Raw genomic sequence first — 69,974 nt, 5'->3', positions numbered from 1 at the left:
TGATATGGTCAATCAGATTGCACAATACCAAGTGTTCTCGACAGTGGACCTGAAATCTGCCTACCACCAGCTCCCCATCCGTAAGGCAGACCACCCATACACTGCTTTCGAAGCAGTCGGCCGCCTTTACCATTTCCTTAGGGTTCCCTTCGGCGTCACCAACGGGGTCTCGATCTTCCAACGGGAGATGGACCGAATGGTTGACCGGTACGGATTGCGGGCCACTTTCCCGTACCTGGACAACGTCACCATCTGAAGCCACGACCAGCAGGACCACGACGCTAACCTTTCAAAATTTCTCCACACCGCCACTCTCCTCAACCTCACTTACAACAAGGAGAAGTGTGTGTTCAGCACGAACCGATTAGCCATCCTTGGCTATGTGGTTCAGAACAGAGTTCTAGGGCCCGACCCTGATTGCATGCGCCCCCTCATGGAACTGCCCCTCCCCCAAGGCCCACAAACGATGCCTGGGGTTCTTTTCGTAATACGTCCAGTGGGTTCCAAACAATGCAGACAAGGCCAGCCCATTCATTCAATCCACTGTTTTCTCACTGACGGCTGAGGCTCATCAGGCCTTCAACCATATCAAGGCCGACATCGCCAAGGCCGCGATGCATGCGGTTGACAAGACGCTCCGCTTCCAAGTTGAGAGCAATGCATCAGATGTCGCTCTGGCCGCCATCCTCAACCAGGCAGGCAGGCCCGTGGCATTCTTTTCCCGCACCCTCCATGCCTCTGAGATTTGGCACTCCTCTGTCGAAAAGGAGGCCCAAGCGATCATTGAAGCTGTGCGACATTGGAGGCATTACCTGGCCGTCAGGAAATTCACTCTCCTCACTGACCAACGGTCGGTTGCCTTCAACAACACACAGCGGGGCAAGATCAAAAACAATAAATTCTTGAGGTGGAGGATCGAACTCTCCACCTACAAATACGAGATTTTGTATCGCCCCGGTAAGCTCAACAAGCCCCCCGATGCCCTATCCCAAGGTACATGTGCCAGCGCACAAGTGGACCGACTCCGAACCCTGCACGACAATCTGTCACCCAGGAGTCACCCGTTTTTACCAATTCATTAAGGCCCACAACCTGCCCTACTCCATCGAGGAAGTCAGGGCTATCACCAGAGACTGCCAGGTCTGAACTGATTGTAAACCGCACTTCTACCGGCCAGACCGTGAGCGCCTGGTGAAGGCCTCCCGCCCCTTTGAACGCCTCAGCGTGGACTTCAATGGGCCCCTCCCCTCCATTGACCGAAACACGTACTTCCTCAGTGTGGTCGATGAATATTCCCGATTCCCCTTTGCCATCCCATGCCCTTATATGATGTCTGCCACCATCATCAAAGCCCTCAACATCATCTTCGCTCTGTTCGGTTTCCCTCTCCTACGTCCACAGCGACTGGGGATCCTCATTTATGAGTGATGAGCTGCACCAGTTCCTGCTCAACAGGGGCATTGCCTCGAGCAGGACGACCAGCTACAATCCCAGGGGCAATGGGCAGGTGGAGCGGGAGAATGGGACAGTCTGGAGGGCCATCCATCTGGCCCTCCGGTCCAGAAATCTCCCGGCCTCCCACTGGCAGGAGGTCCTCCCCGACACACTTCACTCCATTCGGTCGCTCTTGCACCACGACCAATAAACCCCCCCATGAACGCCTCTTTGCCTTCCCAAGGAAGTCCACTTCCGAGGTTTCGCTCCCAACGTGGCTGGCAGCTCCAGGACCCGTTCTCCTCCGCAAACACGTGCGACTCCACAAGGCGGACCCGTTGGTTGAGAGGGTACAGCTACTTCACGCCAACCCGCAGTCCGCTTACGTAGCGTACCCCGACGGCCGCCAAGACACACTCTCCCTCAGGGACCTGGAACCAGCTGGTTCCCCACACACACCCCCCTCTGCACCGGCACCACCCTACTTTCCCCCGGCGCACCCCACCACACCCCCTGCTCCAGGACAATCCATCCTCCCCTTGCTTCCACCCGGGGATGAAGAGGATTTCAACACGCTCCCAGAGTCACCGAAGACCAAGCCGACGCCGGAGTTGCCACCAGCACTGCGGCGCTCTCGGTGATAGATCAAGGCACTGGACCGCCTAAATTTGTAACATTCTCTGTGATTTCTAAAAGTCATTTGTATGTATATTCTCCACCACCCCCACTGGACTTATTTTTAACAGGGGGTGAATGTGGTAGTCACCACTGATGTATTATACTGTATATCTGGGCTTTTACGGTAAGTCCCCTGTACTATAGGTACGGGGGTAGATCCCTGCCTGCTGGCTCTGCCCAGTAGGCGGAGTATAACTATGTGTGCTCGCCATACAGCAGCCATTTCTTCAGCTGCTGTAGGAGGCCACACATCTCTGTGTAATAAAGCCTCGATTACATTCTACTCTCGTCTCCTCGTAATTGATTGTGCATCAATCCAGTTCAATTTCTAAACAGTGGTGTAGTAGAAGGATCAGGTATATAAGGGTTAATGTAGGACCGAGTACAGTTACCGCTCACACAGTGATGTAAAAGATACATGACCAAGAACCAGGGTCAGTCTGGAGATGGGTACAGCTGGATTAGGACCGAGAATGGAGTCAGCCCCATCCCTGTACACTCAATTGTAACTATGTACTTAATTCTAAGTTGTTAATTAATACTAGTTGTTAACATATTCCAGAATATGAAGCCTACTTCATCACGTCTGAATCAAGACTGTTCAGCTGATAAGCCCCAGGATGTTGATAATGGTAGATTTCAGCAATCGTAATTCCATTGAATGTCAAACCTTTCTCTGGTTGGAAATGGTCATTGCATGGTGCTTGTGTGGCGGAGATGTTGCTTGCTACTTAGTAACCCAAGCCTGTATGTTATCCAGATATTGCTACATATGAGTCATAAATGGTGCTGAATATTGTGCAATCATCATATAAAATCCCCACTTCTGACCTTCTGTTGTAAAGAAGCTCATTGATGAAGCAGCTGACGATACTTAAGCCTAGGACACGACCTTGATGAACTCCTGCAGTGATATCCCAGGACTGAGATTGCAGTCCAAGCAGGGAACAATTGTCCCCCAAACCCCATTGACTTCATAGAAACATAGGAAATAGGAGCAGGAGGAGGCTTTTTGGCCCTTTGAATCTGCTCCGCATTTCATTATGCTCATGACTGATCATTCAACTCAATTATCTGATATTGCCTTCCCCCGCCCCACTCCCCATATCCTTTGATCCCCCCCCCCCCCCCCTCCCGAGTGGTATATCTAACTCCTTCTTGAAAACATACAATGTTTTGACCTCAACTGCTTTCTGTGGTAGCAAATTCCACTGGCCGATCATTCCCTGGGTGAAGAAATGCCTTCTTATGTCTGTCCTAAATGGTTTACCTTGTATCGTCACACTGCGACCCCTGGTTCTAGACACACCCAACATCGGGAACATCCTTTTTGCAACTACCCTGTCTAGTCCTGTTAGAATTTTATAGGTTTCCTGCTCCTGTGTGAACATAGAATTTCCTATTCAATTGTGCTCTGCAGGTCCTTCGTATATGTTTCATCCTGAACCAGTTCCACTTGACAGTTTCTCTTTGCGGGGCGATTTGCCCCTGCCTTCTACTCTTGGGGACATGTTACTGTTGAATTTGTGCTGCTATAAAATTCAGTTGGAAATGAAGCATAACTGTCCACAATTAGGGAAGGATTAGGAATCATTGCAAGTGTGTACAAACATATACACTCTTTTAATGTACAGGCTAGCTTCAGACTCATTCTTTCTAAATGTACAATTATCAGAATTAGTAGGGCAGGGTGAAGAGCTAGGTCCAAAATCCATCTCGGTTGAAAAGGGGATTGAACCCATGCTGGTGGCATTTCCTCAACCATGTTCTTAATGTCTCATCAAATTAACTAATCAGCCCTACATAGAACATAGAACATTACAGGCCCTTCGGCCCTCGATGCTGCGCTGTTGCTCATTCTGGGTGAGTGTGCTTTACACTCAATTTGGCTCTGTTTCGTCCCTTAGCTCTAGAGTCGCCAGGTATCGTTAAGATACCGCCACAAAGCCGGGGGGAGGGGGGGGGGCTACGGGCTCGGTATGGGGGTTTGATGGCAAGCCAAGGCCCAAAACCAAACTATAAATAAATGCCTATAAACATGTGCCTCGGCCATATTGGGGAATGTAAAATATGTATGCTGGCTAAAGGGGGCGGCCACAATTATTGTTATGAAGATGCTTACCTGTAAATATTCATGTAAAATTTTTGTGTTTTCCTTTTTTTTTCTCTCTCTCTAATAACTTGTAATTTGTCATATATAAAATATGAAAACTCAATAAAAAAACATTTATAAAAAAAAAAGATACCGCCACAAGTTTCAAGTTCAAATTCAGACCAATAACTCAATACACCAGTTAGTAAGTTCAAACAAGACACGTTTATTATAATACAGTTATCTACTAATTGTGCATATAAAACTACAAGACTAGGCTAATCCTACCACTAACAGGCCAATACTTATCTGGAATAAGGGAACTGCCGGATCAGGGAACAACGGTCTCTTCCTTTGTCCTGGATCCGCAGGCTTCCAGTCGGTGTGGACTAAAGGGGTCAGGAGTGTCTACTCTCATAGCATGCGTTGTATGACACTTACTTGGTGGCGACTGCTGACCAGACCTCTCCTTCTAAAGGTTCTTCTACTGCAACGGTGTTCTGCTGGGAGGGCTGGCTGGTCAAGGAGAGGCTGGTCAAGGAGAGGCTGGCTAAGAGGAGCTGGTCAAGAGAGCGAATCACAGGGCAGCACGGTGGCGCAGTGGGTTAGCCCTGTTGCCTCATGGCGCCGAGGTCCCAGGTTCGATCCCAGCTCTGGGTCACTGTCCGTGTGGAGTTTGCACATTCTCCCCATGTTTGCGTGGGTTTCGCCCCCACAACCCAAAGATGTGCAAAGGTAGGTGGATTGAACACACTAAATTGCCCCTTAATTGAAAAAGAAATGAATTGGGTACACTAAATTTATTAAAAAAAAGAGAGCGAATCAGTTCTGGGACCTGTCTTTTATAGGTCCCAGGGGCTTTGTCTCCTTCAGGGCGGACCCTCTATAAACCTGCAATCGATTGGGTCTCTTCCCAATCAATTGATTTGAATTTCCCCAATAACGAGGCTGTCCCTCGATCACCGGCCGATTCCTTACACCTTATTGGTGCCCTTTGTCCCAGACTCTACTGGCGCCGGAATGTCTGGCCTTCCATAGAATGTTTAACTGTTTTGTCCATTGTGATTGGGAATCACCGTAAATCGCTTCATTAATATGCGCAGCTTGTTAGTTACAATTCTGTCGGGTTTCTGTGGCAGCTAGAATACAGGGGATTCTGCAGACTGCTGGTTTCTTTGCCAATGTCCATTTTACCCTGCAATCTTTGCGTTCTTCCATTTTGTGTGAGAAAGTGGCCAACCCAGGTGGCTACAGCGCCGACCTGTGAAACCACTCTAAAGCCCAACTACACTATTCCCTCATCATCCATATGTTTATCTAATGACCATTTAAATGTCCTTAATGTTGGTGAGTCCACTACTGTTGCAGGCAGGGCATTCCACACCCTTACTACTCTTTGAGTAAAGAACCTACCTCTGACATCTCCCCTCAATTTAAAACTATGCCCTCTCGTACCAGCCATCACCATCTGAGGAAAAAAGCTCTCAGTGTCCACCCTATCTATTCCTCTGATCATCTTGTATGCCTCAATTAAGTCATCTCTTAACCTTCTTCTCTCTAAGATCTTCCCTTCATACCAGGCAACATTCTGATCAATCTCCTCTGCATCCTTTCCAATGCTTCCACATCCTTCCGATAATGCAGCAACCAGAACTGCACACAATACTCCAAATGCGGCCGCACCAGAGTTTTGTACAGCTGCAACATGACCTCGTGGCTCGAAACTCAATCCCTCTACCAATAAAAGCTAACACCCCGTCCGCCTTCTTAACAAACCTATCAACCTGGGTGGCAACTTTCAGGGATCTATGCACATGGACCAAGATCTCCCTGCTCATCCACACTACCAAGAATCTTACCATTAGACCAGTACTCTGTCTTCCTGTTACTCCTTCCAAAATGTTTCACCTCACACTTTTCTGCATTAAACTCCATTTGCCACCTCTCAGCCCAGCTCTGCAGCTTATCTATGTCCCTCTGAAACCTGCAACATCCTTCCGCACTGTCCACAACTCCACCGACTTTAGTGTCATCTGCAAATTTACTCACCCATCCTTCTACACCCTCCTCCAGGTCATTTATAAAAATGACAAACAGCAGTGGCCCCAAAACAGATCCTTGTGGTACACCACTAGTAACTGGACTCCAGGCTGAACATTTCCCATCAACCACCACCCTCTGTCTTCTTACAGCGAGCCAATTTCTGATCCAAACTGCTGAATCATCCTGAATCCCATGCCTTTGTATTTTCTGCAATAGCCTACCGTGGGGAACCTTATCAAACGCTTTACTGAAATCCATATACACCATATCAAATGCTTTACCCTCATCCACCTGTTTGGTCACCTTCTCAAAGAACTCAATAAGGTTTGTGAGGCACAACCTACCCTTCATAAAACTGTGTTGACTATCCCTAATCAAATTATTCCTTTCTAGATGATTATAAATCCTATCTCTTATAAACCTTTCCAAGACTTTGCCCACAACAGAAGTAAGGCTCACTGGTCTATAGTTGCCGGGGTTGTCTCTACTCCCCTTCTTGAACAAGGGGACAACATTTGCTATCCTCCAGTCTTCTGGCACTATTCCTGTAGACAAAGATGACATAAAGATCAAAGCGAAAGGCTCAGCAATCTCCTCCCTAGCTTCCCAGAGAATACTAGGATAAATCCCATCCGGCCCAGGGGACTTATCTATTTTCACACTTTCCAGAATTGCTAACACCTCCTCCTTATGAACCTCAAGCCCTTCTAGTCTAGTAGCCTGTCTCAGTATTCTCCTCGACAACATTGTCTTTTTCCTGTGTGAATACTGACGAAAAATATTCATTTAGCACCTCTCCTATCTCCTCGGATTCCACGCACAACTTCCCACTACTGTCCTTGACTGGCCCTACTCTTACCCTAGTCATTCTTTTATTCCTGACATACCTGTACAATGTTTTAGGGTTATCCTTGATCCTACCTGCCAAAGACTTCTCATGTCCCCTCCTGGCTCTTCTTAGCTCTCTCTTTAGGTCCTTCCTAGCTAACCTGTAACTCTCGAGCGTCCTAACTGAACTTTCACATCTCATCTTTACATAAGCCTCCTTCTTCCTCTTGACAAGTGATTCACTACTTTAGTAAACCACGGTTCATTCGCTCGGCCACTTCCTCCCTGCCTGACAGGTACATACTTATCAAGGACACGCAATAACTGTTCCTTGAACAAGCTCCACATTTCAATTTTGCCCATCCCCTGCAGTGTCCTTCTCCAGCCGATGCATCCTAAGTCTTGCCTCATCGCATCATAATTGCCTGTCTCCCAGATATAACTCTTGCCCTGCGGTATATACCTATCCCTTTCCATCGCTAAAGTAAACATAACTGAATTGTGGTCACCATCACCAAAGTGCTCACCTACTTCCAAATCTAGCACCTGTCCTGGTTTATTACCCAGTACCAAATCCAATACAGCCTCGCCTCTCATTGGCCTATCTACATACTGCATCAGGAAACCCTCCTGCACACATTGGCACTGGTATGATGGTGGTCTTCTTGAAGCAGGTGGGAGCCTCGGAACAGAGTAGGGAGAGGCTGAAGATGTCACCGAACACACCGGCCAGTTGGTCCACGCAGGATCTGATTGCACGACCAGGACTCCATCAGGAATCTTTGCTTTCCGAGGGTTCACTTTCAAGAAGGCTGATCTGACTTTGGAGGCTGTGATGGAAGGTATGGGTGTGTCCGAGGCTATTGAGGCAGTTGACAACCAGTTGTTGGTTTCCTGCTCGAAACGAGCATAGAATGCATTGAGTTCATCAGGGAGGGGTGCGCTGTTGCCATGCCACAACCGATGAGAGTCCGTGTCATTAGCCTGTGACTCTGGCTTAGTCTGGTGTTGTCTCTTGGCAACTTACTGAATGGCTTTGCGGAGGTCGTACCTAGATTTCTTGTATAGGTCAAGGTCGCCTGTCTTGAACACCTCAATAGGGAGTGAATCCTCCGACTCTCTGAGGGCACCTTCTGTGGCCGCAGAGGGAGCAAATTCCCCGTAGCAGGACAGGTCAAAGTAAGCCAGAGTCCTTCAGGCCATTTCCCCTCTTCACATCCAGTGTCAAATCAAAAGTAAAATAGTGCAGATATTTGAAATCTGAAGAAAAAGCATAGAATGCTGTAAGTATTCAGCAAGTCAGGCAGCATCTACAGAGAAAGAAAACATAATGACACCAGACATTCTTGTCATGGTAAAGTAGCATGAACAATTGCATTGTGCACATTAAACTGAAAGAGCGTGAAAAAGAGGTTTGGTTTCAATATTTTAAAAACCGCAAAAAAGCAAAAAACCGCACCGACATCCTCAGAAGACAAACACATGACACAACTGACAGAGTACCCTTCGTCGTCTTCTTACTGGGCTCAACCCAGTCCAACGCCGGCATCTCCATATCATCAATATTTAATGTGTAATGATCATAAAAATAAACAATCACTGGAGAAACGCCCAACTGCCACAAGAAGCTTTTATAAATGCCGGCCGTCCCATGCATGCGTGCCCCATCAAGCGGATCTGGCAGTGAGTAGACCTGGAGTCCAGCGGGACAGACTGCCTCCTCCTGACGTTGGTGCTCTGTCCCAGTACCGCCCCCTCCTGATGTCATTGCCAGGACCAAATGTATTTTAAAAAATGATGGAGCCTTCCCGGCAGAAGTGGGCAGAGAGCAGGTAACGCGCCCAGCACCTTCACTAACGTCACGTGTCCTAATGTCCGTACTTCATGTGCAAAATCATGGCAGAGAGATACCTCCATCTTGTAGCTGTGAGCAAGAAAGCAATAGGACTGTGAAGAACATCTATAATAAGGAAGAGAGTGCCAGAGACACTAACAGGCCATGACCTCACAACGTAATCTGCTGCAGAGAGCTGCTCAGGAGAGCCCACAAAAGGACAAAGTAGTGCTGGTGTGAGCTCCAGGGCCTCTAGTGCACGACCCATTAAGAAGAAGCTGAAATAGGGCAGCACAGTGGAACAGTGGTTAGCACTGTCTGCCTCAAGACACCGAGGTCCCAGGTTCGATCTTGGCTCTGGGTCACTGTCCGTGTGGAGTCTGCACATTCTCCCCGTGTTTTTGTGGGTTTCGCCCCCACAACACAAAGATGTGCAGGGTAGGTGGATTGGCCACGCTAAATTGCCCCTTAATTGGAAAAAATGAATTGGGTACTCTACATTTATTTTTAAAAAGATGCTGAAATCAGGAACAAAGCAATATAAAGGTTATTACTCGAGGGATGGTTTTATTAATTGTCCCCATGCAAATCAGGATGTAAAGCCCATGTGTGTCATATGCAGGGAAGTACAGGCAAATTAAAATTTAAAACCCTCAAGGGCATATAAAGACTAAGGTGGCGGGTCCAAGGACAAACCTCTTGATTTTTTTCAGAGGAAGCAGTGGGAACTTAAATCATCAGCTGAATTCCTTAGCAGAAATATAACATTGAATGGCAAAGCAAGTAAGATCGTGAGGACCAAGCAAGATCACCTGTCACATTGAACACAAGCAAAAATGGTGTGTCGTGAAGGTGAGTCGCATAGCTTGGCCAGCGTGGGTGGTGAAGTTCAGTTGGCATGGGTCCTGGAGATCAGCCGGTTGGTAAAATTGGGTCCCGGGATAAAAAGTTTGGAAAGCTCTGCTCTTAATGAATCTTCAGCACTGATGCCCGACCTAGTCCAATCAAATGTTGCCCAGGTTCTTCAGAAATCTCCGCAATACAGATTCCAATCAAAGCTTTGTCCATTCTGTCATACTTGACATCATTGCTTACTGCCAATTAGATGACAACTGCTTCCCATCGTGTTAACTCGTAAGTGAATTCTATCTAAAGAAGCTTTGTAAAAGAAGCAAAAGTGACACGAGGAAAACCTTTGCATGCAACGAGTGGTTTAGGGCTGGAATGAAATGCCTTAGGGTGTTTTGGAGGCAGGTTCCATTGAAGCATTCAAAAGGGAATGAGACTGATATCTGAAAAAAAGGAAGAATATGCAGGGCTATGGGGAGAATGGCTGAGTGAAATATTCATTTGGAGAGGCGGTGAAAACGTGAGGGGCTGAATTACCTCCTTCTGCACTGTAATAGTTTTGTGATTCTGTGATTTGTTTTCAATGAAATCGAGGTCATTTTGGGCTACAAACCCTCCGTAATCGTCCTGGAATGTCCAGGAATTAAAGATAATTGAATATTGTGAAAAATATTAAAATATGTGCTTTTTGCATTTTCTCTGAATACTTCCATTTATTAAGCATCAAAATATTGGAGATGTATAAAACAGACAATTTAGCTGAAAAGGGTGGTTGGAGGTGTGAGATTACATGATAAAACCTCCAGGAATACGTTAGATTAGTGTTAGCAACTCTTGCATGTGCATAAGGTTAAAATTGTACTGTGGGATTTGTTAATATTTGGAGGTCTTACCCATGTGTATGTTTATGAAAACATTCTGAAACTGCACGTTCGTCACATCCAAGTGTATTATTCAATACTTTTAACACTGAACACACCCAGACTATTAAAATGGCCACTTCAAATCACGTGACCTTTGGCAGTTTGAGCTTCAGACTGTCTAAAGCCTCAAGCGAATATCTGATTAAATATGGACATTCATCCAGAGGGGACAAGGGATGAGGAAACACATGCGTGCGACCACAACTACAACCCCAAAGTACTCCCGGTTGGCACCAAACACATCCCTGGTACATTTTCGCACCAGGAGGCAACATGCATATAACTAACATAGTACAGTAGTGGCAACTGATCACCGGAGCTCCAAATGTAGGGGGCCACATATCTGTAGATATGTTACTTTTGCATGCATACCTGTTTATTTTTTCTTTTATATACCCATTTTGTAGATTTCCCTTTAATGTTATGTGATATCCCTTGTAATGTTAGAAATAAATGTGGAACCAATAAAAATATATTTTTTTAAATGATCCACAGCCATTCAGGGAAATCATACATCGCTTTGTTTAAGGATGGATCAGCAAAAGGAAGAAAAGTATTCCAGCCGACCTAACTGCTTCATACTGGACAAAGGGGACACCAAAACTCAGTAAGATAGATATGAATGCATGCTATCAACATTCCTTTGTATTATGGTAGTTTACCTCATCCGAAATAGCTTGGGTGAATCTCCAGCTATGAAATGACATCACATGATGGTTAGAATCAACATACGCACCACCTTTTTGTTTTGAAACAGGACTTTCAACTTGTGGAAGTCACATGATGAGGGAACTGTTTTTGTCTCTGCTTTTAAAACAGCAAGAAGCTGCTTGTAGGCAAAGAGTTTCTCCAAAACTAGTTGCAAGCCATCCAAACAGCCCTCCGACTGTCCACCCCCTCTGGAGTTCCAAACCCATCTGATTTACTGGAGCAATTGTCTGGTGAGCACCAGATAGTGTCCCAGGAGCCTCTTCACTAAAGTGATCGGCCGAAGTGAGTGTCTCTGGGGTGGTGGAGGGTGTTGGAGACAACTGTGATGGGAAATCTGTGTCATCATCAGACTCAAGCTCTGGGAGTTTCCTGGGTTTCAGACATATTGCTCCCCTTCGTGTCGGTGTCATCATCGCTGCTCAGCGCACAGTGGGGAGGCGGGGGCTATGGCTATGGCTTTTGCTGGGGGTTAGGACACCAGAAGGATCTGCCCCATCCCCTGCAGTTCCTGTAAGACACACGACAAGGTGCGTTGACATTCTTTTTTATTTTACATTTTTTAAGAGAGGGAACACTTAATTAGCTGCCATCACAACTTGCTGCTTCTTTCAATCTGCACGGCTCCGGCTTTGCCCTCCAGCTTTGAGAGATTGAGAGCCGTTAATTGGCTGACCTGTAGAAAATCACAATGAGATCACAAAATGGGCTTCTGATCCACATTGCATCCTGGTGGCAGGGTTCAGAAGGCCGCACGGAAAATCCTGCCCTACAAATTAACCTTTTACTATAAATATATAAAAATCAAACTAGATCAATGTCTGGCCTATATGTGACTACAGTTCCGCACTAATGTGGCTGAGTCTTAACTGCTGCACTGGGAGAGCGATCCAAGACAAAGACCCATGGCAATTTGTGTTGGGCAATAAACACTTGGTTTGCTAAAACCCAAGTATGGATGAAAATAATATAAGTGAAACAGAGAATATTTATGACATGATAATGGTTATTTTTCTATTTGACTTCTCCCATTTTGAGATTAATTGTAGTGATGGGTGTCTCCAGAGGTGCCTGTCACACCAGCCATAATGGTGGGATCCTGCACCAGATTCTGGAACCTCATTAAATATGCACAAGTGCGTTCCCCCAGACACGTCTGGCCAGCAGTTAATTGGGCTGCCCACCCTCAGCTGATGGGTTCAAAGATGCTGCCGCCATATTTAAATACAAGTCCAGCACACTCGTATCACTCCATAGTATTCATAAAATTCTTACAGTGCAGATTGAGGCCATTTGCCCATTGAGCCTGCGCTGACCCTCTGAAAAAGCACCTACCGAGGCCCACTCCTCTGCCCCATCCCCGTGACTCCACCCAACTTGCACATCTCTGGACACTAAGGGGCAATTGATCATGTCCAATCCAATCCTAACCTGCACATCTTTGGGCTGTGGGAGGAAACCGGAGCACCCAAAGGAAATCCACACTGACACGGGGAGAAAGTGCAAACTCCATACAGTCACCCAAGGCCGGAATTGAACCCGGGTCCCTGGTGCTGTGAGGCAGCACTGCTAACCACTGTGCCACCGTGCCCCCCTCTCCAACCCACCTGTCTTCAACAGACCACACAGGAAGTCAATAACCCGGTGGAAAAAGGCCAGCAACCTCAAGAGGAAGTCTATTCCTAAATTCAACCACCTTCCTCCCAAGCTCATCACCTGAGAGGTGCCCATGTCCCACTTTAACCTCGATGCACCCCATCCGGAGTCTTCATCCATCCCGTTCCAGTAAATAATTTGGTATCACGTTTTGCTTGTGAGCTTGTCGGGGTCCAGCTTCCCTCCCTTCAGTCTTCCTGTGGTAGTCTGTGTAGAGGTATTACGGTACCCAGTAATGCTGGAACACCATTGGTAGATAATGTATGCTTTCCATTGGTCGAGCCTGTATGGTAGCTCCGCCCTGCAAGGCGGAGTATAAGAGCCCGTGAAGCCCCAGCAGTTTTCTTTCTGTACCTGAGCTGCTGGGGGGGAAACATCTAGCTTATTAAAGCCTTCAGTTGTACTACAACCTCGATTAGTAGTCATTGATTGCGCATCAATTTAATAAGCTAGATTTAAAGAATGGAGCTCCGGATCAAGCCGGAGTGTCTGCAACTCAACCCCCAGGCAGTAAACTCGGCGGCGACTTTCAAGCACTGGCTGGCATGCTTCAACGACTACCTCGGAACGGCAGAAAACACACCCACAAGAGAACAGAAACTGCAGATCCTGCACTCGAGGGTGAGCCCAGAAGTCTACACCCTCATCGAGGACGCGGACGACTTTGATGCCGCGATGGAGTTGCTGAAATTACATTACATTCGCCCTGTAAATCAGGTCTCCGCCCGGCACCTATTAGCGTCGAGGCGACAAAGCCCTGGTGAGTCACTAGAAGAATTCTACTGTGCGCTCCTAGTGTTGGAAAGAAACTGCAGCTGCTTGCAAGTTTCAGCAAACGACCACACTGAACTGTTGATTCAGGATGCTTTTGTTGCGGGTATGCTGTCCTCTCAAATCCGCCAGCGTTTGCTGGAGAAAGAAACTCTCGGCCTCAAGGAGGCTCGGGCCCTTGCCGGCTCCCTGGATGTGGCTTCCCGAAATGCCCGCGCCTACGCCCCCGACCGTGCAGCAGCCCCCTGGGCAGCGTGAAATCCCTCTGCAGCCGACTCCGAGGCGATGCCCCACACCCCCGTACAAGCTTGCGCTGCAAGACGGCCCGGCAAACCCGAGGGGCCCTGCTGCTATTTTTGCGAGCAAGCCAAATACCCCCGACAGCGCTGCCCAGCCCATTCGTCCACATGTAAAGGGCCACTTTGTGGCGGTATGGCAGGCCCGGGCGGTCACTGCGGTCTCCGGAAGCGAATGAGGACTGACACTACAATCTTCTCCACGGGCTCCGTGCGGCCAGCGAGGGCTGCCATCTTCCTCCTCCAGGGCCACATGTGGCCTCCGGGCGCCGCCATCTTGTCCCCCTGACACCGCGTGTGATGGATGGGCGCCGATATTTTGTGCACCCACAGCCATGTGCGACCAGTGTGCGCCGCCATCTTGGATGGACTCCCAGGACCTCGGTGCAGATGACCACACACAGCCCAACGAGAACACCCAGCTGCTGCCACGATTAGCCTCGGTGACCCTGGACCAGTCTCGGCCTCGAACACTCTCAACTGCTGCAACAACGGTGCTAATCAACGGACATGAGACGTCCTGCTTAATCGACTCTGGGAACACGGAGAGCTTCATACACCCCGACACGGTAAGGCGCTGTTCTCTCCCTGTCCATTCTGTTAATCAAAAAATCTCCCTGGCCTCCAGTTCCCACTCAGTAGAGATAAAGGAGTTCTGTGTAGCAAACCTCAGGGTCCAGGGAAGAGAGTTCAAAAATTACCGGCTCTACATCCTTCCCCATCTCTGCGCGGCCACACTCCGAGGGTTAGACATCCAGTGCAACCTCTAAAGTCTAACTTTCAAATTCGGCGGCCCTATACTCCCCTCACTGTCTGCAGCTTCGCGACCCTCAAGGTCGATCCGCCTTCCCTGTTTGCGAACCTCATCCCGGATTGCAAACCCGTCGCCACCAGGAGCAGACAGTACAGTGTCAAGGACCGGTTCTTTATTAGGTCAGAGGTCCAACGGCTACTGAGGGAAGGAGTCATTGAAGCTAGCAACAGTCCCTGGAGAGCTCAAGTAGTGGTGGTAAAGACCGGAGAGAAGCAGAGGATGGTCATCGACTACAGTCAGACCATCAACAGGTTTACGCAGCTGGACGCGTACCCTCTCCCCCGCATATCCACCCTGGTAAACAGGATCGCGCAATACAAGGTCTTCTCCACGGTGGACCTTAAGTCCGCTAACCACCAGCTCCCCACCCGCACGAGTGACCGCAAGTACACTGCCTTCGAGGCAGATGGGCGGCTCTACCACTTTTTAAGGATTCCCTTCGGTGTCACTAACGGGGTCTCGGTCTTCCAACGAGAGATGGACCGAATGGTTGACTGTTACGGTTTACGGGCAACATTCCCGTCTCTCAATAATGTCACCAGCAGGACCACGACACCAACCTCCGAAAATTCCTCCAGACCGCAAAAATCCTTAACCTTACGTATAACAAGGATAAACGCGTGTTTAGCACCGACCGCCTAGCCATCCTCGGCTACATAGTGCAAAATGAAGTTATAGGCCCCGACCCTGAATGCATGCGCCCCCTCATGGAGTTCCCCCTCCCTCACTGCTCCAAGGCCCTGAAGTGCTGCCTCGGTTTTTTTTCTTACTACGCCCAGTGGGTCCCCAACGATGCAGACAAGGCCCGTCCTCTGATCCAATCCACAGTTTTTCCACTGTCGATAGATGCCCGCCAGGCCTTCAGCCGCATCAAAGCAGACATTGCAAAGGCCATGATGCATGCCATTGATGAGTCCCTCCCCTTCCAGGTCAAGAGCGATGCGTCTGACGTAGCTCTGGCGGCCACCCTCAACCAAGCGGGCAGACCCGTGGCCTTTTTCTCACGTACCCTCCATGTTTCCGAAATCCGCCACTCCTCAGTCGAAAAGGAGGCCCGGGTTATAGTAGAAGCTGTGCGACATTGGAGGCATTACCTGGCCGGCAAGAGATTCACTCTCCTCACTGACCAACAGTCGGTCGCCTTCATGTTCGATAATGCACAGCGGGGCAAGATAAAAAACGATAAGATCTTGCGGTGGAGGATTGAACTCTCCACCTATAACTATGAGGTCTTGTATTGTCCCGGGAAGCTAAGCGAGCCTCCTGATGCCCTGTCCCACGGCACACGTGCCAATGCACAAGTGGACTGCCTCCGAGCCCTCCACGAGGACCTCTGTCACCCGGGGGTCACTCGCTTCTTCCATTTTGTCAAGACCCGCAACCTGCCCTACTCCATCGAGGAGGTCAGGACAGCAACCAGGAATTGCCAAATCTGCGCCGAGTGCAAGCCGCACTTCTACCGGCCAGAGAAAGCGCACCTGATAAAGGCTCCCTGTCCCTTTGAACGCCTCAGCATGGACTTCAAAGGTCCCCTCCCCTCCACTGACCGCAACACGTACTTCCTGAACGTGATCGACGAGTACTCCCGATTCCCATTCGCCATCCCCTGCCCCGACATGACCACAACCATTGTCATCAAAGCCCTCCACAGCATCTTTACACTGTTCGGGTTCCCCGCTTACATACATAGTGATAGGGGGTCCTCCTTTATGAGCAACAAACTGCGTCAGTTCCTGCTCAGCAAGGGCATTGCCTCGAGCAGGACGACCAGTTACAACCCCCAGGGTAACGGGCAGGTAGAGAGGGAGAACGGAACGGTCTGGAAGACCGTCCTACTGGCCCTACGGTCCCGAAATCTCCCAGTCTCCCGTTGGCAGGAAGTTCTCCTGGATGCCCTCCACTCCATCCAGTCACTGCTGTGCACCACAACCAACCAAACACGTCACGAACGTCTCCTTGTCTTCCCCAGGAAGTCCTCCTCTGGGACCTCGCTCCCGACCTGGCTGGCAGCCCCCGGACCCATCCTGCTCCGAAAACACGTGCGGACGCACAAGTCGGACCCGTTGGTCGAGAGGGTCCATCTTCTCCACACTAACCCCCAGTACGCCTACGTGGCGTACCCCGACGGCCAACAAGACATGGTCTCCCTACGAGACCTGGCGCCCGCCGGATCCCCGCGCACACCCCCGCCACCAGTCCCACCCTCCATCACACTGGTGCACCTTACAGCTGCCCCCTTCCCAGGAGGATCGGTTCTTCCGCCGGCCCCGTCCAGGCCCCCCCGCCCACCGATGCACCCCGTAGACGCTCCCTTCCCAGGTCAATCAGCTCCCCCACCAGCGCCGTCTAGGGGTGTTGAGGCTGCCACAGAGATCGAAACCACGCTCCCGGAGTCACAGACGCCTGAACCTCCACCGGCGTCACCACCAAAGCTTCGACGATCACAGAGGACGACCAGGGCCCCCGATCGACTGATTGCTTCATTTTAACGTGTATATAGTTAATTGTAAAATTGTAAATAGTTACGATAATAAGGTAAAACGCTGTACGGAGGTATTACGGTATCTCCATAAACATAATTTCTACCATGTTGTAATAGCCACCACCCCCGCCGGACTCTTTTTTAACAGGGGGTGAATGTGGTAGTCTGTGTAGAGGTATTACGGTACCTAGTAATGCTGGAACACCATTGGTAGATAATGTATGCTTTCCATTGGTTGAGCCTGTATGGTAGCTCCGCCCTGCAAGGCAGGGTATAAGAGCCCGTGCCACCCCAGCAGCTTTCTTTCTGTACCTGAGCTGCTGGAGGGGAAACATCTAGCTTATTAAAGCCTTCAGTTGGACTACAACCTCGCTTTAGTAGTCATTGATCGTGTATCACTTCCCTCTGCCTTCCATTGTTTGCCTCCTCCAGGGGCTGGTTTAGCTCACTCAGCTAAATCGCTGGCTTTTAAAGCAGACCAAGCAGGCCAGCAGCACGGTTCGATTCCCGTACCAGCATCCCCGGACAGGTGCCGGAATGTGGCAATTAGGGGCTTTTCACAGTAACTTCATTGAAGCCTACTCAATAAAGCGATTTTCATTTCATTTCATCCACCTCTTTGCCCCTCTTCCTGCCATCATGCGCCCTCGCCCTAACCCCCTTCCTTGCACAGTGACCCTCTACACGGCCCACCTTGTCTTGCCCATCCTCACCTTACACTCCACTCCCAATCGAACTTCGGACCTTTGCGGTGGCTGCATGAGTCCGGCAGCACAATGCTGTCCAGGTGGACACTGGTGTGCAGCACCAAGATGGGGGGAAAAGACCCCTGTACTCCCCAATACCAGGCGCAGCCCTGAACTGAGACGGTGACACAGCAGTGTCCATGCGTGCAGAAGCACTTTGCTGTCCATGAAGATCAGCTTGGCATGGAGAAGAAGGGCAAGAACTGGTCTATCCTAGCGGAGTGTTGGAGAGTGGATCAGGAACAATGCAGCACTATGTCAGAGAGCGTTGTTGCATTCACCACAAAGTCTCTGGCATACTGAGGACCATTTTGTGCACTCCACTCTTGCTCTCTATCAATTGGGATTGACGCTGACGTGATTTCCTGCTGGTGTGACGCCAGGTTGGAAGACTTGACACCAGCGGGCAGCTGTTTTAATGAGCATTCATGAGAAGCAAATTAATGCAAATAGCATTCGCGCCACCTGTCAGCAGGATGACTGACCGCCATTAACCTGCCATTGGGAGAATTGCAATGTGATTTTACGTCGACGGGTTTTGGCTCCCAACCAATTCTCTGCATCTGCCCATCATCAAACCCACTGTGGGCGGTTTGGGAGAATTTCACCCAGGATTCTTCAGTTGGTGAATGCTGGCTTGGGAACTTTGCAACTTGCAGCTACATTTCTCAAATTCAAGTTTGCTGTTATGGTGTCCTGGTTAAAACGGGGCAGTAGAAAGATAAGTTGCCTATTGCAGAGCTGGAGGCTTTGCTGGCAGCCAGTAGTGTGACTTCCAGAGTTTAATGGATAAAGTACTGACTGCACAGTGTGATGCTGAGGCACACAAAAGGACTTATGTTTGCTTTGCATTCTGCACTGCATTAGCTGTGTGCAGCTGGTGTCAGCAGGGAATTTATTATTTACCACAATGACCCATGCCTGTAATTTATCCTGCTACTGAAACACAGGTGCCACAGCACTTGTGGGAAGCAAGCATCTCCAAATAGCATTGCTGGAAAGTTGGGAGTAGAATCCTGAATGTTAGAATTTTTCAAGCTCTGCTTATTTTCATAAAAGTTAATCACAGGGTGGCAAAGGAAAAATGAGACGTGCACAGGTCAAATCCGGCAAACCTACTTTTATTGACAGGCTTAGGTTAAAGCAACAGACAAATGTTTCTGCTTGACGTCACTCCATGGATAATGCTTAGGAATCGTCTTACATGCCACCATTTTGTTCCATGGTCTGAAAGAAAGGAACAAATATAAAATTACTTATTGCGACAACCCGATTGTATTCTTGGCCTGTACTGAGTTAGCTGCTGTCCGTCGGGTTTGAAATCAGAATGCTACAATTACCAAGGCTGATAGGGAAGAGAAAAGCAAAATTCATTCAGGGCTCCGACGGTCTCTGTCTAGAAAGTGCCTCTATTGATGTTTAACAAGGAAATATTTGACTCAACAGTGATAGCAAAACTAGCAACACCATTTATTTGCATTTACTTGTACTAAAAGGTTCCCAGGTGATTCACAGGATTGCGATCAGGCAAAAATTATCACCGAACCAATCAAGGAGATATTAAGATAGATGATCAAAAGCTGGGCCAAAGACGTAGATTTTAAGGAACTTAAGTGAGGAGAGATCGATGAAGAGACGCTGAGGTTTAGGTCAGGAATTCCATAGCTTGGGGTCCAGACCTTTGAAGACATAGCTGCTAATGACCAGAGTTGGATGAAAGCAGAGTTCTCGAAGAACCTGCTGATACGAGCCCACATCATAGGGACCCTATGCACCACCTTAAACTGTATCAGGCTCATCCTGGCACAGGATGATGTTGAATTCATCCAGTGCATAATTTGACTCCAGCCCCCCACCCCCAAATTATATCCCCAACTCCTCCTCCCACTTCCATCTTGATGTGTTATCTGTGTTGGTCTAACATCAACTGCAACTGGATGCAGTAAAATGAGAAACAGGCTTCCGACACAGGAGATGGTCCAACAATGTTTTATTGAACCTGTTGATTGCTGTACATAATCTGCTGTGGGTTGACACTCTATTAGCCTAACTGATAACTCCAACTGGCTTGACCAGACTAGCTCTCTATCACATGGTGATGATGTTGATTGGCCTGTGCACTGCGACTATCTCCCTAGCCATGTCCTGTGAGAGAGGGAGAGCCTTAATGCCCTGTGGGTTTTATAGTGGTGGTGTCCTGTCTGGTGATTGGTTGTTCTGTGTCGTGTGTGTTCATTGGTTATCCTGTGTGTCAATCACTGCCTGTCTGCATCTCATTATATACATGAGTGGATATTATGATACATCTTATCTCCTCCACTGGCACCTTCTCCATTTCCAACAACCATCCATAAATATCCACCATCCTCCCTTCCCCCAGCTTGTCCCGTGTTAACAATCTATCCAATAGAGTATGCCTTGGTAGCTGGGAAAACGAGGGTAGCTCCTCTCACGCAAAGTCCTGCAACTGCATGTGCCTGAATTCACTCCCCCTCAGCAGCTAATACTTCCCCTGCAAATCTTCCAGCCTCGCAAACCTCCCCTCCATGAACAGATCCCTTACCTGTTCTACCCCTGCCCTCTGACAACTCCTGTACATCACATATAGCCCTGCTGGTACAATTTGTGATTCTCACATAATGGGGCGAGCACAGACATACTTCCGACCCCAAAGTGCCGCCTCAGCTAGTTCCAGACATTGAGGGATGACACCACTACCAGACTAATAATGTACCTAACCAGGGTGAACGGGAGAGGCGCCATCGCCAGGGCCCTTAAGCACACCCCCACACAGGAGGCCACCTATACCCATTTCCACCTGCCCCCACCACCATCACACATTTTCCACATTGGCCGCCCAATAATAATGCAGCAGGTTTGGAAGTGTCAGACCCCCACTGTCCCCTCTGCAGAAGAGCTCTCTAAATCCTGGGCAACCTGCCTGCCCATACGAAGTTTGAGATTAACTTATCTACCTTCTGAAAGGACGCCCTTAGAAGGAATATCGGGAGATACTGAAAGGCAAATAAAAACCTCAGAAGGATATTTATTTTTATGGTCTGCACCCTCCCCACCAAGGACTGCAGAAGGGCATTCCACCTCTTTAGATCCCCTTTTACCTCCTCTACCAAACTGGCCAAATTCCACTTATGCAACTGAATTCCCAAATACCGAAACCTGATTTTGGCCAGTTTGAGTGACAGGCTTCCCAAATTAGTACTCCTCCCCAAGACATTCACTCTTTGCCATATTTAGTTTTTAACCCAGAGAAGGCGCCAAACTTCCCTATCTTCCCCATGCACTCCAGCAGATTCGAAATGTATAGTAACAGATCATCTGCATACAATGACACCCTGCTTCCTGCCACACCTTTCAATGCCCTTAAGTTTCTTGACGTCTGGAGTGCACTAGCCAAAGGCTCAATAGCCAGCGCAAACAGCAACGGGGTCAACGGGCATCCCTGTCTCGTACCCCTATGTAGTTGAAAATATCCTGAGCTCATATTCGTCCTCACACTTGCCATGGAGGTGGCATACGGCAATCATACCCAAGAAATGATCGGCGGACCAAACCCAAACCGCCCCAGGATCTCAAACAAGTACCTCCAGTCTACCCGGTTAAAAGCCTTTTCCACGCCCATTGAAATAATAACTTCTGGTGCCTTTCCATTACGGACCATGATGTGTTGGGTACTCTGGATCTGTGGAGACTGTGTTTATCTCAGCAGTAACACATACAGGCTACCAACACTTGAAAATAGTACAACTCTATTTTATTAAGCTAGAAACTGTTGAACATACTTTCACTGTGGGTCGACACTATGTTAGATTAAACTAAAGACCTATGCCTATCCTAACCAGTCTATGCACTCAGCACATGGTGAAGATCTGTGCTGTAAGCTGTGAGCTCTGTCCTTCTGAGAGGCTGCATCCCGAATGAGCGGGAAAACTGATGCCCTCTGTCTTTATAGTGAGTGTGCTCTAACTGGTGATTGGCTGCGGTGTTGTGTGTGTTGATTGGTCCTGCTGTGTGTCAATCAGTGTGTGTCTGCACCATGATATACTGGTGTGTATATTATGACAATCACCACATTCAATAGTCACCTTATGGTGCTCAATAACTGTTGTCCCTTAACAAAACCCGTCTGATCCTCAGAGACCTGCTCCAGCAGGCACCTCTGCAATCACCTGGCCAGCACCTTAGCCAGCAACTTCACATCGGTGTTTTAAAGGGATATGGGCTCAGAAGACCCTCATTCCACTGGGTCCTTATCCTTTTTCAGGATCAAAGAGATCGATGCCTGAGCCAGCATGGCTGGCAGCTCCCCACAAGCCAACAAGTCATGATACATCCCCAGGCGCCAACACTGCCAAAAATTGTTTATAAAATTCCACCATTATAATTTAATATTGAGAATCTTTGTGTTTAATAGTACTGTTCTGTAAAAATAATTTATTTTTCCAGATGTCTGCAAGATCAATATTGTACTATCAGAAAACTCCGACTACCTGGATTATCTTATGAATTTGATACAATACAGTACTCACATTTATTTAAGTAAAATTAACTTGTAATAGTTTCTTACAGAATAGATTCTTCAGTTAATCATTAAAACATGTTCTTTCCAAAGTGCATCCAAGGCTTCCTTCCCTACCTTTCTGAGTGATCTTCAGCCCTTGCTACCCACTTCTAAATCACTTTGTTAACATTCCCTCCATTTCATTCCGGAGACAGACCTTTCTGTGATCGTGCCATCATCCTTTAGAATTCCGTCCTACAATCATTTTGTTTTACCATCTCCTTTTCTCCGAAAGTCAACTGATGACCCATCTTTTTGACCTCACTCCTGAGCTCTCCTTATATTTTCCTTCCTTTCCTTCCTCTTCACTGCTATTCTGCTCTGCTTTGTCAAGAACTCTATGATGTTTTCCTTTATACGAGAAGCCCAACGGAAGGCCAGCAGAAGCTTTAATAACATTTTGTTCTTGAATGAGAGGAACAGGTGACATAATAAAGAAGCAACATGGATGCTGAAAATCTGAGATAAAAGCAGAAAGTGCTGGAAATACCCAGCGGGTCGGTCAGCGTCCATACGGAGAGGAGCAGAGTTAATGTTTTAGTTCATTGACCTTTCATCAGACAATACAACACCGAACGCCTACCTGATAAACCCAGTCGGTATAGGCTGACACCCGAGTAAAAACTGTGGGCTTCTTGTCCACAATACAAGAGATTGGTCCGAAGCTTACAATGCCATAGATAACCCACAGTCCAGCTTCATTCTGACAGTTCAGGGGACCGCCAGAATCTCCCTGTGAACAAGAAAGTGCATAGGCTGAGATGAGGCCAGTTAATTCATTCCTTCTATGAACCACAGCACATGAATTACATTGTGGACTCTGTAACCTCCTGAGGAAAATTTTTGAAATGTAGTATGAACCATAAAGGCATTCAAGAAAATGTCCAGAATGCGCATATGTTCCCAGAGCTCCAAAGTTCAGTCTTGTTGCTGTGCTGTGGATAACATTCTGGTGACCATTATGCTGTACGGAATGTTTGGGCTTCTCCATCCATATAAGCCCCGATAGCCTCTCAATCAGATATTTATCTATCTACTCTCTGAAGCAATAAGTTGATTCAATAGGCGAATTCTGCTGAAACTCAGTAAATAGGGGGACAGCCACTATTAGCTATTATCTAGCCCGTCAGGAATTACGTTTGGCAAAGCTTGTTAACTTATGTGGAACAATACGTAAAGTATTTTATCACTGATTTTCTATAGGTTGAATGTATGGACTGGGGTGGGGGAACTAGTCTTCTACTTGCGTTCCTCAGAAGATTAAGGAAATTTCATGATGGAGCAAATTATGTTTTTTTTTGAAGGGGGTTATAGTGCACCAATCCATCTTTTATATCTGACATTAACAGTGTGATGTTAAGGACTCTAATGATTTGCATCTATTTTACACATGTATATTTCTTGACATTTTAGTCACCCTGCCTTTTTGATGAACTCTTCTGTTGTTCTTTCCCGTTATCTCCCTTTGCCAGCTGAGAGGATAGCCTGAAGACTGAGTTCCTCTGCCAGCATTGCTGTGTGATCAGCCTCCTGGAGAACGGCTGGTTTTGATTTGACTTTCTATGGGGTACTTTGCCTTTCTTTGTTTCTTGAGTCGATGTAAACTTGTCTAGTATCATTCTACGTCAAAGCTCCATTGGCATTGTGCATCCTTCCCATTTAAGTTTAAATCAGGCTTTTTCTCAATGAAGCAAGCAGACTGATGGCCCACTCAGACCCCATTCAAATTGACCATTAATAAGCCGAACTAATAGTGCACGAAGAAGACAAACTTTCACGACCTCTGCAAAGTGCCTTACAGCCAAATAATTACTTTTGTCGTGTGTTCACCATCGTACGGTCGAAAATGCAGCAGTCAATGTGAGCACGGGGCGAATGAATGAACAATCATCAGATAATCTGTTTCAGTGATGTTGTTTGAGGCTAGAACACTCTTCCGTTAATCATCTTCTCACTCTGGAAAAACGCATTTGGGTAGATTTGCACTTCTGGCAGTGGTGGCATAAGGGTGGTAGTGGTTCATCCACCAGTTAAACAACCCTCCCAATTCTCCTGCTCATTTAATGCACTGGCATCTTTTTTCCAGCACTGCTGAATGGAAACCTCCCCCTTTAGAGTTTAGTTGCCTTTTCCCTCCCCTGGAAAATTTCTCTTGGGTGAAATTGACCAATTGTTGAATGGGGAAATATGGACATGTCTGTACATTCCGCCATTGTGTAAAAACAGACCTTCCTACAACAACCTGCTGAGTCATTGGACAACACAGTCCAAATGCAATTGGCTAATCAAACTAATGGATCATTGTGGACACAGAAATGTGTCCACTCAATCTACAGTGCAAACCCGTGCCATACCGACCCAAGGGCACATCAGGGTGCCCCTACTCATCTGGAGTAAATACAGAGACTGCATCATGATGACAATATAGATGAACAGAGACCATTACCTGACATCCACCCATCACACCATCACCCCCTGCACAGACCATGTTTTCGGTGACCATGTATGACCACCAGTATGGAGATGTGCACGTAGCATGGTCCACCACAGGGAGCAGAGCTTGCTGCAGAGTGGGAGAGGGGAGACCAAAAGCTGAAAGAGCAACAGAATAGAATGGTTTAATTTAACAAATTCTTTGGTCAATCTTCAAATTCTATGGCCCTAATGTTCCCAACAATTGTTCCCAACAATTTCAGTTTGGTGATCCAGTGGCAAAGTTGTGTATTTAATGGATTACTTGTGCCATGATTTCCTTTTTATTTTGTGCCATTCATTGTGTTGTAGAATGACAGAGGCCAGCACGGTAGCACAGTGGTTGGAACTGTTGCTTCACAGCACCAGGGATCCGGGTTCGATTCCTGGCTTGGGTCACTGTCTGTGCGGAGTCTGCACATTCTCCCCGTGTCTGCGTGGGTTTCCTCTGGGTGCTCCGGTTCCCTCCCAGTCCCAAAAAAACGTACTTGTTCAATGAATTGGACATTTTGAATTCTCCCTCCGTGTATCTGAACATGCGCCATGGTGTGGCGACCAGGGCATTTTCACAGTAACTTCATTGCAGTGTCAATGTAAGCCTACTTGTGTCACTACTAAAGATTATTATTATAGAAGGTAACATTAGCTAATGTCTGCCCTGAAATGGCTGAGTATTTTATGAAGGTAGAATAAAGAATATAGTCATGATGTGGAGATGCTGGCGTTGGACTGGGGTGAGCACAGTAAGAAGTCTTACTGTTAAAGTCCAACAGGTTTGTTTCAAACACAAGCTTTCGGAGCACAGCTCCTTCCTCAGCTGCGCCTCTGAAAGCTTGTGTTTGAAACAAACCTGTTGGACTTTAACCTGGTGTTGTAAGACTTCTTACAAAGAATATAGTGACATCTAGTGGTAAAATGTCCATGCTGCAAAATCACCTTAGTTTTACTAATATAAGGAGTGAGGTTTTCTCTGGCTACTTTAGGTGTTAAAGAATCTCTGAGGTGACCAAGGTGGAGTCCTAAACTGAAGTGGCATTTAGCTCACATTTAGTGGAAGCTGCCATCTTCATAAAAGACTTGAAGCTGCAGCTGCCATAGGATAGTGACAGGGAAACGCAGTGGACTCTTCAGCCCCCTGTGAACAAAGGACATCTGTCTCTGGACCTCCTCCATTAGAACCAAAGGTAGTGATCTCAGGATTACTACCAGTGCCACGTGCTAGTCAAAGTAGAACTGACAGGATGTACAGGATAAATACATGGCTGAAGAGATGGTGTCAGGGGGAGGGTTTCAGATTCCTGGGGCATTGGGACCGGTTCTGGGGAGGTGGGACCTGTACAAACTGGACGGATTACACCTGGGCAGGACTGGATCTGATATCCTGGGGGGCTATTTGCCAGAGCGGCTGGGGAGGGTTTAAATTGAAATGCTAGGGGGATGGGAACCTATGCAAGGAGCCAGAGAAAGAGGGAGCAAGGACAAAAACAAAAGGTAGAAAAGTGAATCAGAAAAGTGATAAGTGGAGAAACCAAGGGCAAAATTCAAACAGGGCAGTAGAGAAAAATATTGGGAGCAAGACAAATAATGTGACAAAGACAAACTTAAAGGCTCTGTGCCTTAACGCACGGAGTATTTGCAATAAAGTGGATGAACTAATCGCGCAGATAGATATAAATGGGTATGATATAATTGGGATTACGTTGACATGGCTGCAGGGTGAACAGGGATGGGAACTGAATGTTCCAGGGTTTCCGGTACTCAGGAAGGACAGGCATCAAAGAAAAGGTGGTGGCTGGCACTAATGGTTAAAGAGGAAATGAACACAATAGTGAGAAAGGATATTGGCTCTGACAATGTGGAATCTGTATGGGTAGAGTTGAGAAATACCAAGGGACAAAAAACATTAGTGGGTGTCATATATGGACCCCCAAACTGCACTGGTGAGGTTGGGAATGGCATTAAACAAGAAATTAGATATGCATGTAACAAGGAAATATCGGTGATCATGGATGATTTTAATCCACATAGATTGGGCAAATCAAATTAGCCACAATGCCATAGAGGAGGAATTCCTGGAGTGTATATGGGATGGTTTTCTTGACCAATATGTGGAGGAACCAACTAGTGAGCAGGCCATCTTAGATTGAGTACTGTGTAATGAGAAGGGAATCATTGCGACCTGGCTCTATGAGACACCTTGGGGATGAGCTACCATAACAAGCGAGAATTTTTTATCAAGATGGAGAGTGAAGTAGTTGATTCGGCGACTAGGGTGCTGAATCTTAATAAAGGGAACTATGAGGATAAAAGGTGTGAATTGGCCTTGATAGATTGGGGAGAGTTACTTAAAGGGATGACAGTGGATAGACAATGGCAAACATTCAAGGATCATTTGGGGGAACTGCAGCAACTGTTCATTCCTGTCTGGCACAAAAGCAAAGGGGGTAAGAGGGCCAATCCATGGCTTACAAAGGAAATTAGAAATAGTGTTCGATACAAGGAAGAAGCATACAGATTGGTCAAGAAAAGGTCTCAGGATTGGGAGCAGTTTAGAATTCAGCAAAGAAGGATGAAAAGAGTGATTAAGAAGGGAAGTACGAAAGGAAGCTTGCAGGGAACATAAAGACTGACACTAAGAGTTTCTATAGATATATGAATAGAAAGAGATTGGTAAAGAAGAACTGAGGGAGATCAACATTAGTAGAGAAATGGTGCTGGGAAAATTGATGGGACCGAAGGCGGATAAATCCCCAGGACCTGATAATCTGCATCCCAGAGTGCTTAAGGAGGTGGCTCTGGAAATAGTGGATGCATTGGTGGTCATCTTCCAGAATTCTATAGACTCTAGAAGATTCCCTGCAGATTGGAGGGTAGCTCACGTCACTCCGATATTCAAAAAGGGAGGGAGAGAGAAAGCTGGTGCACTCTCAATGGGCCGAATGGCCTTCTTCTGCACTGTATAGAACTAGGCTACTTGTCTCATCCGGTCTAAACTGGGCTTATCCTCTACATAGGGGATCAGGGGTTATGGGGAGAAGGCAGGAGAATGGGGATGAGAAAATATCAGCCATGGTTGAATGGCGGAGCAGACTTGATGGGCCGAGTGGCCTAATTCTGTTCCTATGTCTGATGGTCTTATGATCTTCATCCCAGTCTAATTACCTCTGCCTGCCCTGCATCTCTTATTCATCTATTCCCCTTCGCCTCAAGTCTCTCCTTAAATGCTGCAGTGCCCTCTGTGCAAACAGTTCCTGTGGCATGGACTTTCACATTCTCACCGTTACCTATCTAAAGAAATTCCTCCTACATGCATTATTTGATTTTCTAGCGGTTGCTCTATATTTATGGGCCCTTGTTGTGGACTTACGTTGCGTTAAACCCCATCCAGTGATGTAACATAGATAGCCATTGGGTAGGACCTTATTTAAGCTTGGTAAGTTTGCGATCTGTATATCAGGCGTGGAATATGCAGGCTGTGCCATTCGGAGTAGGGCGATGTCATTCCTAAAAGTCACAGGGTAGAAGGGAAATGCATGGATCAGATTGCTAAAAAATCCAGTCGTTTCTGAGTTAGCTGACCTCAGGGGCAGCTGCAATTAACCTTAGCACCCCTGGGCGAAGAGGGAGGAAACAAAATCAGCCAAGGTTTCTCTCGGTTAAGCACTAACTATAGTCGTATTGAAAAGCGTGACATTGATTATTTGGATTAAAATGGAGCTTACATTCATATAGCACCCTTCACAACCTCAAAATGTCCCAAAATCCTTTGAGCGCGATTCTCCGTCCTTGTTACGCTCTCGCTCAAACGAAACGAGGCCGGAGAATAGCGGGAGAGGCCAAAAACCAGAACCACACCATGTGCCAAACAGTTTGCGCTGCGTACGGCCCGCTCCCGTAGGCAAAATCAGGATCTCGCCGTAGCATGACGAGAAACCAATTATCACTTAAGCCCTATTTCCATTCAATGAACAGGAGCTCCCTCTTATCCTATGGCCTCCCAGCATTCATCGGCCTTCCCAGCAAGTGGTCACGCTGGCGCCGATTAGTACTCCTTTCGAAAAAAATGAACCTGGCGGAAGGGCTTCTGCGGGGAGCCGAGAAGGTGAGTAGCCATCTTTGCTCACAGGGAAAGAGCCCAAGGCTGTACTTGCCACCCCAATGTTCGGCGCAGAGTGGGCTGCTCGTCTGGGAGTGGGGGACCCTCCGAAGGGCTGGGTCACCATGGGAAAGGGGGTGAGTTGTTGGGGAGGGGGGTTGGGGGGGGCACCACCATGCCAATCCCTGACATGTTTACCCGTTCCGGGAGCAGCTCGTCTCGCCCACAACCCCACCCATAACCCCCACTGACTGCCGAGGCCTCTGGCTATAGAACGTAGAACATACAGTAGGAGGCCATTTGGCCCATCAGGTCTGTGCCGACCCACGTAAGCCCTCACTTCCACGCTAACCCCATAACCCCTCCGAACCTTTTTGGACACCAAGGCCAATTTATCATGGCCAATCCGCCTAACCTTCATGTCTTTGGACTGTGGGAGGAAACCGGAGCACCCGGAGGAAACCCACCCAGACAAGGGGAGAACTTGCAGACTCCGCACAGACAGTGACCCAGCGGGGAATCAAGCCTGAGTCCCTGGCGCTGTGAAGCTACAGTGCTATCCACTTGTGCAACCATGCTGCCATGTAGCTGACACTCTTGCTAATAGGGAATAGGCAATCGTAATTAACTGAACACTTCATACAACCCCGGTGGCTTCCTGTGGGTGAGTGGGCTATGTAGCATGTGGGAGTCATTGCCTTTCATCTCATTCAAACCGGGATGCCTGGACACTTTGCCTGAACACTGTGGGAGGCAACACCACACACACAGCAGCCAACACCCGAACACCCAGGGGATGGGACACAGCTCCGGGGACATGTCCTCAGCTGGAGAGTGCGTGAGTGCAACAGGGACAGAACCAGCACCCGACCAGGTGACGTTGCGAGAGGGAATCCTGGTTACAGGGTCTGGGGTCCGGTGAGGGGAGCCCACTGCGGCTGGGAGTGCCCGGGCAGGGCATTCTGGGTGGGGGGGAGTGGGTGATCAATGGGGGAATGAGGGTCCTGGGATGGGAGCCATCGCTGCTTGTCAGTATAATACCCTCTCCTAATTCCTTACAGATACTGAACGCTATGGCAGGGATATTAGACACAGAACTTAAAGTGGTGCTGCTGCTTGGCTGGGTGGCCAGACGCTGGAGACTGCAGCAGCAGCAGCGGCAGCAGATGCTCAAGGTGGCGGATCCCAGCCCACACCCTGAGGACCTGGCCACCAAAGGGGGAGTCCCGCGATGGCCCAGGGTATATAGACGTTGCTGGTCGTTCGAACAGATGATGGACAGCGCGTGCTGCAGGAGGCTCTGCCTCAGCAAGGAGATGGTGTGACACCTGTGCCATGTCCTCGTGGACTTGGCACCACGTGGAGGAGGAGGACACCCGCTCTCTGTGGCCCGTAAGGTCACTGCAGCCCTGAACTTTTCCATCTCTGGGTCATTCCAGGGCTCGAGCGGGGATCTGTGTGCTGGCTCGCAGGCCACAGCCCACAGGTGCATCCGACAAGTCACGGATGGCCTGTATGCCCAGGCAGAAAACTAACTTAACTTTGACATGGACCAAGCCCAGCAAGATGCCCAGGCAGCAGGTTTCTCCACCTTCGCCGGGATTCCCCAGGTCCAGGGGGTAATAGATGCCACGCATGTTGCCCTGCGCTCACCGAACCCCAAGGGGTTCCACTCCCTCAACATCCAGCTCATGTGCGACCACCAGATGAAGATAATGCATGTGTGTGCACACTTCCCCGGAAGTGTCCATGACAGCTACAACCTGGGGCAGTCAGTCACCCAGGCCTCTTCGAGGAGAAGCCCAGGATGGGCTCCTGGCTCTTGGGGGATAAGGGGTACCCGCTGATGACCTGGCTAATGACGCCAGTTCTGAGGTGGGTGACCAAAGCGGAAGACACGGTACAACGAGGCCCATACAGCCACGCATCTGTGATTGAGCAGTGCATCAGACTCCTCAAGATGCAGTTCCAATGCCTCAACTGCTCCGCTGGTGCACCCCAGTACACCACCCGGGGGGTCACCTGCTTTGTGGTGGTCTGCTGTGCCCTCCACAACCTCGCACAGCAACAGGACGACATTTTGGAGATTGGTGTTGAGGAACATGTGGCCACCTCCGAGGAGGAGAAGGAGGATGAGGATGATGAGGTAGCACCGGACTAGCAGGGGCTTGAGAACGAGGCCGGGGAGGAACCTGAGGCCCAACCGGATGCTGCAGGACAGGTGGCGAGGGTCTGGGAAGCCTGGAGGACGAGGGTGTCATGTTCGGTACACTGGTCTAACACGGGCTGCAACTGGATGCAGCTTAGATCAGAAAGATACTCCAGACATTGAAGTTAGTTCAATCAGGTTTATTGAACTAATAGCACAGTTAGCACAGTTCTCTGTGAGTTCGACTCTTTGCTAACTTAAGTGTGGTTACTCTGTCTGACTGAACCAGACTAGCTCTTAGCCACGTGTTGGAGGTGTGAGATTGTAACAACGCCCTTGACCGACTCTCTAGATGCTCATCCATGGAAAGAGGCGGAGTGTCTTTTATAGTCAGATCCCACCCCTGAGTGTCCTGCCTGCTTATTGGTCATGTCCTGTTCTCTGTGTCCATTAGCCGCTTGTCTGTGCCTGCCTGTATATCATTATGTGTGTGTCTGCATATCATGACAGTCGGGAATCAGGAAATAGTTCTGAGGATGAAGGGAAAGTAGTGGAAGGTTGTATAGTTACCCAGGAGTTAGACCAGGATTTTTCTTTTGAATACTTCCTGGGTAACTATTCAAGTAAATAAGTTGGCACTGTTTGAATTCTCTGACTCAAACTCAGAGTTGGAGACATTTTCATTTTTTTTAGAAATTATTTTGTTGAAGCATTTGTAATTTTCAGTTTAACACATTAACATTTCTTAAACAACCTCGCGGGCCGACACGCAAAACACCTAAACAAACAAAAAACAGAAAACCACATCCCCTACTACCCCCACCCTATTCCTTAATTACCTGTACACTACGTTCCCTGTCCTGAGAAATTGAGAAACCCTGCCATATCGCTGACCCACAGTCCTGCCTTTGGGGGCTCTGAGTCCCTCCCACCAGGGAGGAGAAGGCCACGACATCAGCCTCCCTCTTCCCCCTTGGTCCTTGGATCTTCCGATACCCCAAATATTGCCAGTTCTGGACTCGGAGTTACCCTCCCTTCCAGGACTTCTGACATAACGTCTTCAAATCCCTGCCAGAATTCCCTCAGTTTCGGACACGCCCAAAACATATGAACATGGTTGGCCGGGCTACCCCCATACTGCCCACATCTTTCCTCCACCTCCTCAAAGAACCTGCTCATCCGGGCTGCCACCATGTGGGCCCTGTGGACCACCTTGAACTGGATCAAGCTAAGTCTGGCACACGACGAGGATGAATTGACTCTCTTCAAGGCTTTTTCCCACAGTTCAATTTCCAGCTCTCCTCTCAGCTCCTCTTCCCACTTCCTCTTCATCTCTCTGATACGGGCCCCTTCATCAACTCCTTGTATATCTCCGAAAACCTCCCCTCTCCAACTCCTGTTTTTGACATCACCTGGTCCTGTAGACCCCTCAGAGGGAGGCGAGGAAAGCTTGGAACCTGCCTCCGTACAATGTCCCGCACCTGAAGGTACTGGAATCCGTTCCCACTCGGCAACTCAAACTCCTCCTCTAATGCCTCCAACGTCGGAAAGCCCTCCTGGATGAATAGGTCCCCAAATCTCTCAATCCCTGCCTGCTGCCATCTCTTAAAGCCCTCGTGCAGCCCCCCAGGGCAAACCAGTGGTTGTCACAAATCGGTGACCACACTGACGCCCCCTCCAATCTAATGTGCTGCCTCCATTGCCCCCACACCCTCAGGGCTGCCACCACCACAGGGCTTTTGAATGTGCTGCACCCCTCTGCTTGCATCCCTCACCGTGTCAAACACCCCACCTCACTGATCACTTACCTTTGTCATGGATTGCTCCATGGTCCTAGGACTTCAGGGGTGTTCTTCTGGTAGCAGCCACAGTCTCTTCCATGGTGCTTCTAAGCACAAGAGTTGCCAACTCTGATTAGCCAGCAGCTCTTATCCAACTGGAAGGTCAGAACCCAATGCCTCAACAAAATTCTGGCCAAAGTTAAAGTTTAATATCTCATATACAAAAGTCCGCATTGCCTTCTACTACACTGAAGCACCAGCCTGAAGTGGATATTTAAGTGGGGATGGTACCACAATCTTCTGGATCAGGAACCAGAGCCCTCTTCACTGAGTCAAGACATTAAGCAACAGATTATGTGGATTTAAGCATTGGATGCGAAGCCTGTAGAATTTAGGAGGAAGGAAAGAGAAAGGGATAACGGTCCACATATTTACGATCCCGGGAAAAAGCAATTCAATCATAAATTAGTCTTTTAAAAAATATATTTAGAGTGCCCAATTAATTTTTTCCAATTAAGGGGCAATTTAGCGTGGCCATTCCACCTACCCTGCACATTTTTGGGTAGTGGGGGCGAAACCCACGTAAACACAAACTCCACACGGACAGTGACCCAGAGCCGGAATCGAACCTGGGACTTCGGCGTTGTGAGGCAGCAGTGCTAACCACTGCACCACCGTGCTGCCCATAAACATAGATGAGTCTTGATTTCAACCCGAGAATGCAGGAATGGTGGAGCAACAATACAATGGTGCATTTGAAGAATTTTAGGGATAAAGGGGGGGGGGGGAAATCATCAGCAATCACCATCATTACAAAATGTTATTTTGGAGCAAGTTGATCATGCGAAAGAAGCTGGCATATTTTAAAATATAGGTCTAAATTACCCTTTTTCAAGTGCAATTGGATTCCATCTAGGATGAGTGATAATCAACTGAATATGTCTCAAATATTCATTGCCCTTCCTCTCCAGATTGTGCTCTCCAAGGACAACAGCAAATCTTCCTGGGACGCTGAAAGGAAAAGAAAGAAAAATTCACATCCTCGGACATCCCAAAGCACTTTACAGCCGATTAAGGACTTTTGGAGTGTAGTTCCTGTTGTAACATTAGAAAAGCAGCAGTCAGTGTATAAGCACAGCAGGCATGAACAAATATGATAGTGACCAGATCATCTGTTTTAGTGATATTGGTTCGAAGCACAGCAGGGAGAATTCCCTGGCTTTTCTTTTAAATAGTGCCTTAGGATTTTTTATGTCACCTTAGGGTAGACCTGGTCTTGGTTTAACTTCTCATCAGAGGGAAATGAAAATCCACACTGAATTGCAAAAGGACGCGGGGGAGTGAGGTGGAATAGGGAGACAAACTTCTACTCATTTCTCAAACACTATCCTAACCCCAGTACAATTTCCTGAGGCGCCTGTTGGTTTTGCCACTGTGAAGAGGAATTCCCACCTATGCTGGAGGAGAATGATGCTTGGGAGTGGGTCTACTGTTAAATGCAGAAAGAAGTGGAAAGGGATCTCAAAGGGCAGAGAAGCCGTACAAACAAAACAAATTGCCGGGATTTGTAGACTTTGATCAAAACCGTGGTCTAAATATGGAACCGCGAGTGTAATAAGCATCTGTACAACATATGTCAAATTATTCTTAATTTTACAATGATTACATTAGATAATGTTATCCATGGTAGGTTATGAACAGTAGTTCAGCCCAAAGGAAACTAAGTTCAGAACTACTAATGCTTTAATGAGTAAGTTAGGTCAATCTATTGATGTAACCTGCTGGGGAGATGGTAGAAACAGGTACTATTGGTTCAAATACAAATTCATAGAATTTACAGTGCAGAAGGAGGCCATTCGGCCCATCGCGTCTGCACCGGCTCCTGGAAAGAGCACCCTACCCACGGTCAACACCTCCACCCTATCCCCATAACCCAGTAACCCCACCCAACACTAAGGGCAATTCTGGACACTAAGGGCAATTTATCATGGCCAATCCACCTAACCTGCACATCTTTGGACTGTGGGAGGAAACCGGAGCACCTGGAGGAAACCCACGCACACACGGGGAGGATGTGCAGACTCCGCACAGACAGTGACCCAGCCGGGAATTGAACCTGGGACCTTGGAGCTGTGAAGCGATTGTGCTACCCACAATGCTACCGTGTAGTCCTCTAATTAGATTAGATTAATTTATTTCAGAAAATAATATTTTGTGAAAACATTTATGAGTAATATGAGACGTAACATGATGGATGAAGCGATCTTGAGAGGGAAGTGACTTTGGATCCATGATATGGTGGAACAGTGGTTAGCACTGCTGCCTCATAGTGCCAGCCACCTGGGTTCAATTCCGGCCTTGGGTGACTGTCTTTGTGGAGTTAACAAGTTCTCCCCGTGTCTGCGTGGGTTTCCTCCATGTGCTCTGGTTTCCTCCCACAGTCCAAAGATATACAAGCTAGGTGGATTGGCCATGCCAAATTGCGCCTTAGTGTCCAGGGATGTGCAGGTTAGGTTACAAGGATAGTGTGGGGTGGATGGGGGAAGTGGGCCTGGGTAGAGTGCTCTTTTGGAGGGTCGGTGCATGATGGGCTGAATGGCCTCCCTCTGCACTGTAGAGATTCTATGGTTCCCATAGCTTTTCCCCACTGGGTTTTTGTTGCATCATGTTGGGTCTGTTGTTTAACTAATTGATAGAGAGTGATGGCTATAATTATTCAACTGTTTCATTATCATTGTATCATGCGACTACCAGAGCAACAGGAAGGCAATTTTGATGAAGCATGGTTGATATTTGTCCAGCAATTCATATGTTCCTATGTATGTCTAATCTGTCATATAGGTTAAAATTCTATTTTATGTAACTGTAAGAAAGTGCCTTCAGTATAAAAGTGATTGTCCAAAACACTTGTTCCTAAACAATACACTTACTCAACAATACAATGAGCAGCAGTCAGTATCCAATTTGCAGAAATTAGGGATCCACCACACATATGTTGAAAGAAATCAGGATCATGCTCATAAGCAAACTGCAGAGAGGCCTAAAAGCAACAAAAAAAAATTCTATTATTATTTTTACAGGTGCAAAACAGAAGCTTGAAAACCTGAAGGCACCTTTCCCATTGATCAGTGCAAAAATTGCATTTAGCATCAATATGGAAGGCAGGGATGGGTGCGCTTTCAAAAAGCACCTGAAATGTACCCTGTATGTTGAGACTGAGGAGTTAGAAGGATGGCTGCTGTGAAGTACAGAAATTGCATTCAGATGCAATAGTGTTGGCCATCATAACAAAACAAAGAAAAGCAAAACAAATATAGATTTGGGAAACTGAGAACAGGAAATTCTAAAATAGAAACAGTGAACTCAGCCCAACGCATCACACAAGCTTGCCACCCCCACATTGATTCTGTATACACCTCCAGCTGCCTCAGGAAGGCAGACAGCATTATGAGAGACCCGACCCACCCAGGCATTTCCCTCTTCCAGACCCTTCCATCAGGCAGAAGGTACAGAAGTCTGAAGACTCGCACATCCAGACATAGGAACAGCTTCTTCCCCACAGCTACTAGACTCCTCAACGACTCCCCGTTGGACAGATCTGTTCCCTGTAAGAACACTATTCATGACGCCCTATGCTGCTCTTGCTCATGGATTTGCTTTGTTTGGCCCCTTGTTGTGCACTGTAACCAATCACTGTTTGTCGATGTACCTTTTGTCAATGTTCTCTGTTGATTATTCTTTTTATGTACTGTGTACGTTCCCTTGGCCGCAGAAAAATACTTTTCACTGTACTTCAGTACATGTGACAATAAATCAAATCAAAATGTTGGAAATATTCAACAGGTCTGATGGTTTCTATTGAGAGAGAAAGAGAGATAACAAGCCCAATTAAAAGGCCTCATCGCATCTATCTCGGGTCGAGGCAGTCTAAAACTAACGTGATATCGTGAGATGTGCGATCTGGATCTCACCCTCACTGAGCAGGATCCAAATTTGCATATTTAAGTGAGTAGTTAGCTTAATTTAAATATGTCTACAGCAAAGTCTCCCAAGGCCCGGGATTGAATGCCCACACCTGGGAGACTTCACCATGGGGACAAATGTGGACCATGCTTAATAGCACCATGGGGGGTCACCCAGGCATTTGGAGGCCCCCAGGTGGTCGGACTCTGGGCAGGGTGGTACCCTTGGCACTGCCAGCCTAGCACCTTGGCATTGCCTCAGCAATAAATGCCAACCTTCCATTATGCCTTCCCAATCACTTGCTGTACCTAAGATACTAACATTTTGTGATTCACATACCAGGACACTCAGATCCCTTTTTACCACAAATTTCTGTAGTCTTTCTCAATTTAACTAATATTCTGCTTTTATATTCTTCCTGCCAAAGTGGAAAAGCTTACATTTTCCCACATTATACTCCACCTGCCAAATTTTTGCCCACTTGCCTAACCTATCTATATCCTTATCTTAATCTATCTATAATAAATTACAGTGAATAGCAAGCCCTCCATACTTTATAATCTCAAACTTCACAGCTGGAACAGGGAGCGCGATCTCTGAAATGGAGACAGAGTGTTCGTGCCATCGTGAACGCTGTCGCCTTTCATGACGGCGCGAAACGGGCGCGGGGACTCCCAATTGTGGCCCCCTGCACGGCGCTGGAGCGGTTCACGCCGCTCCAGCCTCCCTTCCCGGCGCCAAATGGGTGCCGCGCCAACCCGTGCATGTGCAGCTGGGCCGCACTAACCCGCGGATGCGCAGTTGGGCCACGCCAACCCGCATATGCACGGGGGACTTCCTCAGCGCGCCAGCCCCGACGCAACATGGCATAGGGGTTCAGGGGCCGGCCACGTAATAAAGTAGGGCTGGGGCTGGAGAGGCCCCGATCGCGGACCAGACCCCATCGCATCGGAGGCTGCCCCCCTCCCCCCCCCCCCCCCCCGGTGAAGGAGCGCTTTTCCCCGCCCCACAGGCTGCCCTCCGACCCTTTGCGCAGAGTTCCCACGGCCGCTCGGCCCATCCAGACCGGAGAATCAGTGGCCCCGCCGCGTACAGCGACCCGTGACCAGCGCCGCACCAAACGCGCCGACGCAAATGGTGCCGATTCTCCGCACTTCGGAGAATCGCGTGCCGGCGTTGTGGCGGCATGGCACGGTTTCGGCGATTCTCCGGCCCGGCGCGGGGCTCAGAGAATCGCGTCCAGGGTTGCTGTTTTCTGACTTTCTGGTGGTATGCAGCTAGTGAGGTCTCCTTACCTGCCAGGGCCAGCTGTGTGGTCTTGCTTCCTGCCCAGCAACGACACGTCCTGACAATGGGTTTGCAGCGACAGCCCCTAACACATAGAGAAAAAAACACAAGAAACAAACAAAAAAATTGTTAACATTCAATACATAAGATAAAGATTGTTTTAAGATTGGCCATTTATTTTAATTCATTTTAATCAATGCATTCTAAGATGGCGGGTGAGCAGAAGCAAAGAATTTGAACTCATGATCAATCCTTACTGAGGCAGAGAGTCAAGAGCAGGTACTTGAACATGTTGAAATCTTAAATGAACTCCGCTGTCGAGCAACTTCTCATAAATATATACATTTTGTCATACCTCACAAGATAAACTCTGTTCCCATAAACACGATAACAACTATTCAAAGGACAATTTTTATCAGGCAACAGTGCCAAAATGCCTATCACACTGACCAGGCCAATTGAAAAATCATCAACTGAATAAATGACTTGTCTATCTTGGCCCACAGTATTGCCAGCTGTTCGCCTGCACACTGCCAACATTCCCCCACTGCATGAGACCGACAGGCAGACACCAACTCAACCCTGCTCCAAAAGCTAGCTGCTGGAGATCCAAAGCGCATCAGCAACACTGAAAAAAAGGAACGACTGAAGTAGAAATCAATGCGAGTAATGTCCTTAATGTGATCATTTAAGGCTCACTCCCCAGCACTTGCTATCACTAATGTACATTTACCTGGATATAATTCTAAATTGTATATAGGGTAAGTGATTTAGCATGACAAAACGTTGGGTGACAGTACAAAAGGGTCGATAGTAAATCGGAAGCTTGTTTTACTCCCCGTATTCAACTGTTTTGTGCCACTCTCCAAGACCAAATTCATTCCCTTTTTCTCTACTTCTCCCCTTCTACGGGGGTGATCCCATTAATAAGTCTCGCCCTTGCATTTCACAGTGAAAATAAATCCATTCCTGACTTTCATCCATACTCTAGATGTCATTTGGTATTACTGTTATTGGTATTACTGAGACTTGGTTGAGGGAAGGGCAAGACTGGCAACTAAATATCCCAGGGTATAGATGCTTCAGGAGGGATAGAGACGGAGGTAGAAGGGGTGGAGGAGTTGCATTACTCGTCAGAGATGATATCACAGCTGTGATTAAGGAGGGCACGATGGAGGTTTCGAGCACTGAGGCAATATGGGTAGAGCTAAGAAATAGGAAGGGTGCAGTAACATTGTTGGGACTTTACTACAGGCCTCCCAAAAGCAAGCGTGAAGTAGAGGTACAAATATGTAGACAGATTATAGAAAAATGTAGGAGCAATAGGGTGATTGTGATGGGAGATTTTAACTTCCCCAACATTGAATGGGACTCATGTAGTGTTGGAGGCGTAGATGGAGCAGAGTTTGTAAGGAGCATCCAGGAGAGTTTTTTAGAGCAGTATGTAAATAGTCCAACTTGGGAAGGGGCCATACTGGACCTGGTATTGGGGAATGATCCCGGTCAGGTGGTTGAAGTTTCAGTCGGTGATTACTTTGGGAATAGCAATCACAATTCCGTAAGTTTTAGAATACTCATGGACAAAGACGAGAGTGGTCCTAAAGGAAGAGTGCTAAATTGGGGAAAGGCCAAGTATAACAAAATTCGGCAGGAGCTAGGGAATGTGGATTGGGAGCAGCTGTTTAAGGGTAAATCCACATTTGAAATGTGGGAGTCTTTTAAGGAAAGGTTGATTAGAGTGCAGGACAGACATGTCCCTGTGAAAATGAGGGATAGAAATGGCAAGATTAGGGAATTATGGATGACGGTTGGAATTGTGAGACTAGCTAAGATGAAAAAGGAAGCATACATAAGATCGAGGCGACTCAAAACTGATGAAGCTTTGGAGGAATATCGGGAAAGTAGGACGAATCTCAAACGCGCAATAAAGAGGGCTAAAAGGGGTCATGAAATATCTTTGGCTAACAGGGTTAAGGAAAATCCCAACGCCTTTTATTCGTATATAAGGAGCAAGAGGGTAACTAGAGAAAGGATTGGCCCACTCAAAGACAAAAGAGGGAATTTATGGGTGGAGTCAGAGGAAATGGGCGAGAGTCTTAATGAGTACTTTGCATCGGTATTCACCAAGGAGAGGGACATGACAGATGTTGAGGCTAGGGATGGATGTTTAAATACTCTAGGTCAAGTCATCATAAGGAAGGGGGAAGTTTTGGATATTCTAAAAGGCATTAAGGTGGACAAGTCCCCAGGACCGGATGGGATCTATCCCAGGTTACTGAGGGAAGCGAGGGACGAAATAGCTGGGCCTTAACAGATATCTTTGCAGCATCCTTGAGCACGGGTGAGGTCCCGGAGGACTGGAAGATTGCAAATGTCCCTTTGTTTAAGAATGGTAGCAGGGATAATCCAGGGAATTATAGACCTGTGAGCTTGACGTCAGCGGTAGGCAAACTGTTGGAGAAGATACTGAGGGATAGGATCTATTCACATTTGGAAGAAAATAGACTTATCAGTGATAGGCAGCATGGTTTTGTGCAGGGAAGGTCATGTCTTACAAACCTAATAGAATTCTTTGAGGAAGTTACAAAGTTAATTGATGAGGGAAAGGCTGTAGATGTCATATACATGGACTTCAGTAAGGCGTTTGATAAAGTTTCCCATGGCAGGTTGATGGAAAAAGTGAAGTCGTATGGGGTTCAGGGTGTACTAGCTAGATGGATAAAGAACTGGCTGGGCAACAGGAGACAGAGAGTAGTGGTGGTGGAAGGAATGTCTCAAAATGGAGAAAGATGACTAGTGGTGTTCCACAGGGATCTGTGCTCGGACCACTGTTGTTTGTGATATACATAAATGATCTGGAGGACGAAATAGGTGGTCTGATTAGCAAGTTTGCAGATAATACTAAGATTGGTGGAGTTGCAGATAGCGAGGAGGACTGTCAGCGAATAGAGCAAAATATAGATAGATTGGAGAGTTGGGCAGAGAAATGGCAGATGGAGTTCAATCCAGGCGAATGCGAGGTGATGCATTTTGGAAGATCTAATTCAAGAGCGGACTATATGGTCAATGGAAGAGTTCTGGGGAAAATTGATGTACAGAGAGATCTGGGAGTTCAGGTCCATTGTACCCTGAAGGTGGCAACGCAGGTCGATAGAGTGGTCAAGAAGGCATACAGCATGCTTGCCTTCATCGGACGGGGTATTGAGTACAAGAGTCGGCAGGTCAAGTTACAGTTGTGTAGGACTTTGGTTGGCCACATTTGGAATACTGCATGCAGTTCTGGTCGCCACATTACCAGAAGGATGTGGATGCTTTAGAGAGGGTGCAGAGGAGGTTCACCAGGATGTTGCCTTGTATGGAGGGTGCTAGCTATGAACAAAGGTTGAGTAGATTAGGATTGTTTTCGTTGGAAAGATGGAGGTTGAGGGGGGACCTGATTGAGGTCTACAGAATTATGAGAGGTATGAACAGGGTGGATAGCAATAAGCTTTTTCCAAGAGTGGGGGTGTCAATTACAAGGGGTCACGATTTCAAGGTGAGAGGGGGGGAAGTTTAAGGGAGATGTGCGTGGAAAGTTTTTTACGCAGAGGGTGGTGGATGCCTGGAACGCTTTGCCAGCAGAGGTGGTAGAGGCGGGCATGATAGCATTATTTAAGATGCACCTAGACAGATATATGAATGGGCGGGGAACAGAGAGAAGTAGATCCTTGGAAAATAGGTGACAGGTTTAGATAAAGGATCTGGATTGGCGCAGGCTGGGAGGGCCGAAGGGCCTGTTCCTGTGCTGTAATTTTCTTTGTTCTTTGTTCTTTGATCTTTGTCACTGACGCACGATGCCGTGTCCTTATATGGATGTGGGCAGCCATCTTGTATTTTTGATCAGTGTCCATTTGTATGAAAATTACCAGAGATTGTTTTTTATTATTATTCCGTGCGATATAGGTGTCATCATCAAGGCCAGCATTTGTGAACTGAGTGACTTACTAGACCATCTCAGAGAGCAGATGAGTGTCAACCACCTTTTTGTGGAGCTGGAGCCATATGTAGGTCAGACCAGGTAAGGATGACAAATTTCCTTCCCTAAAGGACATTAGATGAGTTTTTATGACAATATATGACAGTTTCATAGTCATGAAAGAGGTCATCTGGCACGCGCATCCACTGATGTCAACAGAGATTTAATCGCCACGGGGAAAACAACCACAGTGGGGCCGGAAAATCCCAGCCTAGTTTTCAATTCCACCAGTTACCATGGTGGGATACAAATGCATGTCCCCAGAGCATTAGCTGGGTCTCTAGATTATTAGTGAAATTACCACAAGGGAAATCATCAGAGTGAATTTGAGTATGTCCTCAATCACTGTCCATGATACATGTTTTCCAGCAGAGGATCATTGGGTTAGTAGATAATAATCAGGAACAGGAACCATGGCCTATTTCCTGCTGGAAGCTCAGGCTGAATGTAGTACTCCTACTCTTGTCTCAGCTGAGATCATTTAACTTAGCACTGGCCTACAATCGGACCTGATCCCTTTCTGGTTTATGTGGCGCAGTACCACACTGTGTGATGCATTTCCTCTCAGAGTTTAAAGCACATCAACTTTACAAGCAATAATACATAAAACCAGTAATAAAGCATAAGCTCATGCACTATGGTGCTGTGATGGTTTAAGCCTTAAAGGAGCACTGGTCCACAACTTTAGTTCTAATGGTAGAGTTTCCATGGATTTGGGTGAAGTACAAAACAACCAAGTATTTCACTGGTGTGGGAGAAAATGTAGAGGACAAATGTCTTCAATCAAGGTATTCATGAACTCAATGCCTGACACCAAAATTAGTCTTTTGTCACTGGCTAAGCTGCCCAAAGGTCTGAACGAGGGCACGTAAGGGTAATTTCGAATCCAGATTGTCATTCACCATGCGCAAAGTCATTATACAGCCACCCTTTAAATGACACGTTATTTTGGTTTCTATTTGCATTAGTGCAAGTGTAAATCAGAAGAGGTGCTTAATGCATGGCTGAGCCAATTACGCATATTCCACACTGTTACCTAAGGACAACGTTATCTCCACTGTGAATTTGAATTCCCTTTACAAAATATAGAAGTAAAAAACAGGTATCAGTAAAATGGGGGTGAGACTTCCTCGTCTGGGCTAACCCACCCCTTTTAAAGATCTCCGGAGTCGGCCTGACTGAAAACCCAGTCCAGGATTCCCCATTACCTCATTCAGATGTGCTATGAACCGATTCTCAGTCATCTGATATTCCTTATGTAACAAACATTGTTCCAATTCTTTTCTTTAAATTTTAGTACATTCCCATTTAGTATGTGGAACTATTCCAGTTTATTCGTGTCCTGCTCGCATATCTCCCTCATTTTGTGTAATAGGGAAAATGACACCTGGGATTAATGCAAGGCCACTCAACAGCACTTAAGGCTAAGCAGATTCTGATATATCGCTAATATGAGTTAATCAACAAATAGTTATTTTTGTTCTTTTCCCATTGCTCCCCCTGTGCTGCAGGTGCACGGTGAATTATAGCTGCAATTGGTGCCACCTATGCTTACCACAGAATCAGTTTGGATGAACCAAGCCATTCAGCCCATCTGTTCCTATTCTTCCTGACTACCATCAGTTTAGCTCAGTTGGCTGGACAGCTGGTTTGTGTTACAGAGCAAATCCAACAGAATGGGTTTGTCATAATATCCACTCATGTATATAATGAGATGCAGACAGGCAGTGATTGACACATAGGATGACCAGTAGGCATACAGCATAGTACAGCCAATCACCAGATAGGACACTACCACTACAAAGCCAGAGGGCACTAGGTTTCCCGCTCTCTTGGGACCCAGCTTCTGAGACAGTCAGAGTCCACGAGCTAGCAAGTGCAAACACCATGCGGTAGCTAGTAAGTCTGGTTAGGCTACTACTAGGTCTCCAGTCAGATCAGTATAGTGTTGACCCACAGCTGAATATGTATCGCACTTCTATAGTTGAATAAAACAGTGTTGGATCTTCTCCAGTGTTAGACGTCTGTTTCTAACTTCCCTGCATCGAGTGCAGTCCACATTGAACCAACCTGCCTAACTCATCAGGGTTCAATTCTTGTACTGGCTGATGTTATTAATGAAGGCCCCACCTTCTCAACCTTGACCCTCGCCTGAGGTGTGGTGAACCTCAGGTTAAATCACCACCAGTCAGCTCTCCGCCTTGGGAAAGCAGCCCATGGTCATCTGGGACTATGGCAACTTTACTATTTGAAACACAGGTAAGTTTCCTCTACTCTGGGCAGCACGGTGGCCTAGTGGTTAGCACAACCGCCTCACGGCGCTGAGGTCCCAGGTTCGATCCCGGCTCTGGGTCACTGTCCGTGTGGAGTTTGCACATTCTCCCCGTGTCTGCGTGGGTTTCACCCCCACAGCCCAAAAATGTGCAGAGTAGGTGGATTGGCCACGCTAAATTGCCCCTTAATTAGAAAAAATAATTGGCTAATCTAAATTTATTTTTAAAAAAATTAAAAAAAAAAAAAAAAAAAGTTTCCTCTACTCTTCTGGCCAATGTCCATTCTTAAACCTGCAGCATTAAAAGATTACCCCGTCAGATGCATTTTATAATTATGAGCTTTCTTTGTGTGCTAATTGGCTGTTGCATTTCCTACTCAAGAGTATGTGACCACACTTCATTGGCTGCAAAACACTTTGGGACATCCTGTGGTTGTGAAAGGATCTATATAAATGCAAATTCTTTCTTTCATATTCAATTGGGTTCAGCTCCCATTCCAATACTTGAGCACAGATATTTAGGTTGACACTGGAGTGAAGTACTGAGAGTTTGCTACTCTGTCAGAGGAGCTGCCTTTTGGATGAGGTGTTAAGCCAAGACTCTGTCTGCTGCCAAGCAGACATAAATAATCTTATAGCGCATTGTTTTGAAGAAGAGCAGGAGAGTTATTGCCGTGTCCTGGTCAGACCTTCAATAAATATAATAAGAACAAATCATCTGGTCATTATGACATTGTGGGGCAGCACGGTGGCACAGTGGTTAGCATTGTTGCCTACGGCGCTGAGGACCCGGGTTCGAATCCCGGCCCTGGGTCACTGTCCGTGTGGAGTTTGCACATTCTCCCCATGTCTGCATGGGTTTCGCCCCCACAACCCAAAAGATGTGCAGGATAGGTGGATTGGCCACACTAAATTGCCCCTTAATTGGAAAAAATAATTGGGTACGCTAAATTTTTAAAAAATAAAAAAAAATAAAAAAATTATGACATTGTGGTGTACAAATTGGTTGCCACCTTAGCCAAATTACATTAATTACGATACTTTTTTTCTTTCAAAAGAAGGTACTGATTAACAACCCCTTTTTCAAATTTGTTCTTCGGGTGAAGGCCAACATTTATGTCCCATCCCTTTTATTTAGAATATATTTTATCAAGGCATTTATGGTTTTAACACTATTAAATGGAAAGATCCAACAAAGACAAAAAACCCATATGACATAGCCCCCCCCCCCCCCAAACACAGACCCCAAACCGACATGGTCCATATAAACACTGCGACTCACGGTTATGTCCCATTTCTAATTGCCCTTGAGATGGTGGAGATGAGTTGCCTCCTTTAAATGCTGCAGTTCTGGGTGGCACGGTGGCACAGTGGTTAGCACTTCTGCCTCACGGCACTGAGGACCAGGTTCGATCCCAGCCCCGGGTCATTGTCCGTGTGGAGTTTGCACCTTCTCCCCGTGTCTGCGTGGGTCTCACCCCCACAACCCAAAGATATGCAGGGTAGGTGGATTGACCATGCTAAATTGCCCCTTAATTGGGTAAAAAAAGAATTGAGTACTCTAAATTTATATTAAATAAATGCCGCAGCCATGTAGGTTTACCCACAATGCTGTTAGGGAGTGAGTTCCAGGATTTTGACTCATTGACGATAGAGGAACAGCAATGTGGTTCAAGTTGGATAGTGTGTGATTTGTAGGGAAACTTGAAGGTGTGGTATTCCTATGCATCTGCTACTCTTGTCCTTCTAGGCAGTAAGCTTTGTGAGTTTTGAAAGTTGCTTGAAGGAGCATTGGTGAGTCTCTGCAGTACTTATGTGATGGTTCCAGTGCACCGATGAAGGGATTGAATGTTTACGGTGGTGGATGGGGTACCAAGCCTTATTCTGGATGGTGTTGAGCTTCTTGAGTGCGTTGGTGCTGCACCCATCAAGGCAAATGAAGAGTGTTCCATCACACTCCTGGTTTGTGCAATTAGATGGTGGACAGGTTTTGGGGAGTTAGGATGTGAGTTGCAAACTGGAAATTTTCTAGTCTCTGATCTGTTCTTATAGCCATGGTATTATATGGTTGATCCAGTTAAATTTCTGGTCAATGGTATCCTTCAGGATTTTGATAGTGGGGGATTCAGTGATGGTAATGTGGTTGAACTTCATAGAGAGATAGTTAAATTCTCTCTTGTTGGAGATGATCATTGCCCAGTAGTTGTGTGACATGAATGTTACTTGCTATTGTAGCCATCAAGACTATAGGGAAACATGGACAGTGCTAAGAAAGCAGGCAGGCACAGAGCCTGGATGCATATCCTGGGACTGGTTTAGCTCATTGAGCTAAATCGCTGGCTTTGAAAGCAGACCAAGCAGGCCAGCAGCACGGTTCGATTCCCGTACCAGCCTCCCCGGACAGGCGCTGGAATGTGGCGACTAGGGGCTTTTCACAGTAACTTCATTGAAGCCTACTCGTGACAATAAGCGATTTTCATTTCATTTCATATTGAGAAGGCAACTCCCAGACGGGACTGAAACTGTCGGTCAATTAGCATATTGATGGCCCATTTCCGGGAACAAAGGAATAACACTCAAGTAACCAATACTAAGGCAGATACCCCGGCGCCAGAAAGACACAAACAAAGCAAGGCCAACGGCCACCTAAGACACGCCCAGCCATCAGGGCACCCACCCCTTTATTGGTCGAGATCAATACCAATGATCAAGATGCGGTCCAATTAATTGGGGCCAAGTTCAAGGCCCGCCCAAAAGCGTGCAAAGCCCCCTTCAGGTATAAGAAGTATGCCCCCGAGAGAGAATCGCTCTCTTGGACTCGGTGCTCAAAGCGGAGAGACCCGTCCACCAGCTGCACCAGAAGCAAGTAAGTCCAAGGTCAATGCTCGCTATCAGACGGACGACCTTAGCTGTTCTCCTGTTACATCTTCGTACCCAACAGCCTCAGATCCGAACAACGGCCATTGTTCCTCTGACTGAGTGGGCACCTGAAGTTAAGTATAGGCGTTAGCGTTAGAGATAGTTTAGTTTATGGTATTTTGTGCATGAGTAGATATTACTGTGTGTGTAAATAAATAGTATTGACTTTGAACTAACTAACTGGGGCCTTGGTTCTTTGATCAGTATTCAGGTTTGAACCTTGTGGCAGTATCGAAAGATACCTGGCGACTCTAGAGCAAACATAATTAGGATTAAGGAAGGCGACCATATTGACCGCCATATTTAGAACCAGATAAACAGAACAAGCCTGAATGTTGTCCAGGTCTTACTGCAAGTATGCACAGACTGCTTCAGTTTATAAGCAGTTGTGAATACTGATCACTGTGCAATCATTATTAAGCATCCCCACTTTTAACTTTATGATGGAGGGAAGGCCATTGGTGAAACAGCTGAAGTTGTTGGGCCTACGACCCAACATGAGAAATTCCTTCAGCGATGTCCCAGGACTGGGATGATTAGTTTCCATAAACCACAAACACCTTCCTTAGTACCAGGTGCAATTTCAACCAGTGGAGTGGTTTCCCTCAATTTTCATTGACTTCCATTTACCCATGACTCCTTGATGCCACGTTCAGTGAAATTCTGCCTTGGTGTCAAGGGAAATAACTCTCACATCACCTCTTGAATTCAGTTCTCTTGTCCATGTTTGGACCAAGGCTGTAATGAGCTCTGGAGATAGATACACCAATGTGTTTTCTTTTGATCATCTTTAATTTGATATTTAAAGCTGAATACGTAAATGTAAAATATAAAGTCGCCATCATGCCAGATGACCATAGGCTGTTTTCCCCTTTGAGGGGGAGATCTGACTGGTAGTGATTTAACCTGAGGATCACCACACCTCAGGCAAGGGGTAAGGTTGAGAAGGCGGGGCCTTCATGAATAAACTCAGCCAGTATGGCTGGCATTGCTCTACATCACAATCCAGTTGTGTAGCTAACTGAGCTGAGCTGGGCATTCTAAATTGAAAAAAATAATTGGGCAAAACATCAGCAATTACCAGCAAATTCTGTTTAAAATGCATACTAGGTAACTTGAGCAAATCCACAGAAAGCATGTTGAAAAACTCCCACGCTGTTGTTTTCTTTGTTTATCTCAATCTTTTTAAGTACATTGGTAATGGACATGTCTGATAATTTTGACCACACAGCTGCAATGACAATAAAATATTTCTCACGGCTATAATTTTTCATTCTTCAAACCAGTTATTAGATCACATGCAAATTAACTATTTTGAAACAAGCATTTCTGTATTAGTATCATCTCAAGTTCAAGAATGTGACACATGGCGAGACTAGTCCTTCATGGTAAGTATGATGTATTGTGACTGTTATTTAGGCTTCTGAGAAACATGGCGTTTTGAAAAATTTGTTCATGAGATGTGAGCATCGCTGGAAAGGCCACCATTTGTTTCCCAAGATGCATTTGATATTGGGATATCAGTCCTGACCTGATAAGGTCCAAAAGATTCTCCCTGATTCTTTCCCTCGTGATAATGGAGCATCATACTGTGTGAATCTCGGTGAACACAGCCTAGGTTAGTGTTTGTTGAGATTGAGTATGAGACAAGTTGGTGACACCATCATACATAATGACTGGAAAAAGAACAGTCTCACTAGTTCAAGGTTCTCTTATGGTTAACCTGCAGGTTCAGTCGGCCTCCATAACATCGCGCAGCAGAGGGGCAATGTGCTGGAGGAGGAGAATGAACGCCAGTCCTCGTCCGACGAGGAGGATGCAGGGGAGGGCGAAGATGGGCAGGACATGGGGCCCAGACAGGCACAGGAGGCCGCACGATATGTGCGCCAGAGCCAACGTGCATGGGATGCTCTGATTGCTCCAGGTTCACTGTCTGGCGGGGGGGGGGGGGATACGACTGGAAAAGGGCATGGACACCTCATCCCACCTCCACAACCCCCCCTCCACCCCGGTGGTGTGGGGGTGTAGATGGTGTGGAGTTGAGGATAGTGTGGGAGTCGTGTTGGGGGCGGGGTTGACACACGTGGCATGGGGAATCGCAACTCAGCGAGGTCTCACTTCCTCGCCGGTGGTGACTTCTTTTTCTTCTGGGCCACCAACCTCGTCCAGGGCCCTCTGCTCAGCCATGGTGAAGGGCCGCAGGTCCGGGGGTCCCCCTCCAGTTTTCTCCCTCTCCCGGCGATTATGGGCAGCCTTCTACTGGAGTAGGGGGTGGGGGGAAATGCCCAGTGTTAGACAGTCTGAAGCATGCAGCACAGGGGGTGAGTAGCTGGTGATCTCAGTGGCCTGGGCACTTGGCAATGGCGACCAGTATGGATGCTGGCATGTGGTGCAGGGTGGGGGGTCGGCAGCCCTCTGGGTGGGCGAGGGGATTATGGGGTGTGTGGAACGGGGGTTGGTGCCAGGGGCACAGTGCTGCCTACTCACCCTGCCCACCCTGAGGATGTCGTGCAGTTTCTTCTTGCACTGCAGGCCAGTCCAGATGGTGTTACTGGTGGTGCTGACCGTATCTGCCACCTGCAGCCAGTCACAGCGAACGGCAAAATCCTGGACGATCTGACGGAAAGACTGGAGCTATCAAACGGATAGGCACTCTTACAAATCAAAAACATTTTCCGCAAGGAGATGACGTGTTAACCTAGGGCAGTGGTTTTCAAAGTGGGGGTCGCGATGATGTTAAATGAGTCGCCAAAAGGTCTCCAAAAATGATCCCCGAGGATCGCCTGATGGTTTTTCCCCATTTTCTCCCTGGGTGAATTCTGGTTACAGTACAATATATAACCACATGAGGCTGATATAGAGGCCGGTGCCATGGACTTTCTGCCTCCCTGGGTCACTGTTATGGTCAACGCCACCGACACAGCCTCCAGCAGCCGTTCCCTTTTCCACAGCAGCTGATCAGCCAGATTAGTCAACACCTAAAACTGAAGACTTTAAAAGAAAAAAACAAATATCTTTAAATTTATTATCTGAGGATACTCCTTCTGCACAGAGTTAGTTTCCCGAACTGCCGTGATCTCTTTTTTTTTTCCAGGCCTGCATCCCCACCCATAACCAAGTGACTGCCGACTGGAATATGTATCCAGAAATATCCCAGTCAGTAACTCATAGCCAGAGAACTCCCTTATACAGGATCTAGCTCGAGCAGGTAATTCCTGTGTATCCTGTGGGGATCTCCCCACCTTTCAATTGGTCCATTGTCACAAAGCTGATTTATGTTTGTCCCATTCTGAACTCGGCTCTGGGGCGACTGGTGTGGGTTTGGCAACTCCATATATCCCAGTCAGGGGGCAAATGCATCTGTTTAATTACAGCTCATAGGAAGCACAGAGTCAATGATCACACAAAGATACTGACTTCATGGGCAGCACAGTGGCCCAGTGGTTAGCACTGCTGCCTCACAGCACCGAGGTCCCAGGTTCGATCCCGGCCCACACTGTCCGTGTGGAGTTTGCACATTCTCCCCGTGTTTGCATGGGTCTCGCCCCCCACAACCCAAAGATGTGTAGGCTAGGTGGATTGGCCACACTAAATTGCCCCTTAATTGGAAAAAATTAATTGGGTACTAACCAGCGCATGCGCGGTGGCCGCCCTCCCTCAGGCCGCCCCGCACAAACATGGCGGATGGATCCAGGCTCGCCGGTGGTCGCTCCCCCCCCCCGGGCCCCCTCCGGGCCCCCCCCCTCCGCCCCCCCCCCCCTCCAGCCCCCCACCCCCCCTCCAGCCTCCCCCCCCCCGAAGGGCGCCGAAGTTCAGCTTGCCCGGGGCGCCAGCAACCCTAGGGCCGGCGCTGCAAATACATCATCCGAGGGTCAGACAAGGGCTTCCACAAAGTGTGGGGGGGTCATTCATCAGCCTGTTCCAAGACCTGTTTGAGGCCAATAGCGGATAGGAAGGGAGGGGGCAGGGAGGCCAGTGAGTGCAGACAGGGCCACACAGAGCAGCCTACTAATCTACGATGGAAGAAAGGGCCCAAGGTGGAGCCTGAACAACAAAAAGGGGGAGAGGGGGAACAAGGGAGAGGGGGGGGGGAAGGCCGATGAAAGGGAAACATGTAAAGTGTACATCAAACCATCTTGCTCACCTATTGTATATCGTACAGATGTAAAATTCAATAAAAAATGTTTTTTAAAAACTTAAACGAGAAAGAGGAGCCTGCTTGGTCCTCACGCTCGCACTTGAATCAGCGAGATCTTAAATCAACAGTTGAAGTCCTTAGCAGAAATATAACATTGAATGACAAAGAAATGAGATTGTGAGGACCAAGCAAGATCACCTGTCGCATTAATGGTAAGCAATAATGGTGTGTTGTGAAGGTCAGCTTGCATCAGTCACGAAAGGCGACCAGTGTGTGTAGCGAAGGTCGGCCGGTTGGTAAAAGTGGGCCCTCGGAAAAAAGTTTTGAAAAACACTGCTCTAAACTGATTCAAGTGAGAGTGTGAGGACCAAACAGGCTCCTCTTGCTCATTTAAGTCAAGCGTACGTGGCATATGTTGTGAAGGTTGGCCAGCGTGGGTCACAAAGGTCAGCTGGTGTGGACCGTGAAGGTCGGCTGGCATGAGTCCGAAAGTCAGCCAGTTGGCAAAAGTGGGTCCCAGGAAACAAAGTTTATAAAACACTGCTTTGAAACAAATACGGCAGCAATGGCAGTTTGAGCCAGGCCATCCCAATCCTGAGGGTGACACCCTGAATCCACAGAGCTGTCAGCAAGTAGCTCCCCACGACTCCGCCCCCCCCCCCCCCCCAACCTCCGCATCTGGCAAGCGGTACAATTTTTAAACATTTTTTCAAACTTTGCATACCTTCACCAACCCCCCCCCCCCCCCCCCCCCCCCAACCACCCCAATGGTGCCCAGTCGCCATTTGTAAATATCTGTAGTAAATCGCGCCCATATGACTTCTGCCTGATAGTTACGGAACATCGCCGAGGCCCGGAGTATAGTGGGTCAAACGCAGTAATCAATCTTACATGCATGCAAATGCCGGTTTTGCATACCTGCACGGGATGCAAACCTTGTTATTTCCACCAGTGAGGGACTGGAGCATGGCACCCGAATTGGCACCAGGCATGGACCTTGATTTTGGCCGGACGCCCAATTCTCCGTCCAAGCATTTGCAGCATCGTTAAGCAGATAATTTCGCCCTTGGTCTTCTTTGCAAAAGGAGGACAAGTTTCCAGATAACTGTATTACCATGGTCTTTCCCAGGACATCTAACTGTGGAACTTGTTGGACAGAATCTTATCAGCCATGCAGTGGTAGCTCTGAAGATGGAAAGGAGGCAGATTTTTGAAAGTTGCGTGCCGCGTCGTTGACCTGACGCATTCCATCTCAGGGTGAATTTGCCACTGTGGATTCAGAACAGTAATGGCTACTTGCTCGGCAGGTTCTGATAGCCAATTATTGCCAAATTAAATGCCAAATTAGATACAGAACGGTCACAGCACTGGGATCTTCCCAATGATAGGTGGGCATCCTGCTGAGGCTGAAACCAGGCAGATGGCATGAGACAGTCCACCAGTTGCAGGCTGGGGCATAGGTGTGCCAATGAGGCCTCCATTAAGCAGGTTCCCTCCCCCACCTTTCATAATGATGACTTTGCAGCCATGACCATGCTTACTTATGCTTACTTATGCCAATTTTTTAAAACAATTCATCAGTTGGCGCCTCCACCTTGCCCATCATTACCTCTTCGCAATTTTACTCTGGAATGGGCGGGGCCTTGGCTGGCTCACCCACCCTTGCCCGAATTTAGGCCTTTCAGTGGCCAATTATTTGCCACTTTAGGGCCATCCTTCACCCAGCCTCAATTTTCAAGCTGGTAGGAGGAGCTCAGAGGCGGAGGAGAAGCCCAAAAATGAGCCTGATCAGGCTTCAATTGGGAAGGGTGTGGTGGGGTGATGGTGCACCTCTATTATCAGCATTCTTTAAATATCAGGTGCCCCTCCAAAAGGTCAGGACCCTGCCAGTACTCCCTCCTACCATTGGAAAACCACCTCCCTCTGCCACCACACAGGCCCTTAACCTTGTCACCCTTCCTTGAGGCCCCCTACACTTACCTGGTCCTGGACTCCTGCAACTTAGGCCTGGGGACAGCTTGCAGTCCCAGTCCTGTCCACTGGAGCCTCTGGTGCTGCTGAGACTAGAGTGCTGTTGGCCAATCAGATTGGCCAGCAGCTCCCTGCAGCAGGGTATCCTTCTGAGTGAGAGGCAGACGTTGGAGTTAAATTGCTGTGGGACCATCAACATCGGCATGGTTGTGTTCACCACCAACTCCTTGGATAGTGGGGAAGGAATTGCTGCCACCTATAAAATCCTGGCCTGTGAATTCACCACATCTCTCAAAGTCTCTGCCTTCATCTTTTGTTCACAAAGATAAATGTTGAAGTGGTTTCACCAATCTGCCCAAACTTGTTTGGATCTCTCTCATAAAATTCAGGTTATCTGTGTCTCACTACTGAAAAAAAGGAGTTTGCAATCAGTATTGCCCCCAGTGTTATCTGTAAGTCCAGCATCATGAGTACCACATACCAGATCAAAACCAACAATAGCAGATGGTGTCAATGGTTAAAAACTTTGAAAAGACCAAACGTGAGCCTGACATGTGGACCTCGCGGTGGGCCCAGGGGTAACTCCTAAAGGGAGTTGCTTCCAAAGTCCATCTGAGGGCCACCACCCCTCCCACAATGCACTACCTGCCCACCTCTCCTCTGTCAGACCCCCCTGAAACTCCCAAAATGGAAGAACCGCCCAAGAGACCTCCTTAATAGGGAGACCATTTCCAGTGACACCCTTAATTGGGAAACCCCCAGGAACCCCTTTAATAGGGAGAAGCCCGCAGGGATCCCTAACTGAAGGAACCTTCCACAGAGGCCACCTAATTAAATGAACCCCAGAGACCCCCTAACTAAAGGGACCCTCCACAGAGACCCCCTGACTACAGGGACCCTCCCCTCAGAAAAGAGACCCCCGTCTGGAGGCTAGAGAGCAGTCCAGACAAGGCAGTCAAAAAAAATACATCTGTAACACTTACCTGGAAGCTCCATATGTTCATTCCTAGAAAGAGAACATTTGTGACCCGTGTTTAAATCCCTCAGATCCATTAGCTGCAAGCCATTCATTCATTTCTAGTAGTGGACTGTGATTGACAGTTTCCACAAAACAGCTGCAGCCTTGATTTATTCATGGAATAGTAACTACAAGTGCCGAAACCCCAATGTTTACAAACATCAACCACACCAAAGAGAGCTAAGTGCATTCCAACCGCTAAGTGCATTCCAATCACTGAAGCCTGCTCAAAATGGAGGCTTTAGTAGGATTCCCTTGGGAATCCCTCGTATTTCTTGCTATGCATAAATTTGCATAGCAAGGAATACTGAATTGATTCCTGATTTGCGCTCCCAGGAGGAACATCAGTAGCAATTCTCCTCTGGCGGGAGAACAAAGGGTTGGATTATCCGTTTCAACAGCTAAGTGCCGGCTGGAATGGAGAATTTGTGGGAGTTCTATGATGAAAAATTTGGCGCCGGCCCCACACCAATTCCGGGACTGGAGAGAGGTTAGCAGCGGTGCCAAAAACGGCCGGAGAATGTCCAGGTCACTGGCCGTGCATGGGCACAGCGATGACCTGCGGCAGTCACGCCGTACAACATGGCACCGGCCATGCGTGGACCCAACCCACCATCCTTGACCCCACAGGCCACTCCCTGGCCAGCACCCACCAGTCCCCCCCCCCCCGCCCTTGCGGAAGCCCCTCCAGCCAGCAGCAAGGATCCCGGCCGAGTGTGGCGGTGCTGAACACAGCCTGCAGCCTCCACACCGGGCTCCCGACCACTGAGACCACACGGGTCCCGCGCAGTCCCAAAGCTTTGACAAGGGTCATCTGGATTTCAAACATTAGCTCTTTTCTCTCCTGACAGATGCTGTCAGACCTGCTGAGATTTTCCAGCATTTTCACTTTGGTTACATTATCCTCTGTCTCTTCACCTAAGTCATTAATGTAGATTGTAAATTGCTGCGTCCCCAGCACTGATCATTGCAGCACTCTACTATTCACTGCCTGCCAATTTGAAAAAGTCTCATTTATGCCCACTCTCTGTTTTTTGTCTGTTAACCAATCCTCCATCCAAGATAATATATTAACCAAATTCCATGAATCCAGACATGGTAGATCTACAGGATCCTCTTCAACATCCTCAAAAAACTTGAACAAAGTTATCAAACATTACTTACCTTTAGTAAAATCATGTTGAATAGTGCCAGTCACATGAAGCTTTTCGAAGTGCATTGTTAAGATTTCCTTAATAATAGGTTCCAGCCTTTTCCCAACACCTGCAGCGGGATTCTCCCGAATCCCTGTGATGGCCCAACGCCGGCATAAAAAGCGGCGTGAACCACTCCGGCGTTGGGCTGACCGGAAGTTGTGGAATCCTACGCACTTTCGGGGGCTAGGCCGGTGCCGGAGGGGTTGGCGCTGCGCAACCGGCGCCGAAGGGCCAGCACGAGTTAGCGCATACACAGTGCCGCCACTGTGGTTTTGCGCTTGCGCAGACCGGCCGGTGTATTTTAGCGCATGCGCAGAGGGGTGTCTTCTCCGCGCTGGCCATGGCGGAGCCCTACAGAGGCCGGCGCGGAAGGAAGAAGTACCGCCATGGTACAGGCCCATTCGCAGATCGGTGGGCCCCGATCGCGGGCCAGGCCACCGTGGGGGCCCCCTGGGGTTGGATCCCCCCCCCCCCTCCCGCCTCCCCGAGGACCGCACCAGCCGGCCTACCAGCCAGGTCCCGCCGTGTGGCACCATGTTCAATCCACGCCGGCGGGACTGGCCAGAAACCGACGGCCGCTTGGCCCAGCGGGGCCCGAAGAATTGCCGGGGGGGGGGCGCTGCCAATGGCCCGTGACTGGCGTGGCGTGATCCTGCCCCCACCTGAAAACCTGCACCGGAGAACACGGCAGCCAGCGTTGGAGCGGCGGGGCGGGATTCATGCCGTCCCTGGGTATTCTCCGACCCGGCGGGGGGGTCGGAGAATCCCGCTCCCTGATGTTAGACTAACTGGCCTGTAGTCCACTATTTTCTCTGTCCCTCCTTTCTTAGAAAGCATGTAACATTTGCCAACTTTCTGTCTACGGGATCATTCCCACATCTATTCCCACTATTTATACCAAAGTTCATTACTGCAGTCTCTAAGGACAGCTGGCACATGTTTATATTTAGATATACTTTATTACCCCCAACTGGAAACTCACTTCTATTTTCAGGCCTTTCTGACAGAAATATTAGACCTTTGTGGGCAACTTTGGAACATTTTGACATGTGATGGTAAGGAAAATGGGCAAAGCATTATGCATGGAACGTTTTGATGCACTATCAATTACGCAAAGACAAGAGTAAGATGTAATCGAGTTTTATTACACTGAGATGTGTGGCCTCCTACAGCGGCTGACGAAATGGACAACCAGACACTACTGCAAAAATATCAGATCATTCACAGCAGGCAGGGATCTACCCCTATACCTGTAGTACAGGGGCCTGACCATAAAACACATATACATACAGTATATACATCAGTAGTGACTACCACATTCACCCCCTGTTAAAAAAATGAGTCCACGGGGGTGTTGGGGAACTATATACAGAACGTTGTGTTTAAAATTACAGATAATATTACAAATTCAGGCGGTCCAGTACCTTGATCAGCCATCGAGAGTGCCACAGTTCTCTTTGGTGACTATTGTCACAAGTAGGCTTCAAATGAAGTTATTGTGAAAAGCCCCTAGTCGTCACATTCCAGTGCCTTTTCAGGGAGGCTGGTACGGGAATTGAACCGTGCTGCTGGCCTGACCTGGTCTGCTTTCAAAGCCAGCAATTTAGCCGTGTGCTAAACCAGCCCCTATTGAGAAGACCCGGTACTGTGCAATCTGATTGACCATATCAGATATGCGTGGGAGGGTGTACGCATCGAGCTGCGTGTACCGATTGATGGTCTGACTGTAGTCAACGACCATCCTATTTTTCTCCCCAGTTTTGACCACTACCACTTGGGCTCTCCAGGGGCTGTTGCTGGCTTCGATGATGCCTTCCCGAAGCAGCCGCTGGACTTCAGGCCTGATGAAGGTCCTGTCCTGGGCGCCGTACCGTCTGCTCCTGGTGGTGACAGGTTTGCATTTCAGGGTTAGGTTTGCAAAAAGAGAAGGCGGGTCGCCCTTAAGGGTCACAAGGCTGCACACGGTAAGGGGTGGTAGGGTCCCGCCAAATTTCAGGGTTAGGCTCTGGAGGTTGCACTGGAAGTCCAGGCTGAGTAACAAGGCAGCGCAGAGGTTGGGGAGGACGTAGAGGCAGAAGCCGCTGAACTCCATGCCCTGGACAGCGAGGGTGGCGATGCAGTACCCCCGGATCGCCACGGAGTGGGATCCGGAGGACAGGGAGATTCTCTGGTTAGCGGGGTGTACCGTGAGGGAGCAGCACCTTACCGTATCGGGGTGAATGAAGCTCTCAGTGCTCCCGGAGTCCAGAAGGCAGGAGATCTCGTGCCCGTTGACCTTCACTTTAGTTGAAACGGTCACGAGGTTGTGTGGTTGGGACTGATCAATTGTGACCGAGGCGAGACGCGGCTGGTCGTCGGCGGTTGCAGGTGATGAGCGGCCTGATGAGGTGCCCGACGGGCAGTTGTCCTGAGTCGGGTAAGATGGCGGTGCCCACGGGACGCACGTGTCATGGGGGAGGTAAGATGGCGGCGCCCTGGGGCTGCACGTGTTGTAAGGAAGGCAAGATGGTGGCACCCGTTGGTCCTGGGAGGGACAAGATGGCAGCGCCCATGGGCCGCACGTGTTGTGAGCCAAGCAAGATGGCGGCGTCCACTGGCAACACGTGGTCCGAGGAGTAGAAGATGGCGGCGCCCACTGGCCGTTCGTGGGGGGTGCCGGGACAATAGCAGTGATTGAGCGGGCCTGGCACACTGAAGCGAAATGTCCCTTCTTGCCACAGGCCTTGCAGAGGGCGCTCCGCGCCGGGCAGCACTGTCGGAGGTGTTTTGACTGCCCACAGAAGTAGCATTTGGGTCCCCCAGGGTTGGTTGGTTGCCGCGCGGCACAGGCGTGGGGTTGGCTAAGAGCGGTCACTGACGGGGTCCACGATGGGGTGGCCATCTGCGAAGTCCACAATGCATTGGGGGGGATGGGCCGCGCGGTCGGGGGCATAGGCCTGAACGTTGCGTGATGCGACCGTAAGTGAGAGCGCTAGTTTTGTGGTTGCCACGAGGTCGAGCGTGGCCCCTGCTAAGAGGCGCTGGTGGATGTAGTCAGACCCTATGCCCATAATAAATGCGTCTCTCATTAGCAACTTCGAGTGTTCCGTGGCCGAAACGGCCTGACAGTCACAGTCTCTAACTAGGGCGAGCAGGGCACGCCAGAAATCTTCCACAGACTCTCCGGGAAGTTAGCGCAGTGTGGGGAGGAGGTGTCTGGCGTAGATTTTGTTAGTCCGCTGAGCATAGTTTTCCTTCAGTAGCGCCATGGCCTCTGCCTAGGTCGGCGCGTCCTGGACGAGTGGAAGGACGTTGGAGCTGAGCCGCGTGTAAAGGATCTGGAACTTCTGTGCTTCTGGAATTGTGTCTGGCATAGACCCGATGAATGCTTCAAAACAGGTTAGCCAATGTTCGAAGTACTTTGTGGCGTTGTCTGCTTGAGGATGCAGCTGCAGGCAATCCGGCTTGATGTGGAGGTCCATCTCTGAAAAATCTCAGTGTGATAAATTGATGCAAAGACGAGAGTAAGATGTAATCAAGGCTTTATTACACTGAGATGTGTGGCTTCTTACAGCAGCTGACGAAATGGCTGCTGTACGGGGAGCACACATATTTATACTCCGCCTACTGGGTGGAGCCAGCAGGCAGGGATCTACCCCCGTAACTGTAGTCCAGGGGCCTTACCCTAAAGCACCTATACATACAGTATATACATCAGTGGTGACTACCACACGTTTATGGATTAGAACGGTTTTGAAACAGTGTAAAAGAAATGAGATTATGATCACAAAGGGGAAATAGATCAGAAGGAGCATAGCTGAGCTCAGCTGGCAGTAATGCATTATTCTTAAACAATGGCATGTTATGTAACTCCAGGTGTTGGTTGTGAGTATGTTCAAGTGAATTTAACCCTTTATAAACCTTTTAAGTGTTTGACTGCGTGTAAATTTATTCTTGGCATACAGGCACAGGACTGCTACCTTTGTCTGCAATAGGTATTCCTAACAAAGCTGCACACAGTAATGGTCACTACGCTACAAAATAATTCACTGCACATGAACTTCTTTGAAAAGTCTCTGAGCGATACAGGGTAGTTCTTCTCCTTTACGATCTCGCCTTTTTGCACTACCCATAAGGAGCATAAACAGGAAAGTCTTGTGAAGGGGTATTTTGCACATGCCTGGATTTTCTTTCATTTAAATCAATGGAAAAGGCTTCAGTGGGATCAGTAAGAGATACATAATCCTTCCCATAAGATTTCCTTCTCTGCATTTCATCCAGCTGATGCTGAACATTGGGTGCTAAGGACTAAAATCAACCCTATATTAATACAAATCTTTCTTTGCCAAAATACTCCAAGGATCACCACCTGTTATACTTGTGTAAAATTTAAAGTATTCATCAATTCATTCTTCACTACTCAACCACCATCATTTACCCTCCAGCCAAACATCCCTTAACACAGCAGCAAGTTATGGCTTGTACATTAATGCATCATCTTAATGGTTAGAGAGATGTGTTGTACTTAAAATGCTGTGGTCGGGGACTAGGGCACCCTATAAAATTTAGCCCAATAGATTTCAATTCATTCATGCACATCAGGCATAGAATGGTGAAGATACAATCAGAACACTTCCCCTTTATTTACTCTACCAAAACCACCCATGGCTTTAAACATGTCGATCAAATCTCCCCTAAATGAGTTTCGGAAGAATGAATGCCTGATGCAGGCTCTTTATGCCAAGCCAAGTTTAAAGTAGAACAAGAGAAAAGAACTGCCGGTTTTGCAATAGTAATCGGAATATTATCTGCAATAATCTGAAATAAAAAACAAAATGCTGGTCGAGCAGTATCCATGCAGAGAAACAGAGTTAACGGGCGAGATTCTACTTCCCGGGATGCCCGAAACACATTCCCCGATGGGACAGAGAATCGGGCTTCGGGGGAAAATTGGGATCGGTACCGATCTGAACGCGGTTTTCGACCCGTTGCTGGTGGCGTAAACAAGGTCCATTATACGCGCCAGTGGGGGGGATGTAGATAAATGTAAATGGGTCTTAATTCTCCGGTCCCGCAGCCGGAAATCACATGGGCGCAGATCACTTGTGGTCTCAGCAATCATGAATCTGACATGTTGGACCTTGCGGTGGGCTTAGAGACGCAACCATTGCCCCATGGCCCCACCGGGAGGTTCACCATGCTAGGACCGAGGGCCACCCCCCCCCCCCCCCAACAATGCATTGCCTCTCCACGCTTCCTCTAGAAGACCACCCACCATGCCGCCCTCCCCCAGAGACCCCTGTAATAGGGAGACCCCCCCAGGGTCCCCTGTAATAAGAAGACCCCTCCCAGGGACCCCTTCATCGCTCCCTCCTCCCCACAGGGACCCCTGTGATAGGGGGACCCCCCCCCCCACACAGACCCCTGTAATAGATAAGCTAGGAGAATGGGCCAATATTTGCTTGTAAAAACCAACTGAAGCTTTGATCCATTCATATTCCTTCACACTTCAGTGGCCTAAGTGGTGAAACTCCAATGTTTGTAAACATTAACCACATCAAAGATATGTAAGTACATTCCAAGCACTCTCGTAGGATTTCACTGCACTTACCTCTCTTTGATGTGGTCAATGTTAACAAACATTTGGGTTTCACCACTTAGGCCACTGAAGTGGAAAAGGATATGAATAGATCAAATCTGCAAATGGTTTTTACAAGCAAATGTTGGTCCATTCTCCTAGCCTATCCATCTATAAACTCTTTATCTCTCTTCACTGCCTGTTTTCTCACCTATTTTATTATCATGCAGAAATTTTGCTATGTTACACTCTGTCCCTGCTTGCAGATCATTTATATCGATTGTAAACGGTTGACGTTTCACCCAGAAGCCTTTGTTGGGCCTTTTCAGAGAAGATAAAGCAATCCCCCCCCCCCCGCATTGCGTCAGCTCAGGTCCAACTGGGCTCATGATACTGGCAACCTATGAGTACTCCCTCGAGCACTGTGCTGGAACGCATATTACCAAAACGAACACTCTGAATCACCTTCCCTCTGCCCACGAGCTTAGCCCCTTTGCCGGCACTGGAAGAATTTGTCATGACTTTAAACATTTTAGTCTTCTTGCCTGTTTCTGCTAAACAGATCAGTACTTGGACTCAGAAGGACCCACATTGTCCAGGTTACACCATCTGATCCTCACTGGCGAGATCCGAGGACACCCCATGGACGACATAGAGACCTTCCTCATGAAAAGACAAGAACTACGTGTTGAAGATTATCCTGTTGGAATCCTGCATTGTTGTCCCCTGTCCAGGTCCGCGCCCAACTCTGAGTGTCCGTTTTGGTCAAACGCATTCCAGAGCGGTGCTCGAGGGAGCACTCATAGGCTGCCAGTATCATGAGCCAAGTTGAATCTGCTATGAGGTCACCCTGGGGTATCCAAGGTGAGCATGCTTGTGAGGATCTGTTTGGTGGCCCGGACTTGATCCAGATATCAATGCTTTGATGAAGCAATGCTCCTTGTGCCAGAAGAGCCAGAGGCTTCCACATTCGGCCTCTTTATGCCCATGGGAATGGCCAGGAAGACAATGGGTATGGGTGCACGTAGAATTCACTAGTCTGTTCATAGAATCAATGTTCCTAATTATAGTCAACATCGACACCCTTTCCAAATGGCTGGAATTGCATCCAAGTTCCAAACCAAAAGAAATTACTGGCGGGACCCAACCTACGCACTTGTTGGGGAAACGGAGATCCCTAATCCATTTCAGCCCCCCGGTCCACCTGCCACAGACTCAAGGCTTAGTGCCAAAATGCAGAAGAGGCCCTATCACTGCAGGAGTCTGGGAGGGACGGCTGTTATACCCTTCACGAAGACCACGGGGGATTGCTGGTTGATTTCCCCGTGAGCTTCGTAGAATATGAGTTCCCGTGTTGAGTGGGTGGAGGCCTGCCAAATAGGGGCTTACCAATGCAGCTTTGAATATCGGCCACCATACTTGGACCAGCAGTTCCCGATAGTCCCAGTTGGGGCATTGTTTTTATATGCTGTGGCTGTGACCTTATTTGTGTTGAAGAATAAACCTACTTTGCCTTTTAGCCTGCGCTTCCTGGAATTATTACACTTCCGAAGTTCAACGCAACTTCATGAGGAAGAAGTCTCCTCAACACTTCTTTCAAAATGTGTGTGGATTGGCCAAGATAAATTGCCCCTTAGTGACCAGGGATGTGCAGGTTAGGTTATGGGGTTACAGGGATAGGGCAGGGTGGATGGGTGAGTGGACATGGATAGAGTGCTCTTTTGAATGGTTGGTGCAGACTCGATGGGCTGAAGGGCCTCCTGCTGCACTGTAAGGAGTCTATGATTCTATACATGTGACTCCAGAGCCATGGCAATGTAGCTGTCTAGGAAATGGACTAGAATTCCTGAGCAATTCGGGATGGACATGTGAGGACCAGATCACATGAAAGAAAAAATACTGACCTTTGAGTTAATTATCCCTCATTTACAATTTATTTTTATCTAATGCAGTAATGGATTCATTGATTACTTTTAAACTAATTTAGCTTTAACTCTCAAAACAAAAACATCTCTCTGAAATGCACGTCTTTGCAAACAGTGTAGACATCATGGGCGGGATTCTCCGGTCATCGACGCCGAAATCGCGTTCGGCGAACAGCTAGAGAATCCCCGTTCATGACTGAATCAGGGCCGGCGCCACTTTTGCAATGCTCCGTCCCCTCAGAGTGCACCATGCGATGTATCGACAGCCTCAGGACATTGCCTGAGGCCCGCTCCCCGATGCTCTGCCCTCGACCGCCCAAGTTCCCGGTCGCGTGTGGTCTCGTCCGTCGGGAACTCAGCATGGCCACAGTCGGGCGAGGGTCGATCCGCGGGCAGGGGGGACTTTGCCAGTGGCTGGGGCACTGTTGGGGAGTGGTCTGGGCGTGCAAGCCGGCCAAAAGGGAGGCACTATTTCACAGGCCAGGTCCGCGAGCGGCCGGCGCCATGTAGCACGCCTCGGCCGCTGTAAGCCGCTTCCGTGCACATGCGCGGCCACAGACCCGGCAATGCTCCGCACTGTATCGGAGCTAGACCCGGGTGCTCTACGTTGCTGGCATGCTAGCCCCCAGCTACATTGGATTGGATTGGATTGGATTGGATTTGTTTATTGTCACGTGTACCGAGGTACAGTGAAAAGTATTTTTCTGCAAGCAGCTCAACAGATCATTCAGTACATGGGAAGAAAAGGGAATTCAACAGAATTCAAGAAAATACATAAGAATACATAATAGGGCAACACAAGATATACAATATAACTACATAAGCATTGGCATCGGTTGAAACAGGGTGTAGTGTTAATGAGGTCAGTCCATAAGAGGGTCATTTAGGAGTCTGGTGACAGTGGGGAAGAAGCTGTTTTTGAGTCTGTTCGTGCGTGTTCTCAGACTTCTGTATCTCCTGCCCGATGGAAGAAGTTGGAAAAGTGAGTAAGCCGGGTGGGAGGGATCCTTGATTATGATGCCCGCTTTCCCCCGGCAGCGGGAGGTGTAGATGGAATCAATGGAGGATCAGTGATCGTTTTGCGCTGAAATTTCAGGCGTAAAACGCCACCGTTCCCACGCCGGCGTGAAGACATAACCTCACAATCGGAGAATCCAGTCCGATGACTCCAGATCTCCAGCTAAGTCAGCCACCTTCTATTTAATAACTCTATCTTTTCTGACATTATTAAACAAACATGGATCATGCTCTGAACTGCCACTACTTTAATCATAATAATTTTTATTAGTGTTACAAGTAGGCTTACATTAATACTGCAATGGAGTTATTGTGAAAATCCCCTAGTCGCCATACTGCGGCACCTGTTCGGGTACACTGAGGGTGAAATTAGAATGTTGAATTCACCTAACAAGCAAATCTTTTGGGACTTGTCGGAGGAAACCAGAGCACCTGGAGGAACCCCACGCAGACACGGGAAGAATGTGTAGCATCTGCACAGACAATGACCCAAGCTGGGAATTGAACCAGGCTCCTTGCGTTGTGAAGCAACAGTGCTAACCACTGTGCTACCGTGCCGGCCTAGCCTTCAGGTATCCTGGCAGTCACTAAAACATTGTATTTTAATTACCTTATCTTCATAATAATAATCTTCCCAGAACTTAACAAATCCTCTAAAATATTAACATGAACCATGAACCAGATATTTGCAACAATGCTATTCTATGGACTGTAGAAATATACAAGATAAACACAGATTAGAAGGAATCACTTCCAAATCAATGGCCTGAATCATCAGAGACCAGACATCCCTGCAGATGTCTTGTCACAATAATTCCATAGGAATGGCCCGGGAAGTTTTAAGTTGCGAAGAGCCATTCGCCTGCTCCCCCGGACCCTCTGAAAAGTTAGTCGGAGAGTTTGGATAGTTCTGAAGTACGTATCTGAATAGTTACCAGGTTAATGTTAGACAGATACATTTTAGTAATACTCCTGGGTAACTGTACAACTGACATTCACACTCCTCTCTTGACTCCCCCCACCCCCCCCCCCCCCCCAACTATCCCCTCCTCAACCCCTGACACCCGCCTTGAGCCCCTGGCTATCTCACCTCAATGCTCCTGACTACCCCGGCTAACCCGCAGAACCTCCTCCGTGGCCCCCTGATTCACAACCTATCCAGACCTGACTAGCCCTCAACCTGACAACCCCTCCTGCCCCGACCTGATCCAACCAACCCACCCTCCCCCACAAATTCCCCTACCACCTCACCCACCTGCCACTCTACCCACCTGTTCCTATTCCCAGCTGCCACACTACCCAAAGTAAGACATAAGACATAGGAGCAAAAGTAGGCCATTTGGCCCACCAAGTCTGCTCCGCGTTTCAAAGAGATAATTCATGACTGATCTGATGTGGGTGGCAGGGTAGCATAGTGGTTAGCACTGTGGCATCACAGCGCCAGGGTCCCAGGTTCGATTCCTGGCTTGGGTCACTCTCTGTGCAGAGTCTGCACGTTCTCCCCGTGTCTGCGTGGGTTTCCTCCGGGTGCTCCGGTTTCCTCCCACTAGTCTTGAAAGATGCGCTGTTAGGTAAATTGGACATTCTGAATTCTCCCTCAGTGTACCCGAACAGGCGCCAGAGTGTGGAGACTAGGGGCTTTTCACAGTTACCTCATTGCAGTGTTAATGTAAGCCTACTTGTGACAATAAGATTATTATTTTATGTGATAATCCTCAACTCCATTTTCCCACCTTCTTCCCATGACCCTGATTCCTGGCTGATTAAAAATCTGTCTATCTCAGTCTTGAACATACTTAATGACCCACCTCTACAGCTGTCTGCGGTAAAGAATTCCAGATTAATTACCCCCTAAGAGAAGGTATTCCTCCTCATTTCTGTCTTAAATGGGTGACAGGGTGATAATTATCTGTGAGTATGTGTTTACAAGATGGGACATTGTAGGGGCTGGTGAGTAACACACACAGTCATGAAAGAACTTTGCTTGAAGCAAACCCTAACATTCTCGGTAAATGAGATAAAGGCTGGTAATTTTTTTTTTAAAACAGTTTTGTCAAATCCCAGATAGCCAGGTGGTGAAGGATAGAACACTGAAGTCAAGTCCTTATTCATTTCTAAGCTTCTATTTGCAGCGATTCATGTTATGTACTATGCACCAGCCCAGCATGTCATTCAGCCTGCTCCTATTTTTCACAGAACGTGCAGACTTCACCCCGCAGGGACCTAGGTTCAATTCCCAGTTTGGGTCGCTACCTGGCGGAGTTTGCACATTTTTCCCCGTGTCTGCATTAGTTTCTTCCGGATGTTCCGGTTTCCTCCCACAATTCCCGAAAGATGTGCTTGTTAGGTGAATTGGACATTCTGAATTCTCCCTCAGTGTACCCGAACAGGAGCCGGAGTGTGGCATCTAGGGGATTTTCACAGTAACTTGATTGCAGTGTTAATGTCAGCTTACCTGTGACACCAATAAAGATTTTTTTAAGATATAAACTAATAGGCAGGTTGGTTTGCAACATCCGGGATGCGGAAACCCAGAGGAGGCTGTTGGCTGAGACTAGAGTTGCAAAATGCAGCCACAACAGCTTTGTCAGGGGAAAGTGCAGATCAAAGGACACAAGAACTGCAAAGGATGGCGGTCCTCAGTCTGGGGTGCCCATTGGTGCATAGAACGCCAGCTCCCGGACAGAAGTTTCCGACCCCCGCCACTAGGGGCGCTCTTCCAGAGACTCTGAATATCATTGGTGATCAGAGGATCGGGTGGCACTGCAAGGCTGGCAGGGGCATGCCAAGGTGCCAGGTTGGCAGAATTGGGCTTGGGGGGTGCCCAGTCCTTATGGGATGGGGTGATCGAGAGCTTGAGGACCCATTTCATGCAAGTTGACGTGTCCGGGGGGGGGGGGGGGGGGGGGGGGGGGGGTTCCAACGACCACGGCTGGGGGTTCAGAGATCGGGGAGTTTGGGACAGCATTTAGAAATGGCGCCCCCATCTCTTTAGGAAATGAAGGTAATGCAGCCTCGGTGGGGGCAAAACAAAAAGTCCAGTTTGATAGAGTGGCCATTCTCGGTGTTGCATGCGAGGAACACCCTGCAAAACACACCCAAAACGGGACTCTGCTTTTTCCCCATTAAAATGCTCACAATGTCTTTGAATTTTTTCACGGCAGAGGTGGGTAGAATCCTGATAAACAAGGGTTGAAAAAATTATCGGGGGTAGGCAGGAGGTTACAGTCAGATCAGCCACGATCATATTGAATGGTGGAGCAGGCTTGAAAGGATGAGTGGCCTATTCATGCTCCTAGTTCTTATGTTTGTATGAGTACAATTAGCATCCAATTGGTATACAACTACTAGTGACTTTTTTCTACACATGCTTTTCTTTTCTTTCTCCTCCATTAACCAAATTTTCTCCACTGCAATCCGTGAGGTGACAACATGCTGTAGAACTGTTCACCACCAGAGCATAAAAAATTGAGGGTGGTCCGATTGCGGTTTTTAAAATGCTAAAAGGATTTGAAATGGTAGATGTTCGATAAATTATTTCCTCTGGTAGAGAAATCGTGAAATTGGGTATAGTGGTTGGGATTCTCCGGCCGTTGGGATTCTCTGCTCCCACCGGCAGCACACCCCTGCCCGCGGGATTCCCGGCAATATCCAGTGGCTTCAATGGGAAATCCCACTGACAAGGGGTGGGAGAATAGAATCCCGTTGCCAATGAACAGCATTGAAAAAAACACGGCTGGGGGACCAGAAAATCGCCCCCATTCTAATCATAATAATAATCTTCATTTGTGTCACAAATGGATTACGTAAGAATAATGGAGTGTAGATTAATTTATTTGTAAGAGCAGCACGGTAGCATAGTGGTTAGCACAATTGCTTCACAGCTCCAGGGTCCCAGGTTCGATTCCCGGCTTGGGTCACTGTCTGTGCGGAGTCTGCACATCCTCCCCGTGTGTGCGTGGGTTTCCTCCGGGTGCTCCGGTTTCCTCCCACAGTCCAAAGATGTGCAGGTTAGGTGGATTGGCCATGATAAATTGCCCTTAGTGTCCAAAATTGCCCTTAGTGTTGGGTGGGGTTACTGGGTTATGGGGATAGGGTGGAGGTGTTGACCTTGGGTAGGGTGCTCTTTCCAAGAGCCGGTGCAGACTCAATGGGCCGAATGGCCTCCTTCTGCACTGTAAATTCTATGATAATCTATGATTAATCTAGGACAAAGGTTCGATACAACATCGTGGGCCGAAGGGCCTGTTCTGTGCTGTATTTTCTACGTTCTATGTTCAATGTTTAAGTTGGCTGGCGTGATCACTACATTTTAAAATTAGAGCTAGAGCATTCAGGACTGAAATTAGGATGAACTTTTTCACAGAAAGGGTAATAGAAATTGTGGATGCTAGGGTGGTTGGATTCTTTAAAACTTTTACTGCTGGTCTTTTGTTTGGTAAGCGTATCATACTGGGTAAAAGTAAGAGAGCACAGATAGTAAAATGCAATTGAGGACCAGTCATCATCTGAATGAATGGCAGAAAAGGGGATAAAGGGGGATAACTGGTAACGGTTGCTAATGTGTATGTAGGGTTCAATGGGACATGGGACAGAATTCTATTTCCCTGTAACAGTGGGGGTAGGGCTCTAGAAGGCAGCAAGCCGTTCAATAGGCCATTGACTTCAGCAGAACCACAGCGTAAAATTCCGCCAGCGTTATGGTCTGGAAAAATGAGAGAGAGAAAAAAGTGACTGAAATTTTTTAGTTCATCACGCTCAAAGCTGAATGCAATATGCAAGATGTGGGGCTGGATTCTCCGCTCCTCGACGCCGATCCCGTATTCGGCGATGGGGTGGAGAATCCCCGATGACGCAAAAATCGAGGACGGCGCCACTTTCGCGATGCTCCGCCCCCTGAAAAGTGGCGTACTCCGTCTACACCTCCCACTGCCTTTAGAAAGCGGGTAGCATAATCAGAGACACGTCCCACCCTGGTTATTCACTCTTCCAACTTCTTCTATCGGGCAGGAGATACAAAAGTCTGAGACCACACACGAACAGATTCAAAAACAGCTTCTTCCCCACTGGTCCCAGACTCCTGAATGACCGTCTTATGGACTGAACTGATCTCTCCACACATCCAGTCTACTGAATAGCACTACGCTCCATATGCTTCACCCAATATCTATGTATTTACATTGTCTATTTATCGTATGCCCTATGTTTTTCATGTATGGAACAATCTGCCAGAATTGTATGCAGAACAATATTTTTCACTGTACCTCGGTACACATAAATCAATCCAATAAGGGTGAACACCTGCATTTTTCTGCTCCTTTGGTTAATATAGGTGGCTGTGGTAGAGTGGTATTGTCACTGGACTAGTAATCCCGAGACCCATGGTAATGTTCTAGGGGTCAGGTCGAATGTCACCAGGGAAGATGGTAGAATTTGAATTCAATCAAAATCTGGAATTGAAGTGT

The 69,974-nt window shown here is 48.0% G+C and overlaps 1 protein-coding gene across 1 annotated transcript; it reads right to left on the bottom strand.

Annotated features, from left to right (window-relative positions):
• Positions 1 to 19,259: 19,259 nt before the first annotated feature.
• Positions 19,260 to 38,780, bottom strand: LOC119972926 (chymotrypsin-like elastase family member 2A). The gene is made up of 8 exons (XM_038810466.1): positions 38,739 to 38,780; positions 38,490 to 38,566; positions 36,162 to 36,271; positions 34,117 to 34,242; positions 28,573 to 28,709; positions 25,180 to 25,325; positions 23,317 to 23,466; positions 19,260 to 19,381 (listed from the first exon to the last, which is right to left on the bottom strand). Exons 1-8 carry the CDS (start codon positions 38,770 to 38,772, stop codon positions 19,355 to 19,357), a joined length of 807 nt encoding a protein of 268 aa, XP_038666394.1. The 5' UTR covers positions 38,773 to 38,780; the 3' UTR covers positions 19,260 to 19,354.
• Between the last annotated feature and the right edge of the window lie 31,194 nt (positions 38,781 to 69,974).

This window comes from Scyliorhinus canicula, chromosome 10 (genome assembly GCF_902713615.1).
Source record: "Scyliorhinus canicula chromosome 10, sScyCan1.1, whole genome shotgun sequence".
In the NCBI taxonomy this organism is placed as follows: Eukaryota; Metazoa; Chordata; class Chondrichthyes; order Carcharhiniformes; family Scyliorhinidae; genus Scyliorhinus; species Scyliorhinus canicula.
Note: the sequence above shows the minus strand (reverse complement) of the source record. Positions and strands in the feature narration are given on the sequence as shown.

Bases quoted from the DNA above. Each gene is read 5' to 3' on its own strand.
- LOC119972926 (XM_038810466.1), bottom strand. From the start codon at position 38,772: ATGTTCAAGTACCTGCTCTTGACTCTCTGCCTCA. The intron at 28,710-34,116 runs GTAATTTAGACC...TGTGACTTTTAG, and splicing joins CCAATTGCACTTGAAAAAGG to GAATGACATCGCCCTACTCC. The intron at 19,382-23,316 runs GTAGGCGTTCGG...CCTTTCTTTCAG, and splicing joins ATACCGACTGGGTTTATCAG to ACCATGGAACAAAATGGTGG.